At 42.4% G+C, this 72,089-nt stretch overlaps 1 protein-coding gene across 4 annotated transcripts; it reads left to right on the forward strand.

The window, feature by feature from the left end:
* The first annotated feature begins 21,401 nt into the window (after nt 1-21,401).
* On the forward strand, nt 21,402-55,849 carry LOC117500923 (oocyte zinc finger protein XlCOF6.1-like). Of its 4 annotated transcripts, XM_034159723.1 has the most exons (4): nt 21,512-21,613; nt 41,082-41,256; nt 46,390-46,486; nt 53,895-55,848. In XM_034159723.1, exon 4 carries the CDS (start codon nt 53,897-53,899, stop codon nt 55,217-55,219), a length of 1,323 nt encoding a protein of 440 aa, XP_034015614.1. In that variant the 5' UTR covers nt 21,512-21,613; nt 41,082-41,256; nt 46,390-46,486; nt 53,895-53,896; the 3' UTR covers nt 55,220-55,848. The 4 variants fall into 4 exon arrangements, with proteins under 4 accessions (XP_034015620.1, XP_034015605.1, XP_034015614.1 ...); XM_034159729.1 differs by lacking the exons at nt 21,512-21,613; nt 41,082-41,256 and adding an exon at nt 21,402-21,485; XM_034159714.1 differs by lacking the exon at nt 41,082-41,256 and having other exon boundaries at nt 21,486-21,613.
* Nucleotides 55,850-72,089: the final 16,240 nt, after the last annotated feature.

Genomic DNA, 72,089 nt, shown 5'->3' on the forward strand with positions numbered 1-72,089 from the left:
GGCATCCCTGAATCGACCGGGTGAATCATGGATGGATTCAGAAGTAAAAGAGACATTTTTAAGCAGAAACTGCAGTTACAGAGGGAGAGGGAGGTGGAGCGTGCACATCGCACAGGTAAAACTGGAGTCTCTGGAGACAGATCGTGATCTGTTGTCGTTAAATTCCTGCATTTCAAGGACAAAGCTGCAATTTTACAGAGTGCAAAGAATCTCAAAGGTACAAAGATATTTATTAATGAAGATTATACTGACGCTGTACGTTTAAAAAGAAAAGAATTAATGCCAAAACTGAAAGATGCACGTCAAAGAGGTGATATTGCTTATCTCAGACATGACAAGCTTATCATCCATCCTCGTTCCAGCACTTAAGTGTAATCTTGGAACTTCAAGGTTATGATGTTATAAAAAAAGGCATTTGCTATTCTTATATGACTAATACAATCACATTACAACATGGATTACTGAAGAGGGGGTTCAGAATTTCACATATTAACATTAATAGTCAGGAACAAAATTGGTGAGGTCACTAATTTGTGTAAATATAAATTACACGTACTTGCTATTTCAGAAACTCATCTGGATTCTTCTTGTGATGACACTGAGCTATATATTGATGGCTATAATATTTACAGAAACGATAGAAATAGATTTGGTGGTGGAGTTGCTTTTTATATTCAAGATTACTTAACAACACAAATTAGAAATATGATGAAATGTAATATTGAAGTGTTATGGCTGCAAGTTTATTTACCTCACCGTAAGCCGATTTTGCTGGGTTGTTGTTACCGACCACCAAATGCTAATTGTGAATATTTAGATACAATCTGAAATGTTGGACACTGTACTGCTGTGGATCAGAATACGTACTTTATGGGTGATTTCAACATTGACTGGTTTGCTAAAAACTGCCGTTTAAGAAATAAGTTGTTTACTGTGGCCAGAACTAATGCCATAAAAAACACTGTCATATTCTGGGTATAAAGGAATGGAATTCATTACCCGACTGCATTAAACTCATTTCAAATGAATGTTTTTGGGTTTTTTTAAGGAAAGTCTAAGGCTGCATCTGTTGGTATGATAAGCATTCTAGGTTTGACCCTCGATCTTATATAGACATGTTTTTGTGTATATAGACTGACCATGTGTGATGATTAATTTAATTTGATTGGAATTTGTTTTACTTTTTCTTCCTCTTTTTTTGTTGTCTTTTTATTATCTTTTTGACGTTAGCTGAGTTTTCCTAATATCAGACATACATCGGCGTGTCCAGGCAGTCTGTAAAAACAGCATGGTGGAGACAGTCCACATCCATGTACGTGGTGGCACCAGCATTCTGTGACACAAACAGCAGCGTCACAACACTTTAGAGTCCAAAACCTGACAGACTCTGAAAAACTTTTGTGGTGTCTGTAAATCCGAGCCATCACTTTCAAAAGCTCCAAAGCTTCATTATCAGACATAACCGCATTTGTTTCACTCTGTCGGCCAGAGATCATTTTCTGTTTTGCTAATACAGTAGTGTTCAGAATAATAGAAGTGCTATGTGACTAAAAAGATTAATCCAGGTTTTGAGCATATTTCTTATTGTTACATGGGAAACAAGGTACCAGTAGATTCATTAGATTCTCACAAATCCAACAAGACCAAGCATTCATGATATGCACACTCTTAAGGCTATGAAATTGGGCTATTAGTAAAAAAAGTAGCAAAGGGGGTGTTCATAATAATAGTAGTGTGGCATTCATTCAGTGAGTTTGTCAATTTTGTGTAACAAACAGGTGTGAATCAGGTGTCCCCTATTTAAGGATGAAGCCAGCACCTGTTGAACATGCTTTTCTCTTTGAAAGCCCGGGGAAAATGGGACGTTCAAGACATTGTTTAGAATAATAGACATGTGCAGAAGAGGTTACAATTTGCCAAAGAACACATCAACTGGCCTAAAGAGAAACTGAGGAATATTTTGTGGACTGATGAGAGTAAAATTGTTCTTTTTGGGTCCAAGGGCCACAGACAGTTTGTGAGACAACCCCCAAACTCTGAATTCAAGCCACAGTTCACAGTGAAGACAGTGAAGCATGGTGGTTCAAGCATCATGATATGGGCATGTTTCTCCTACTATGGTGTTGGGCCTATATATCGCATACCAGGTATCAGGGATCAGTTTTGATATGTCAGAATACTTGAAGATGTCATGTTGCCTTATGCTGAAGAGGACATGCCCTTGAAATGAGTGTTTCAACAAGACAATGACCCCAAGCACACTAGTAAATGAGCAAAATCTTGGTTCCAAACCAACAAAATTAATGCCTTGCAAATGTGAAGAAATCATGAAAAACTGTGGTTATACAACTAAATACTAGTGATTCACAGGATTGCTAAAAAAAAAAGCAGTTTGAACATAATAGTTTTGAGTTTGTGGCATCAACAGCAGATGCTACTATTATTGTGAACACCCCCTTTTCTGCTTTTTTTTTTTTTACTAATAGCCCAATTTCATAGCCTTAAGAGTGTGCATATCATGAATGCTTGGTCTTGTTGGATTTGTGAGAATCTACTGAATCTGCTGGTACCTTGTTTCCCATGTAACAATAAGAAATATACTCAAAACCTGGATTAATCTTTTTAGTCACATAGCACTATTATTATTCTGAACACTACTGTATGTACGTCACACACCGAGAATTGCCTGGTGAGATGTTTTCTGGAAATGCACCTGATAACTCGCTCAGGGAGAGCAATAAAAAACAGAGACCACTAATTATGAACACATGTGGGCAGAGAGACTTACAATCATGAATACTTTGATGATGTGTTGCTAACTGGGACGTTAAAAACGTGTGACATGGAGTGAAAAGTGACAAAAAAAAAATGGGAGCTGTAGCAGGTGCATGTCAGGCTGAGGGTCCCGGGTCTGAGCATGGTTTTGAAAAAAAAGAAACGGTCGGTCTTTTAATCATGGAAATACGGTACCCGCTTTCCTCGAATTAGCAAGTGTCAGTGCTGCACTTAATTTCGCACCTCTGTTACTGTGCACGTCGATCCAGGGGTACTGCTCTGTCCTTTACATGCAAGGGGCTTTTAATGAAAATGCATTGTGGTCAGACAGGACATTTGGTCCGATGTGAGCGAAAATTCTTTATGCAAAATCTGGTATATGCATTACATGAAAAACCATACAAAAGCCCTGAGGCTTTTGTTTTTGTCCGCTGAGATAGATGATGAATGGAGTGCAGTTTTAAACAGAAATGAGGCAATAATTGCTCCTCACCAGTGAGAGAGGTGATGGAAGCGAACATTTGCAAATATCAATCAAATGTTCTGTTTGTGCTTCTCTGCGGTATATGAATGCAGAATTGTTTTGCAGTAAGTTTGGAAAAGAAAAGTGAAATAATGTAATATTTCTACAAAAGGATAAACCTGTTATTCTCCATCATGATTCTGACAACTGTGTCCAATCATCTGTCCAGATCACTCCGCTGATATCAAGATGAGCGAACCAGCCCCGTGTCCCCCAGTCCCAACATATTCAAGAGTCAGGGTCAACCATGACATTTTAATGCTATGATGTGTTGACATGTCAAGAATGACGTAGAATTTGCATAAATATTCCTGTATTATTTTATGTTCCTATTCCATGCTTACAACAAAACTATTCTACATTCATACAACGAACAAAATAGAAACAAGAAATGACATCAGGGACTCCAACTCTGTCCAATCACAATTAAGAATTTGGTCGAACACTTTCCAGAATCTGTGAAATGTTTTGTGAAAAGTACTGTTGTGTGTTTTTTTTAATAAATGTTGTGTTTTCTGAAATATTGCTGTTTGTTGACCTTCAGGGCCACCGTACCAGCAGAGCTCCCTCTCATTAAATAATACTTCAATCAATCAATCAATTTTTTATATAGTGCCAAATCACAACAAACAGTTGCCCCAAGGCGCTTTATATTGTAAGGCAAGGCCATACAATAATTATGTAAAACCCCAACGGTCAAAACGACCCCCTGTGAGCAAGCACTTGGCTACAGTGGGAAGGAAAAACTCCCTTTTAACAGGAAGAAACCTCCAGCAGAACCAGGCTCAGGGAGGGGCAGTCTTCTGCTGGGACTGGTTGGGGCTGAGGGAGAGAACCAAGAAAAAGACATGCTGTGGAGGGGAGCAGAGATCAATCACTAATGATTAAATGCAGAGTGGTGCATACAGAGCAAAAAGAGAAAGAAACAGTGCATCATGGGAACCCCCCAGCAGTCTACGTCTATAGCAGCATAACTAAGGGATGGTTCAGGGTCACCTGATCCAGCCCTAACTATAAGCTTTAGCAAAAAGGAAAGTTTTAAGCCTAATCTTAAAAGTAGAGAGGGTGTCTGTCTCCCTGATCTGAATTGGGAGCTGGTTCCACAGGAGAGGAGCCTGAAAGCTGAAGGCTCTGCCTCCCATTCTACTCTTACAAACCCTAGGAACTACAAGTAAGCCTGCAGTCTGAGAGCGAAGCGCTCTATTGGGGTGATATGGTACTACGAGGTCCCTAAGATAAGATGGGACCTGATTATTCAAAACCTTATAAGTAAGAAGAAGAATTTTAAATTCTGTTCTAGAATTAACAGGAAGCCAATGAAGAGAGGCCAATATGGGTGAGATATGCTCTCTCCTTCTAGTCCCCGTCAGTACTCTAGCTGCAGCATTTTGAATTAACTGAAGGCTTTTTAGGGAACTTTTAGGACAACCTGATAATAATGAATTACAATAGTCCAGCCTAGAGGAAATAAATGCATGAATTAGTTTTTCAGCATCACTCTGAGACAAGACCTTTCTGATTTTAGAGATATTGCATAAATGCAAAAAAGCAGTCCTACATATTTGTTTAATATGCGCTTTGAATGACATATCCTGATCAAAAATGACTCCAAGATTTCTCACAGTATTACTAGAGGTCAGGGTAATGCCATCCAGAGTAAGGATCTGGTTAGACACCATGTTTCTAAGATTTGTGGGGCCAAGTACAATAACTTCAGTTTTATCTGAGTTTAAAAGCAGGAAATTAGAGGTCATCCATGTCTTTATGTCTGTAAGACAATCCTGCAGTTTAGCTAATTGGTGTGTGTCCTCTGGCTTCATGGATAGATAAAGCTGGGTATCATCTGCGTAACAATGAAAATTTAAGCAATACCGTCTAATAATACTGCCTAAGGGAAGCATGTATAAAGTGAATAAAATTGGTCCTAGCACAGAACCTTGTGGAACTCCATAATTAACTTTAGTCTGTGAAGAAGATTCCCCATTTACATGAACAAATTGTAATCTATTAGACAAATATGATTCAAACCACCGCAGCGCAGTGCCTTTAATACCTATGGCATGCTCTAATCTCTGTAATAAAATTTTATGGTCAACAGTATCAAAAGCAGCACTGAGGTCTAACAGAACAAGCACAGAGATGAGTCCACTGTCCGAGGCCATAAGAAGATCATTTGTAACCTTCACTAATGCTGTTTCTGTACTATGATGAATTCTAAAACCTGACTGAAACTCTTCAAATAGACCATTCCTCTGCAGATGATCAGTTAGCTGTTTTACAACTACCCTTTCAAGAATTTTTGAGAGAAAAGGAAGGTTGGAGATTGGCCTATAATTAGCTAAGATAGCTGGGTCAAGTGATGGCTTTTTAAGTAATGGTTTAATTAATTAAGCCTGTGGTACATAGCCAACTAACAAAGATAGATTGATCATATTTAAGATCGAAGCATTAAATAATGGTAGGGCTTCCTTGAGCAGCCTGGTAGGAATGGGGTCTAATAAACATGTTGATGGTTTGGATGAAGTAACTAATGAAAATAACTCAGACAGAACAATCGGAGAGAAAGAGTCTAACCAAATACCGGCATCACTGAAAGCAGCCAAAGATAACGATACGTCTTTGGGATGGTTATGAGTAATTTTTTCTCTAATAGTTAAAATTTTGTTAGCAAAGAAAGTCATGAAGTCATTACTAGTTAAAGTTAATGGAATACTCAGCTCAATAGAGCTCTGACTCTTTGTCAGCCTGGCTACAGTGCTGAAAAGAAACCTGGGGTTGTTCTTATTTTCTTCAATTAGTGATGAGTAGAAAGATGTCCTAGCTTTACGGAGGGCTTTTTTATAGAGCAACAAACTCTTTTTCCAGGGTAAGTGAAGATCTTCTAAATTAATGAGACGCCATTTCCTCTCCAACTTACGGGTTATCTGCTTTAAGCTACGAGTTTGTGAGTTATACCACGGAGTCAGGCACTTCTGATTTAAAGCTCTCTTTTTTAGAGGAGCTACAGCATCCAAAGTTGTCTTCAATGAGGATGTAAAACTATTGACGAGATACTCTATCTCACTTACAGAGTTTAGGTAGCTACTCTGCACTGTGTTGGTATATGGCATTAGAGAACATAAAGAAGGAATCATATCCTTAAACCTAGTTACAGTGCTTTCTGAAAGACTTCTAGTGTAATGAAACTTATTCCCCACTGCAGGGTAGTCCATCAGAGTAAATGTAAATGTTATTAAGAAATGATCAGACAGCAGGGAGTTTTCAGGGAATACTGTTAAGTCTTCTATTTCCATACCATAAGTCAGAACAAGATCTAAGATATGATTAAAGTGGGGGGTGGACTCATTTACTTTTTGAGCAAAGCCAATAGAGTCTAAGATATATACTTCACAGATATATATCAGGCTCTCTGAATGACATCAAACTGACGTTCACCTTCTCTTCCCCTCTGCCTTGTGCACGCGCGCGGGACAGAAAACATTTGTCTTATTAGAAAGTGGGAGGCCAATAAAACCAATATTCAGTGAATGCATCATTTTTCTCGTGTTTGACCCTCTCACAGAAATTGCAGAACTTATTTTCTTCGCATTTTCTGGTAAATCAGTCTTAATTTCCCTTCAGCTTCTGTGAAATTTAAGACAGTCTTTGATTTACCAGAAAATGTGAAGTCAAGATAAAACAATCCCGTGCAGCTGCAACGTTTGTCCATCTTCCACCACATACAGACAAACTTTGATCCCTTTGAGTGTGTACAGCGTCAGAATAAGTTAATTAAATCAGCATTTCCTGTATATTCGTTTTGTGAGTTGTTCTGGAATTTGTGTTTGTAGCATGGCCTAAGCAGAGGGTCACCCCTTTGAGTCTGGTCTGCTTGAGGTTTCTTCCTCAGAGGGAGTTTTTCCTTACCACTGTTGTGCTGGAGGTTAGTCAGGTTAGACCTTACTTGTGTGAAGCGCCTTGAGGCAACTCTGTTGTGATTTGATGCTATATAAATGAAAATAAAATTTCTTGCTCTATGGTCAAAAGATCTTCAAACATCCCTTTGGTCCGATCAAGTACCACCTTAATTCCTGGTAGTGGCGGCAACATGGGGGGCTTGGGGGGAGGGTTAAGCCCCCTCAATAATGAGCCAAGCCCCCCCTCAGCCACCCCAATAATTTTGCCAATTATTGAATAGCGACTGACATATTTGTGGATCTCAACTGCAGTTTTGCACTGAGAATGTCTCAATATTGCGTAACTGAGCAAAGTGATGAATGTGTGTGTTCAGTGATCCACAAATGCTGAATCACCCTTCACAAACAGAATTTTCAGTTTTGCAAATAAACATTTATTTGTAAAAACCCACACACAAGTTACAAATCAGAAATTTGTGTTTGTGGATCACAAAACACGTGTACAAATCAAAGGATATTTGTAAATCACCCTCTGTGCATTTGCAAGTATTAATGAGAAAAATTTAACTCCATACTCCAAAAATTTAAGTTTCCTAAATATTTATTACGGCCACTCTTAAAACTTCACTTATCTTTATAATTTTATTACTGGTACATTTTAGAATTGATTTAGATGAGATATACTTATTATCTCACAGGAATATATCACAATTATCTGGGAATTATCTGGTGCAGTAATTCATCGAGCACGTTGACCACAGCCGCACACTAACACAGAATACACAGAAGCTGTATATCGTTGTTCGGCAATCATTCTAAGTGATGTCTTTGTGCATTGATACCACATTTTAGAGGAGCACGGGTGACTAAAACATATGCCTTGGTATTTATAAAGCAATTTACTATATATTGTTCATTTCGACTGCAGTTTGTGGAGCTCCCCAGCCCCCCAACAAAAATTTCCTGGCGCCGCCACTGATTCCTGGACCAAAACAATGCCCACTTCTGTAAACTGTGATTGTTTTTCCTATTGGATACATTTTTTGCTTGAATTAATTATCTGTCTGTTTGTTTTAATGATAATTAATGTTTTCAGGAGCAAATCTGAAAAGCAGCCGTCGATCTCGAGAGTTCACTACTCCGAACCCGAAACAGAACAACCTCCAAATAGACAAGAAACATTAAAGTCAATGTGGTAAAGCGCACGTTACTTTGAATCATCAAAACAAGTGGAAATCATAATGAAGAAACACTTCTGACACCACTCTGGGAGTTTTGTCCAGGGAATTCGGCAACTAAAATAACTTCAACTCAAGACACACAGGTTTTTGCAAATGAGACAGAAGTGATTCCAAAAATACAAAGAATCTATTAATAGAACTATTTAAAAATACTACTAGATATAGCCACAGGAGGGTGCCCTTGCGCCACGCAGCTGTCAGTGTGAGACGGACAGAACTTTCCCAGAACGTCCACAATGAACGTCAGAGCAAAGCAGCAGGGCTTCCTACCGCAGCTCGGTCCACAATCCTACATTTTAAAACAGCTGTGAATCGAGCCCGGCCCAGAGCGTCAAACAGCGCCACCAGCAGCCTGCAGCGCACAGCCAATGACAGCTCCCACAGAGGTCTCTAAACAACAAAACACTCAGCAACACACACATCGAGTAGAGGTGGGCGATACCAGGAATTTTGGTATTGATCCGATACCAAGTAAATACAGGCCCAGTATCGCCGATATCGATACTGATACTTTTTCATATTTAAGCTTCATAGTTCCAAAGGATCCAAAAGACCTAGGATAGAATTTCGGCAAACATTGTACGTGACAACAGAATACTTTATTATCACAATTAACATTTTTGTTCAAAAAAATATCACTCAACACAACTTAAAACAAAATTTCCTGAAGTAGACGGCTGACAAACCACAATTACAAGGGTGCGCTGCTCTGTGTTGTGTGACACAGCGCAGCGCTGCTCTTACAGAGAGAGAGTAGACTGTGATGAAGCTGCGTGCTCAGGTCAGTGTGTGCGGGAGAGAAAAAAAGGTTGAGTATCGATCTTTTTACACAAGGATTGTTCAGTATCAATTCCAGCGTTGGTATTGATATTAGGATCGATCTGCCCACCTCTAACATCGAGTCTGCAACTGTGACAGGTGGCACTTATCTACTTGTCCTCATGAGAAGGCGGAAGTGAACACGTCCAACAAACATCTGCAGCTGTTCTCCAGCAAGCGAGAGAGAACAGAGCACACTCTATACAGACACTTTCCCCAGCAGCTGAAAATCATTAAGGTCACCCATCTTGCTGCAAACCATATATTGAACGGTTCTGGACTACATTCAGTTCTGCATCGGGAATGTGACTGTGACAAAAACCGTCCGGGCTTTCCCAAATCAGAAACCCTGGATGACAAGCCAGGTCCGCTCACTCCTCAGGGCCTGCGATGCTGCCTTCAGGTCAGGTGACAGAGCTCTGTATAGTGCTGCCAGAGCTGACCTGAAGAGAGGAGTAAAAAGAGCAAAGGTGGACCACAGGATGCAGATAGAGTCCCATCTGTCTAGCAACAACGCACGGAGGGTGTGGCAGGGAATACATGACATCACAAACTTCTGGGGTTGTGATGCTCCAACAGCAGACCTGAGTGCACCACTGGCAGAGGAGCTAAACGGCTTCTTTGCTCAGTTCAGATCTTCCCAGCTGCTAACCACTCCACTCACTGTAAAAGAGCATGATGTTAGGTGAGTGCTCCTCGCAGTGAACCCCAGGAAAGCTGCTGGCCCAGACGGAGTACCTGGCAAGGTGCTCAGAGCGTGTGCCAACCAGCTCGCCCCCACCTTCACCAGGATCTTCAACCTCTCCCTGGACCAAGCAGTCATCCCGTCCTGCCTGAAAACCTCCACCATAATCCCGGTGCCGAAGAAGTCTCCCATCACCAGCCTGAATGATTACCTCCCGGTGGCCCTCACTCCAGTAATCATGAAGTGCTTTGAGAGACTGGTTCTTCAGCACATCAAGGATCACCTCCCCCCAGACCTCGACCCGCACCAGTTTGCATACAGGGCAAACGGATCCACAGAGGACGCCATCGCCGTAGCGCTCCACTCTGCTCTAAACCACCTGGAGCAGCCACAGAGCTACGTATGAATGCTTTGTGGATTATAGTTCAGCCTTCAACACAATAATCCCAGACAGACTCACCACAAAACTGGACACTCTCGGCTTCCACCCTCTCACATGCGCCTGGATTAAAGACTTCCTTTCCAACCGTCCCCAGACTGTGAGACTCGGCCCCCACCTCTCCTCCACCCGCACGCTGAGCATCGGCTCTCCACAGGGCTGCGTGCTGAGCCCCCTCCTCTACTGCCTCTACACCTACGACTGCAGACCGGCCCACAAGAACAACCTTATCGTCAAGTTTGCAGACGATACCACAGCGGTCGGTCTCATCTCCAGAGGTGATGAGGCTGTCTACAGAGAGGAGATCCGGCAGCTGGCAGCCTGGTGCTCAGAGAACAACCTCGCTCTGAACACTAGGAAGACCAGAGAGATCATCATTGACTTCAGGAAACACTGCACCGACCCTGCCCCCCTTCTCATCAATGGCAAGCGTGTGGAAAGGGTCCACACCTTAAGGTGTCTCAGCATTCTCATCTCAGACTGCATCTCCTGGTCCAACAACATCTCCTCTATCCTCAAGAAGGCCCAGCAGCGGCTACACTTCCTGAGAGTCCTCAGGAAATACAACCTCAACACCGACCTGCTGCTGGCCTTCTACCGCTCATCCATTGAGAGCCTGCTGACATACTGCATCACAGTATGGTTTGGCAGGTCCACTGCTGCTGACAGGGAGAGAATGCAGAGGGTTGTAAAGGCAGCACAGAAGATCATCGGCCGCCCTCTCCCCTCCCTGTTGGACAGTTACACCTCCCGCTGCCTCAGCAGAGCCAAAGCGATCTCCAAATACTGCTTTCACCCTGGCTTTGCCCTGTTTGACCTGATGCCCTCAGGGAGGCGCTACAGGCTCACAAGGACAAAAACAGTTTCTTCCCTAAAGCCATATCCACATTGAACTCTAGCATGCAGTGATCCTCCTCGTGCAATCCTAACCATGTGCAATAACCCAATCACCCACAGACAATATACTTTTCTGTACAATATATTTATATCCTAGCCGCACCTTGCACTAGTGTCAATTGTATATATATTTTTCCTTACGTTGTTGAATTTTTCTTTATATCTTGTTTTTGATACATATTCTTGCACTATTTTTATCTCTTTTTTTGTGCTATTTTTATTCTATTTTATTGCAATGCAACTGGATGGCCCTAATCTCATTGTACCAATGTATAATAAAAGGCAGCAAAACAATAAAAGGCATTCTGATTCTGAATACAAATCATAAAAGACTGAAGGAACTATCAGTCCAGAAATCATATGTTGAATACAGATGATAAAAGATTGAAGAAACTGTCACATCAGTGCAGAAAATCAGAACTCTGATGACGTCATCAACCTTCGGATCAAGGTTTTTCTAAACTTTCTTTGCCAGGTTTCTGGTACACAGTATAAAATGCATTTTGTGATGACCACTGTTATAAGATTATTGTGAAAACCTGATCAAATCCTTTCCCCTAAAATTTATTTTCAGGAAAATAAAAATACAGTCAGTGATGAAATGTTCATTTTATCTTGTTCTGTATGTTGTTTTAATGAAGGAGATAAAAAGAAATTGTGTGAACAAATAAAATACATGAAAAACTATTTCTGTTTTTCACTTCAGCCTGCACAGCACGAGGACAGAGTTTCAGTGTGTGTGCGTGTGTGTGTGTGTGTGTGTGTGTGTGTGTGTGTGTGTGTGTGTGTGTGTGTGTGTGTGTGTGTGTGTGTGTGTGTGTGTGTATTGTATTTGTATTTCTTGTACTTGATGGTGTGTGGTTTGCAGTGAATCAGTGCAGAGGAACGCAATTCTGAAACCGGCTCCACCGGTTTGTTTGCCTACTGTTGCACTGCCATTCGCCCCTTTGAGATATCCCATAATCCCTTGCACGCCACAGAGTCGCTGTAGTCAGACGACAATTGCATGTATTTTTTTTATGCTTTTCATCACATTAATAAGAGACTGCACGCATGAGACCTTGAAAACTTGCTAAAACAAATATTCCAAATAATCAGTGTCATGCTACGTTTAACCTGCGTGGAATTTAAGAAACGTAAACTAAATTTCAGACATTTTATATAAGAATGTAAATGTTGTGGAACAGCCTACAATGATTAATCTGTTTACAGATAAGCTAAAACATGCATATTTCTTGATTAGTCTAGACTGTTCTGTGGCCGTCTGGAGCTTTCCTGCATGTTCTTGTTGTGTGGGCCGCTGAAGAGGAGGTACTGCTGGCCCACCACCAGAGGGCGCACTGCCTGAAGTGCGGGCTTCAGGCACGAGAGGGCGCAGCCGCCTCACGGGAGCAGCCGGGAGTGACAGCTGTCTCTCATCACCACCTGACAGCTGTCATTCATCACCACCTCAACATCATCCTCTCCATAAAGGCCATGCAGCGACTCCACCTCCCTGCCGAGATATCTTCTAGCCAAGAAGGTAATCAGCTCAGCCGTTTGAGTCATACGCATACAGTTTCTGCTTCTGTACTTTTTGCAGTCGTTCCTGTGAGTGCTTGCAGCTGGAGGCTGGGTTTGTGGTACGTGGAGGGCTGACGTCTTCGCTCCCCACGCCAAACTTGATAAGTACTCACAAATACTGCACGTGCCGAGTTTCTGGATTGGAGGTGGAGGTTTTCCCTCCGTGTGAAACTACTGACTGTTTTGCTGACTGTTTGCTGGGTGTGTGCTCACACCCACCCTTGATTGTTTCTGCTTCCTGCCAGCAGTACCAGATCCGACAGCCGGAGAGGGTGATCACCTGGGGACTCGGGACTTGGCGGCTCCAGTATTCTCCGGGTTCGGTGGCGGTGGAAATCGTGTGGGTGCCGGCTCCTCTCTGGACGGACGTCTTCTATCCTCGAGCCTGCCCACACGTCACCTTGTATATTTTGATTGTAACCCACATTCTATGTTTATCTGTATTCTTGTTGTGCACATTTCACAACAGTAAAGTGTTGTATTTTGGCTCATCTATTGTCTGTTCATTTACGCCCCCGTTGTGGGTCCGTGTCCTTACACTTTCCCAACAGTTCTGTAATGTTGCACCTGTGCTTTACCACAAAGTTATAGAAGATTCCATGGTATTCTAAGCAGGGTGCACAGGCGCCAGCAGGAGGATGAGTTGCAGCGCATCTTAACCGCCTTCACTGCTCGGATGGACGTAGTGACCGAGCAGAGCAATACACTTAATCGCAGGATGGAGGCTCTCACCGCGGAGGTGGAAGCACGCACACAGGGCGCGGCTGCAGCTCCTCCTCCTGCTGTCCTGGTGCCGAATATAGACATTTCACTGGTCGTTCAACGAACCCCCCCACCGTCCCCTGAAGCATACATAAGTCCCCCGGAACCGTACGGAGGTTGTGTAGAGACGTGCGCGGACTTCTTGATGCAGTGTTCGCTCGTCTTTGCACAGCGTCCCGTGATGTACGCGTCAGACTCCAGTCGGGTGGCTTATGTAATTAATTTGCTTTGAGGTGAGGCACGCGCCTGGGCTACGGCTCTTTGGGAGCAGAATGCATGGCTCCTAACGGTGTATACTGAGTTTGTGAGGTAGTTCAGACTGGTGTTCGATCACCCACATAGAGGCGAGACCGCTTCAACCATGCTGCTGTCTCTGAGACAGGGGCGTCGGGGTGCAGCCGAGTATGCAGTCGACTTCCGCATCGCGGCTGCGAGGTCCGGCTGGAATAACGTTGCACTCCGCGCCGCCTTTTTAAACGGACTGTCTCTGGTCCTCAAGGAGCATCTGGTGGCTAAGGACGAGCCGCGGGATTTGGACGGGCTTATTGATTTAGTCATACGATTGGACAATCAGAACAATGCCGTCGGGAGTGAGACGAAGGACGTGGCCGGGAACGCGCCGTCCCTCTCCCTTCTGGGTCCGAAAAGGTTCCGCCCTCCCCACGCTCCACAGCCTCAGCGCTCCGTGTGGCTACAGCTCCCCCTGCTGACGTTGTTAGGGAGACGAGCAGGGCCAAAAGGAGATCAGATGACAGAATGAGGAGGCTGGCCCGCAGGGAGTGTTTTCTCTGCAGCTCAAAAGAGCATATACAGAAAAACTGCCCCAAATGGCCAAAACGACAACACTCGCCTTTAGAGACTGGGCTAAGGGTGGGTCATAACATTCACGTGGGACACACACGCATATCTGCACGTCTCCCAGTTACGATCCTGAGTGGGGATCTAACCCTTCAGGCCCCAGCACTGGTGGACACGGGGTCAGAAGGGAATCTGCTGGACAGCAGATGGGCAAGGGAAGTAGGGCTCCCTCTAGTGGCACTCCCTTCACCATTGAAGGTGCGGGCCCGAGATGGCACCCTTCTCCCTTTAATCACACACAAGACACTGCCAGTAACTTTGGTAGTGTCTGGGAATCATCGGGAGGAGATTGAGTTTTATGTGACTCCTTCTACCTCCCGCGTGATTTTGGGCTTCCCATGGATGATTAAACACAATCCCTGGATTGATTGGCCGTCTGGGGTTGTGGCTCAGTGGAGCAAAACCTGCCACCGGGAGTGTTTAGGATCCTCGGTTCCCCCCGGTTTGGCTGTTAATGAGGAGGTTAAAGTCCCCCCCAATCTGACGGCAGTGCCGATCGAGTACCACGATCTTGCTGACGTTTTCAACAAAGATCTGGCGCTCACCCTTCCCCCGCACCGTCCGTACGATTGTGCCATTGATTTGATCCCGGGCGTTGAGTACCCGTCCAGCAGGCTGTACAACCTCTCACGTCCTGAGCATGAATCAATGGAGACCTACATCTGGGACTTGTTAGCTGCCGGGCTGATCCGGAACTCCACCTCCCCGATGGGTGCTGGTTCCTTTTTTGTGCGCAAGAAAGACGGCGGACTCCGTCCATGCATTGATTACAGGGGGCTGAACGAGATTACGGTTCGCAGTCGATACCCGTTGCCCCTTTTGGATTCAGTGTTCACACCCCTGCATGGAGCCCAAATTTTCACCAAAGTAGATCTTAGTAATGCATATCACCTGGTTCGGATCCGGAAAGGAGACGAGTGGAAGACGGCATTTAACACCCCGTTAGGTCACTTTGAGTACCTGGTCATGCCATTCGGCCTCACTAACGCCCCCGCGACGTTCCAAGCTTTGGTAAACAACGTCTTGCGGGACTTCCTGCACCAATTTGTCTTCGTATATTTGGATGATATACTCATCTTTTCCCCGGATCCTGAGACCCATGTCCAGCATGTACGTCAGGTCCTGCAGCGGTTGTTGGAGAACTGGCTGTTTGTGAAGGGTGAGAAGTGTGAGTTCCACTGCACTTCTTTGTCTTTCCTGGGGTTCATCATCTCCTCCAACTCCGTCGCCCCTGATCCGGCCAAGGTTGCGGCGGTGAGAGATTGGCCCCAACCCACAAGCCGTAGGAAGCTGCAACAGTTCCTCGGCTTTGCAAATTTCTACAGGAGGTTCATTAAGGCAGTGATTCTCAACCGGGGTGCCGCGGCACCCTAGGGTGCCGTGATCGATCGTCAGGGGTGCCGTGGGTATTTTTCATATTCGTGATTATTTTTCATATTCGCGATTACCGTGAATTATTTATTTTATCCACAAAGCATAAAACGACTCAGAATCTGATGTCAAACGTGCTGCAGCCTCGCTCTCGTCTTAAGGCGGGACAATAACAAGGAGGCTGACGGCCGATTAAAACAGTGCCGTCTCCTTCAAAAGCCGTCTAAAATGCGGAGTTGTCGGTGTATGTGTCTGTGCCTGTGTGTGTGCGCGCGCAGAGTTAACAGGCTGCAGACTGCGAGGGAGGGGGTGGGTGAGGGAGATTCCTGAATGCAGGCACGACACGTTCAGTGCGCAGCGAGCGCGGCGCGGAGAGAGGATTTTAACCCGAGTGAACGTTAACAAAACGGAAACGTGAAGCTGCCTTTACTTCTCTCTGAACTTTCTCTAAAGGTGTGATTCTGCCGTTACCGTCCTGTTCACACCATGTGCGTGCCGTATGCTGAATTTATGAGATCATGAGATAAAATAAATGGTCAAATATCTTTAAAAACATATTTAAAAAATGAGAATATATGAATGAACTGAGCCACAAAAAAAACAATGTTCAGACGCACAGATCACAAAAAGCAGGTGAGAACTCTGAACTTTAACAGCTGTTACTTTCCAAAGGTATTTATTTGTTCAATCTTGAGCTTAATGTAGTGTTTAAGCACAAAACGTGACTGATGAGGAGAAACAATTTCAGAAATGCAACAGAAACAACCACAATTCAGAAAAAGTTGGGACTGTATGTAAAATGAAGATAAAAATTAAAATGTTGCACCATTCCCAGTTTCTCCACTCACAGAAGCCAAACGTTCTTCCAGAGTTGTGTAATTATACTACAATAGTAGAATATAAAGAAGGGGAAAAAAGAAAAAAAAATAGACAATATATTCGTCAATCGCAATTATTTGTCTGACAATTAATCGTCTCCAAAAATTCCTAATCGTGACAGCCCTACTTGAGATCAGAGCGCAAAATGCTTGAGGATTTTCGAAATGCGGTGTTTTCTGTATCGATTTTCTATTAATAACAATAATAATAATAATGATATTTGGGTTTTGCGCAAAACCAGAGGTAATAGCATTATAATATTATTTTGGTTGGTGGTGTGCCGCAGGATTTTGTAAATATAAAAAGGGTGCCGCGGCTCAAAAAAGGTTGAAAATCACTGCATTAAGGGCTACAGTCAGGTTAGTAGTCCCCTGACAGCCCTGACCTCCCCAAAAGTCCCCTTCACCTGGTCGGATCGGTGCAAAGCCGCGTTTAGGGAGTTGAAACATCGGTTTTCGACTGCACCACTTCTGGTGCAGCCCGATCTTAGCCGCCAGTTCGTGGTTGAAGTGGATGCCTCTGACTCAGGGATAAGAGCCGTGCTGTCCCAGAGCGGGGAGTCCGATAAGGTTCTTCACCCTTGTGCCTACTTTTCTCGCAGGTTGACCCCAGCTGAACGGAACTATGACGCGGGTAATCGGGAACTCCTTGCGGTGAAAGAGGCTCTTGAGGAGTGGAGACACCTGTTGGAGGGAGCTTCGGAGCCATTCACGGTTTTCACAGACCATTGGAACCTGGAGTATATCAGGACCGCTAAGCGGCTGAACCCCAGGCAAGCGCGCTGGTCACTGTTCTTCGTGCGTTTTGACTTCCGGATCACCTATCGCTCCGGGACCAAGAACCAGAGATCGGATGCCTTGTCCCGGATACACCAAGACGAAGTCAAAACAGGGCTGTCGGATCCTCCGGCGGCCACCCTCACCTGGGACGTGGAGAAGACCGTCCGGGAGGCCCTGGCACGGAGCCCGGACCCAGGAACTGGTCCAAAGAACTGCTTGTACGTCCCACCAGAGGCCAGGGCTGCGGTCTTGGACTTCTGTCATGGTTCCAAGCTCTCCTGCCACCCAGGAGTGCGAAGAACCATGGCAGTGGTCCGGCAGCGCTTCTGGTGGGCGTCTATGGAAGCCGACGTCCGGGAATACATCCAGGCCTGTACCTGTGCCAGGGGCAAGGCGGACCACACAAGGACTCAAGGACTCCTTCAACCGCTTCAGGTGCCTCGTCACCCCTGGTCCCACATCGGCCTGGATTTTGTCACGGGTCTCCCGCCGTCCCAGGGCATGAACACCATCCTCACTATAGTGGACCGATTCTCCAAGGCGGCCCACTTCGTGGCCCTCCCGAAGCTCCCAACGGCCCAGGAGACCGCAGACCTCCTGGTCCACCATGTCGTCTGTCTGCATGGGATACCAACTGACATTGTCTCGGATCATGGTCCTCAGTTCTCCTCACAGGTCTGTAGGAGTTTCTGCAGAGAACTGGGGGCCACCGTGAGCCTCTCATCCGGGTATCACCCACAGACGAATGGACAGGCAGAGCGGGCCAACCAGGAACTCGAACAGACCCTCCGCTGTGTGACATCCGCGCACCCGACGGCCTGGAGCACCCATCTGGCCTGGATCGAGTACGCTCATAACAGCCAGGTGTCTTCTGCCACCGGCCTTTCCCCGTTTGAGGTGTGTCTGGGGTACCAGCCCCCATTGTTCCCCGTGGTGGAGGGAGAGGTCGGTGTGCCCTCGGTCCAGGCCCACCTGCGAAGATGCTGTCGGGTGTGGCACACCGCCCGTTCTGCCTTGTTGAAAGCCCAGACGAGGGCTAAGGCCCATGCAGACCGCCGGCGTTCCCCGGCCCCTGCATACCAGCCCGGGCAGGAGGTGTGGTTATCAACCAAGGACATCCCTCTCCAGGTGGACTCCCCGAAACTTAAGGACAGATTCATCGGCCCATTTAAAATCCTCGAGGTCCTCAGTCCGGCCGCAGTGAAGCTCCAACTCTCAGCTTCACTGCGGATCCACCCAGTATTCCACGTCTCCAGACTCAAACCACACCACACCTCACCCCTCTGTGCTCCCGGACTGGTGCCGCCTCCTGCCCGGATCATCGACGGGGAGCCGGCTTGGACGGTCCGGCGGCTCCTGGACGTCCGTCGGATGGGCCGGGGGTTCCAGTACTTGGTGGACTGGGTGGGGTATGGACCTGAGGAACGCTCCTGGGTGAAGATGAGCTTCATCCTGGACCCGGCCCTCCTGGCCGACTTCTACACCCGTCATCCCGACAAGCCTGGTCGGGCGCCAGGAGGCGCCCGTTGAGGGGGGGGTCCTGTTGTGTGGGCCGCTGAAGAGGAGGTACTGCTGGCCCACCACCAGAGGGCGCCCTGCCTGAAGTGCGGGCTTCAGGCACGAGAGGGCGCAGCCGCCTCACGGGAGCAGCTGGGAGTGACAGCTGTCTCTCATCACCACCTGACAGCTGTCACTCATCACCACCTCATCATCATCCTCTCCATAAAGGCCAGGCAGCGACTCCACCTCCCTGCTTCTGTACTTTTTGCAGTCGTTCCTGTGAGTGCTTGCAGCTGGAGGCTGGGTTTGTGGTACGTGGAGGGCTGACGTCTTCGCTCCCCACGCCAAACTTGATTAGTACTCACAAATACTGCACGTGCCGAGTTTCTGGATTGGAGGTGGAGGTTTTCCCTCCGTGTGAAACTACAGACTGTTTTGCTGACTGTTTGCTGGGTGTGTGCTCACACCCACCCTTGATTGTTTCTGCTTCCTGCCAGCAGCACCAGATCCGACAGCCGGAGACGGTGATCACCTGGGGACTCGGGACTTGGCGGGTCCAGTATTCTCCGGGTTCGGTGGCGGTGGAAATCGTGTGGGTGCCGGCTCCTCTCTGGACGGACATCTTCTGTCCTCGAGCCTGCCCACACGTCACCTTGTATATTTTGATTGTAACCCACATTCTATGTTTATCTGTATTCTCGTTGTGCACATTTCACAACAGTAAAGTGTTGTATTTTGGCTCATCTATTGTCCGTTCATTTACGCCCCCGTTGTGGGTCCGTGTCCTTGCACTTTCCCAACAGTTCTGTAATGTTGCACCTGTGCTTTACCACAAACTGGAAGAATAAAACTCACTATATTCAAAAGTCTCAGCTAGTTAAACATTATGAAAATGGAGAGTTAAAAAGCATTACAATTTGAATCAATTATAGCAGCATTTACACTGAAATGGCTAAAAGACTGTATCACCCACCCTCATTCTATATGGTATCATATTCCCAATGAACTTTTTAACAAAGTTGGGAGTATTGAGTTCATGCTTAAGTGCAATTTTGAAGTCCCAAAAATTCCCATGAAATGTCCGACTTCCATAAACCGTAAAGATGATGTTTACCCATAACGTCTCCCCTCACAATACTATATTATGGAACAACAGATTTATATCACCACAAACAGAAAATCAAACTTCAAAGCCAAATGGTATAAAAAAAGGTATAACTTTTGTGCTGAACTTACTGAATACTGAGGGCAGTTTATTGTCTTTTGATGAACTGACCATACAATTTGATTTAAATATCACACAAACGGAATATGAAAAATTAGCTAAAGAAGGTATGATTCAGAATATTCTGCTTTACTCTCTGTGTTCAGTGTTCACCTTCCTTGCCATCCTTAAGGGTTGGTGAATTCAGTTTATTAGACAGAAGATGCAACAACAGAAATATCAGTTTGTCTTTTAAGCAGAAGCACATAGGTGGGTTTAACTCTTGCTCTGTCAAAAATAATATGCAGGCTATCTTGTCAAAACAGTCTTTTGTTTTACCTTTCCTGCCCTGTAGCCCCTAAAGTAAAAGAAACCCACTTTAAGATTGCCTCTGCAGTTTATCTTTTTTTTTTTTTTTTTTTTTTTACCAGATTTTTAACTTTGAGGTGGAACTCAAACTGAGTATTCTGTTCTTTAGTGATAGCAACTATTGATCATTTATTCTTCCACTGTTCTCAAACTAAATTGTTCTGGTCTTATGTCTACAGTTGGCCGTCTTTGAAAATCGACATGCATTCCCTTGTTCACCTGTAACAACATAATTTATTTCATGGATAATTTAAACACGGATATTTCAAATTTGGTCAACCTTGTTATTCTACGTAAATATCATATCCATGCTTGTAAATGGAAGAGCTGCAGACCTTCATTCTCTGTCTTTGTCTGTGATTTTATCCACTACTTTAAATCTTTGAAATGTGTAGATATATTGAATCAAAAGGCTTAAAAAAATGTATTAGTCTGTATCAACAGTATTTGTTCTAACATATCTTGCACTGGCTTGAGTATCTAAGGATTTAAATACCGCTGCTTCTTTTTTTTTTAAATCTCATTTTGTATGCTTGTTGTGGTCTTTGTTTTCGGTGTTGCTGCTTGTCGTTTGCTTATCTTGTAAATTTCAAAAAGTTTGTTTAAAAAAATACTCTGGAACAAACTGGACACACAGTGCTGTCACTTTCATTCTTAATAGACAGTCGACTGTAAACATGTGCAGTGAAAACTCTGTATAACAAACAATTTGAATTTAAAAATAGTTATAAATTGTTCCGTCTTATCAGAGCGTCTTATTGTGCCGCTAAATCATGCACCAGTCCAGTGGGTGGCGGTAGTGCAAGGTAGTTTGACAAAAGCAACAAGACGAGGAAGAAGTGGGCGGAGGAGATGAACGAGAAGGAGGAATGAAAGAAAAGAAAACAGCGTTTTCTTATGTTCTCTCTGCGCCCCAGAGAATTCGGTTAGTTAAACGTTTCGGTCCATCTTGCTGATGTCGGTCAGGTGTTGACTGGCGGCCCGTTGTTTGCGTAAACACTCGGTTCGGTGTTTTTTTGTGATCTGGGCGCCGCCATGAGCAGCAGTGTGACGGTCAGTGATATATATATAAAAAAAAACTGTTTCTGAAGCTTTCTGCTGGAAACTTTGGCTTCTTTCTTTATATTATGGGCTTTTCCAAAATACAAGTCGCATTTAAACCCGAATATATAGAACTAGCGTGTTGTCGGTGGGGATCCATGGGCTCTAGATTGGGTAGTGTTTATAAAATAGGTAAGTGACATTTTTCAGCGGTGGTTTTTGGCCCATACTAGAATACGAAATGGGGCGAAATGTAACGAAATGGAGCAGATTAAACCAGACTGACTCCAAAAAATTACTTTTATTTAATTGTTTAGCTTTTTTGTGAGATGAGCTCAGTACATGTAGTAGCGGCAGGTGCGCCATCTGGCGTTCAAGAGATGAAACTTCAGTCAATGGGTCAGTCTGCTCCATTTCCTAACGTTTAACCCCCGTTTCGTTATTATCAGTCCCATTTCGCTTAAAAATAATTAAATAAAAGTAATTAATTGAATCATATTTAATCGTATTTGGAGTCAGTCTGCTCCATTTCATTACTTTGTACCCCCATTTTGTGATTATTAGGCTCCATTTTGCCCCATTTCACTCCATTTCATATTTTAGTATAGCCGGAAATAAATTATGAAAAGTTTCTATAATGAATTGGAATGGCATGTGAGTCCATAATGTTTTTAGAACCTTAGACCTCAACAGTGTTTAGAAGAACGCAACCCTCTCTTTTTCCTGTTAATTGTGTAATTTTTTAAAATGTTAATTTGCTGTCAATGTATTCACATTATTTAGGCTTTTGTTATTCAGCAACAAGCTAGATACATTTGTACCAGACAAGGTTAGGTTAGGGAAGAGGGGGTGGACCATCAGCCCAGCAGAGCTTAGGCCACAAAAGGGCCCATTGGTCCCCTCAGAATGAACCTACTTAGTTAAGGCTTGTTGCACTGGAACATGTACACTCGTTTATTGTTTTCTGTTACAGAGTACGTCACATTTTTGTACATCACAAAAACTTGCACCCCAGAGATGACATACCAATGATGCAAGTCAGCTGTTTATGGATTGTCACTAGTTATGGTATAGTTAACATGTAGTTACTATTTAGTGAGCTAAATTTACAGGTTTTGAATGCATTTGATATCAGGTCCATCAATGATGCACAGACATGGTACGTCACGCTCTGTGTACGTCACGCTCATTAGCATTCCAGTTGTTACAGAACCAGCTTGGAACTATGCCATGAGTTAGAGTGCACTGTTATTTGGTTCTCACAATACATCTTGGTTTGAACACTTCAAGCAGTAGCTTACAGTTCCAACAAATCTCTCTCAGTTGCTGTATGTCATGGTTTTGTGTACGTCACATTTTTGTGTATCTCGTATTGGACCAGAATTATGGACATGCTGTTGGAAAAGTATTAATTTTAAGGAAAGTAGACTAGTCAAAGTATGGTCCAAGCATCTTCAAAAATTCTTTTTTTTTTTTTGCCTGCAGTGAGGTGCTCTGAATGTTGATTCAGCTGTATCTCCATACTGAGCAGGTATTAAGCTCTGAAACTTCACAGGTTAATATTCCAGACAGTACCCTTTAAAATGGTATATTACATTAAATTTCAAGGTACTTCATTTTCTACCTTATGGTGGCCAGAATCTGTACACGTTCCCATGCTACGAGCCTTAAACCTTTTGTTACCCTTGATAAAGGTTACCAGGTTTCTTAACTTTAGTTTCCTAATTGGGTCAGGTTCCAAAATAAAGGAACCCAAAACCTCTGCCTCAGTCTACCTCAGGGGTCAACAGCTCCGTTCCTGGAGGGCACATGCCCTGTATGTTTTTTTAACGCTCCCTGTTCTGCTCCCAGGCAATTAACTCTATCAGGCATGCTTAGCCAATCAAGAGCTGGAAAACAGCACTTTTTAAAAATCAGGTGTGACTTGTAGTAGGGGCTCTAAGCCTCAAAATCGTTCACTTTCTGATAGAAGCGCCACATTTTGCACACAGCTCTGTTTTGATATAAGAAACAGATTTAGGAACAGTTCCATTATCACGTATGACTGGAACAGTATATTTCAGCCATTTTTTCAAAATGGCCGCCTATAAAGTTATAATAGCTCATTTCAGGAGGTATAGAGGAGCTAGGAAGACGATCTTGGTGTCTTTTTTCTAGGTTTTTGGGCTCTGTGGTCATATTTGTGCAATCAAAAATGGTCTACATATGACATCCATCTTGAAAATCCAAGATGGCTGCCATCAGGCAAAAACATTACAACGCTTTTGCTTCAATAATAAATATAATGACAATCTTGGTGTCCAAGCTTAGTAAGTTGGTCAATATAATATATAATGACCTAAAAAAGCAAGAATTAGTGATCAATGCCATCTTGAAAATCAAATATGGCTGCCAAAATAATTGCAGAATCAAAATGAGTGTTACTTTGTAAGTAATACAAACACAATTAATACCGACACTTTTGATGTTTAGCACAGTAATGTATCCTTACACTAACTGGTGACAATTAAAGGTACATGAAATGTATTGTCAGAAATAGCAGCCACATTCAATATGGCCGCCAATGAACCCTGAAAGCTAATTTCAAGAGTTCTGGTCATTCTAGGGAAATGATATTGGTATCGTTGCCCATGTTTTCAAGAATGCCGATTATGGTAAGCTCAAAAGGTGTCTGCATGTGCCTTCAATCCTGAAATTTAAGATGGCTGTAAAACAACAGAAAAAAGACCATAATGCCTTCAAAACAAACATGTATCAAACATAAACATGTATCAAAAACACTTGACAAGTAAATAAAGTTCTATTTCTTTTTATTTTATCAAATCCTTAATGATCTAGGTGAAAAAGAGTTCACTGTAAAAATTCTTGATGGTGCAGCTATCATCAACATGAGAAAACCATCTACAGCTCAGACCTTCAAAGACTATGTGGACAATGAGTTCATTCCTTACATTCAGACTGAACTGCAAGAAGTCAAGAGACTGGATATTGTGTGGGATAGATACATTAAAGACAGCCTCAAGAAAGAAACTAGGGAAGGAAGAGGACCAGGGGTTAGAAGGCGTGTGGAAGACAAGACACAAATACCAAAGAACTGGTCTGCCTTCCTCAGGAATGATGATAACAAAACTGATATCATTAGTTTGTCATCACTTTTCTGTGGTTCTGTAACTAATGATGATATAAAATTGGGGGATTAAAAAATAAATGCTTTTTGATCAAACATCTATTTTAAAACAACTGTTATAAAATTTTGTCTGAACTTACTTGATGCTAGTGAATAATCTATTTTGGCATATGTGTGTGTGAAAAATAAGCATATTACCTTCATTATATTTGACCCCAGTTCTCATTTTTTGTTGGTGAGATGCAATTACTTGTGATTTCCATACACGTCACAAAAAAAATGTCCAAATCTATTTGTAAGGATTCCTAAAATTAAGTTTAGTTGGATGCATTCCAACAAATTCAGGAAAAATGTGTCACTTTTTATATCTTTGGATATATCATTTGAGGGTTAGATTTCCCCCACTTCTCCTTGAGATATTTCATGGAACTGTTACTTTTTTGAAAGGGCATATAATAAACTACATTTAAGCCAACTTTGGTGCTTCTATCACAAAGTGAACGATTCGGCCATATTTTGTGGCTTAGAGCCTCTACTAGAGTAGGTAGACATAGAAAACATGCAGAACAGGTGCCCTCCAGGAACAGGGTTGGTGACCCCTAGTCTACCCCATGCTGGACGCTGGCCCAAAAAGTATAGCGACGTCTCAGGTCCCTCCCACAGGCTGTACGTGTACTGACCTGTTGGAGTCTCATTGCCGTTCTATGTCTGTTCAATAGGTTGTGACCTGTGAGAGTCCCATCCACTCTACTTATACTTGTAGGCAGGTCAACTAGCTCCCTGGACAACCTTAGGTTTGGACCTTCCACGAGCTGTCTTGCCTGCCTGCAGTCACTCAAGCGCTACCATCATTTGTGGTGCTGCTTCCTGATCCAGTTCTGGAAGGTGGTCTTCTACACAGCATTTGACACCTCCACAACAGGCTCTGGAGCCACAAATTTAGTTGAGCTCTCCGACTAGGTGTAGTTTTTCTGGCCAACTGATTCTGCATTTTTTCCTCTCTGTCCAATGTGTGGATGACATCATGCACTGGGTTTGATGACTGCATAATTTCTGAAATGGATGACGAATGTGGAATGGACTCTGCTGCAGGAACAGGCCCACTGAATGGCATGATGCATGACCCCTGCCTGTGACTGGATGCCTTCATGGACTTCTCATCAAATTCATCTTTTGATGTTTTGTTTTGTAAACTGCAACATCTTGTAACTGTTAGAATGGCCCAAGCAGTGGGTCACCCCTCTGAGTCTGGTCTGCTTGACGTTTCTTCCTCATTATCATCAGAGGGAGTTTTTCCTTACTACTGTCGCCTGTGTTAGACCTTACTTGTGTTAAGCGCCTTGAGACAGCTTTGTTGTGGTTTGGCGCTATATAAACTAAATAGATTGAATTGAAATTGAATTAAATAAGCCCTTTGAGCTGGGATTTCCTGCCGTCACATCAGTCAACATGAACACAGAAAAGAAATTATACTGAGTGTGAGCTACAGATGCCTGGGAAGTACATGGAGACACACAGGGATAGTTTATTTACCGGGAGTGTGTGTGTGAGGCCGCAATGCTATCAGCTCGAGGCAGCACACACACACACACACACACACACACACACACTGACGTTAAACCAGTGAGGGGCACCACATGTTTATTGACAAATGCAGGGGGACAATTGTGGGCCTCTAAAGAAGCTCTAGTTTCATGATCAAGAAAAAAAAAAAGAAAAATAATAAAAATAACAAAAAGAAAAAAAAATTGAATGCGCACATGCCCAAATGTGCCTGCGCTGGTTTCATATGGGACAATTTACTCATCGCGCACGTGCCAGACGGGGCACGAAATGCAGGGTGGTGGGGGAGGGGTTGTCATGCTTGTGGTTAGGGTTAGGAGAAGGGGTTAGTAAAATAAAAAAAAACACCAAGAAAATGTTATTTCGTGACGGGCGTGACAGAAAGGCATGAGACTGGGCTGCCCCCAAACACGCTGCTAGTCAGGATGAATGAGTCATATGTTGAACCAGGATACCCATCCACGATTCTTTAAATGGACTGCATTTATAGAACATTTTTCCATCTGCATCAGACGTTCAAAGTGCTTTACAATTATGCCTCACATTCACACAAACACACTTGCACACAGATGTCACGGTGCTGCCATGCAAGACACTCACTACACACCGGGAGCGGACCTTGCCCGAGGGTCCTTAGTGATTTTCTAATCAGGGTGGGGTTTGAACCAAGGATTCTCTGGTCTCAAGCCCAACGCTGAACACTGATAGAATGAACCTGTTCCCTATTGTCAAAAACAAATTTGATTACATTAGGGAAACCGGTGCTGTGATGTACCTGGATGACATTTAGATAATTGTGTTCCACACAGCTGGCATGGCATGGCTCAGCTCAAGGTTGACTAGCAACCTTGTTTTTTTTTTTGTTTTTTTTTAACTACTGTTCCTATCAGTCTAATACATTTGTTACTTTTTCAGTGTAACTTTTAGGTCATTAATCTACTCCTGTGTGAACCTTAGGAGTGGTTAGCTTATTCATTAGTGGCTAGCTTGCGCTTGCTTGGCTATACTCTTGAATTTTCTGGTGCACAGTGTACACTACTGTACGCTTCACGTAAATCCTGCGTGATGCTGGAAGATAGGGTGGCTCTTTTAGAGAGCCGTGTTCGTAAGCTAGAACAGCTTCTCAGCTCAGTGGAGATAGATGTTACAGGCACTCCAGACGAGGTTAGTGTTGGGCCGGCGAGTATGCTCATTAGCATCAGCCTAGAAACGCCGCCTGTGGAGGACAGTTTTCGGACTGTGGTTACTTGGAGGAAGCCACGTAGGGCTTGGTGCCCAGTTGTGGTATCCCGATCACACTCACCACTGCGAACTGTGAATCAGTTCTCCCCCTTGGATATGCCTGATGAGAGTTCTTTGAGGCCACGGGTAACCTCCACAAAACACCGTGCTTTAGTGATAGGGGATTCTATCACCTGCAAAGTCAGATTACAGACGCCAGCTGATGTTAAATGTATTCCTGGGGCCAGAGCTCCTGACATTGCTTCCCATCTTAGGTTGCTGACGCTGCAGAAGGGTAGACAGACTAAGGAACATGACACGAGATACAGTCACATAGTTATTCACGTTGGCATCAATGATGTCAGGATAAAGCACTCAGAGGTCACAAAAATGGACATATAGAGGACTTGTGACCTTGCCAGAAAGATGTGTTGGCATTGATTAATAGTAGGGATGGGTATTGATAAGATTTTATCTATCGATGCCAGTATCGATTCCGCTTATCGATCCGATTCCTTCTCAGTTCCCTTATCGATACCTCTTGTGAATTTTCTGTGTACTGAAAGTAGGCTTTACAGGTTTTCTATGTCAACAACATTTTAAATTGGTGACTGGATCCTTGATCTCTGGACATAAATAAAATCTGTAGTTTTTGTCAAAAGCATTTCCTTTCAGACATTTTTGCATGAATGTCTCTCCGTACCTCTGAACTGAACGTCAGCACAGGACGCCTCATTTTGGGAGGAAAAAAACATTTTGTTCGATTGCAGTTTGTTTGTATTACAACATTTGGAAAGAGGTGTCATTTGATTTAAACGGCGTTTCGCTTTGAAGTTATTAATTCCGACTGGACTCTATCGTTCTAACTTGACTCTGCAGAGAGCCGCAGAGCATTTGGATCTGTGTGAACAGAACAGAGGACGATTCTCATTTCTTTCTCGCAACAAGACAGGAGTTCCAGTTAGTATCACACAAAAGTGACTCATGATTAACGTATTCAGGGATGAAAGTGGTGAAAAAAAAAAGAAAAAAAAAAGCTGTAACCCAATATTGCCCCCCAACACCACCCGCACGAAAATGTTTGAATTCTAGAAGCTCTGAAATGCAATCTGGGACTATTCCAGACAATAAACTGCAGTGAGTGCAGCATCCATATAGTGAGGAAAAAAAAACAACTTTCCTTCTTCAAATTCATTCCAGTAGTATTCTGCTCTTACTAGGATGCAGCAGTTTTCTAGCTTGACAGATAGTTCTGGAGGAAATCACTGAAGAAATTAACAAATTGAAAAAATGGTTTGACTGAAACAAATTGTCATTAAACTTAAATAAAATAGGGATGAAGTGGAGGTGTAACAGTCACTAAGTGTTCAGAGGAAACAGTTATTTATTTCTATATTTATTTATTTATGTTCATTGTTAGTTGGTTTCATCTTTTCTGTTGTTTTGTTTGATCAGGTTATTTTTGTATCTTTCTCAAATTGTATTGTAGCATTATTAGTTATTATTGCTGTTGTTGTTGCTATTATTATTATTATTATTAATATATAAATAAAAATAAAAAATATTGTAATTTTTAATACAGTTAACTCTTTTATGACAACAAACGCTGAGCCATTAATTATTATACAGAAAAACGTACTGAGATGCGAACACCTTAATGCTAACTTTAACATTGAAAATGCCATAGACATGTTAATAGGCTAGCATCAGTCCTGTTTTTAAGTTATAACATACATCTATCAACTGTTTCAGAAGACCATAACAGGTCGGTTTAACATAAAAAGGTAAATATTACTCAGACATATGCTCTTTAGGGTTTCAGCACGGTCTTCTAAATTAGACTATTGCAATATTCTATTTTCTGGTTTACCGCAGTCCAGCATTAGGGCTCTCCAATTGGTACAAAATGCTTCTGACAGAGTTTTAACACAAAGCAGAAAGTTTGACCACATTACACCGATTTTGGCGTCTCTTCACTGGCTTCCTGTCCCAGCGAGATCAGATTTTAAGGTTCTGCTACTAGTCTATAAAATTGTTCACGGACTGGCACCTCCCTACCTAGCTGACCTAATTAAACCCTACGTACCGGCCCGGGCTTTGCGTTCTCAGGGTGCAGGACTACTTAGTGTCCCTTGGGTGAATAAAAAGTCTGCGGGTCACAGAGCTTTCTCTTATCGTGCACCTGCTTTGTGGAATGATCTTCCTGCGTCAATAAAACAGTCAGATTCTGTAGAGACTTTCAAGTCCAGACTTAAGACGCACTTATTTTCCCTTTCGTATGGCTAGCATACTGGCATAGTATGTTACTATGCTTTTTACTGTTTTAATTCATTTTAATAGAAAATGGAGCAGGCCGCTTCCTCAACTTCATCTAAATTCTGGATCTTTTAGTGAAGCTTACGGCTCGTGGCCGGCGATCACCTTAGTATTTTGTCTGTTTTTCTTGTTGTTTAATGCTGACAAGTTACACTGTATTTGTCTTTCTGATGCTTTATTCTGCTTTTTTCTTTTCTCTCTGTTTGAGGTGCAGCTCCATCCAGAGATGGGTGTGATATCTGTTCCAGAAACTGTCCTGTGCACCAGCAACATTTCCTGTATGTTCGTTTTGTGAATTGTTTTGTAATTTGTATCTATATCATGGCCCAAGCAGAGGGTCACCCTTTTGAGTCTGGTCTGCTTGAGGTTTCTTCCTCAGAGGGAGTTTTTCCTTACCACTGTTGCTCTGGGGGTTGGTAAGGTTAGACCTTACTTGTGTGAAGCGCCTTGAGGCAACTCTGTTGTGATTGAATTAAATTGAAATTGAACCTCGTGACTGGTCGGCCAAGCCCCTGTTGCCAGGAAGCCCAGTGTGGTCAGCACCTGTGTGGGCACAGACAACCCCTGGCTCCTCGCTGTATTGCGCTCTGGGCTGGCCACAGTCCAGTAACAGTAGCCTTGGTAATCTCTTGGATTTCACTTACATTCAGCGGATGTGACGCCTTTACCATGGGCACCCTGCTAGGTACCTGGAGGTGGCACATGGTCGGCTCCTGCCGCCGAAGAGGCAGTTTCAATTTCAAGTTATTCATTTTATATAGCACCACATCATTCAGAGTCACCAGAGTCATATGCCCGATTACTTTTTATTGACTTCAGCTCCGCCTTTAATACACTTCAGCCATACTTATTAATTCAGAAACTTAAAGTGTTGGATGTCAACCCATCACTTATATGTACGGTGGTTTCAGTCCGTTTTGACAAACAGAACACAGCAGGTTAAGGTCAATTCTAGCCTGTCCCAAATCAAAGACCAGTACTGGAGCACCGCAGGGATGTGTGAGCTCACCTGTCCTTTTTACTTTATATACTAATGAGTGTTCAGCCAAGCACCCTGGGAACTATATTTTCAAATATTCAGACGACTCAGCACTTCTGTGCTTGCTTCAACAGAATGATGATTTGAATATCTATCATTCAGAAGTAAGGCAGTTTGTTGAGTGGTGTGACTCCAGTTACCTTACTTTAAATGTTAAAAAGACAGAGGAAGTCATTTTTGATCCAAAGTTAGTTGGCAGTCGCAACTCTGTAATTATACACCAGCAACCAATCACACAGGTGCAATTGTACAAATATCTTGGTGTCTGTATAGACAGCTCCCTTACATGGAATACTCATGTTGACTGGTTATGTTCCCACTTGAATCAACGACTCTATTTTCTGCGGCGTTTGCATTTTCATGGAGTCAGCCAAAAAATTATGTTACTGTTTTATCAGGCAGTTCTGGAAAGCATTCTAAGATATGGCATAACCACTTGGTTTGGGAACCTTCCTGTGTCCCTAAGATCAAAATTAAACTACCTTGTCCTCACAGCAATGAAAATCATCAGTCTGAAACAGTATAACAATCCTCACTAATTTTTGATCAGTGCGTGATGAAGCAAGCGGACAGAATTCTTTCTGATCCCTCCCATGTTCTGCACACGCAATACGAGTCGCTACCATCGGGCCGGCGTCCCCCACTGTAGACTGAATAGATATAGAAACTCTTTTGTTCCTATATCAATCATAGCCCTTAACAAATATCATAACAAACACCACTAACAATCAGGTTCAGTAGGAGGTTTTAGTATTTGTATGTTATTTATTTATTTTTTTATTCTTTTTTTTTTTTTTTATTCACTGTTATGAACTGTTTATGTCCTGTTCTGTATCTCTGTATGGGTCATGATTTTTGAGAAGTCCAACACAAATTTTCCCATGGGGACATTAAAAGTATATACAAGGTCTGTTAGAAAAGTATCCGACCTTTTTATTTTTTTCAAAAACCATATGGATTTAAATCACGTGTGATTGCATCAGACAAGCTTGAACCTTCGTGCACATGCATGAGTTTTTTCACGCCTGTCAGTTGCGTCATTCGCCTGTGAGCAGGCTTTGAGTGAGCACTGGTCCACCCCTCTCATCGTTTTTTTATTGCGAATAAATGTCTGAACAATTCAGAGCTTTGCTGCATCAATTTTTTTCCAGAAACTGTGAGAGGCCTCCAGGTGGGCACCGTTCGGAAAATTAATATGGCTTTCAGGGACGATTTTATGGGGATTATACAGATTAAGGAGTGTTACTGCCACTTTAAGGACGGCCCACAACTGCTGAGAACGCGGCGCGCTCCCAGCGCCGATCGACATGCTCAGACCCCACTGAAACAACCAGATCATTTCCAACGTGAAGGCTTTGTTGATCCGGGACCTCGTCTGACTTTCACAAAAAGGCAGAAGTCGTGGACATCAGCACATTTTCGGCACATTCCACTGTTACAGGAGTTTTTTAAATGGAAAGAAAAGCGGAGGGACGCGCCACGCAGCCGTTAATTACGCGGCACAAAACCACCTCCATGTTGGTCTCACAGAACGGCTTTCAGGTGGATTTCAGATGGATTCCGGTTGCTTTTCAGTCGTGTGATTATCCGATTGTGATTGTGCATGAGCTGGACATGCCCCAACATGTCGTGGAAGGCTTCATCACGGCGTTGCTTTGCGCCATGCAGCTCCACTGTGACGCACGGAACTCCTCCGCACATCTGTCTTAATGTGCTGATGTCCACGTCTTTTCACAATTCCTGTGCTAGTCAGACGACATACCGGATCAAGACAGCATCCAGTTTAGAAATGAACGGCACATTCCACTGTTACAGGAGTTTTTGTCATGGAAAGAAAAGCGGAGGGACGCGCCACGGAGCCGTTCATTACACGGCACAAAACCACCTCCGTGTTGGTCTCACAGAAGGCTTTCAGGTGGTTTTCAGATGGATTCCGGTTGCTTTTCAGTCATGTGATTATCCGATTGTGATTGTGCATGAGCTGGACATGCCCAAACATATCCTGGAAGGCTTCATCACGGCGTTGCTTTGCGCCATGCAGCTCCACCGCGACGCGCGGAATTCCGCTCCTCTTTCCATGAAAAAAACTCGTGATGTCCACGACTTCTGCCTTTTTTTGAAAGTCAGATGAGGTCCCGGATCAACAAAGCCTTCACGTTGGAAATGATCTGATTGTTTCAGCGGGGTCTGAGCCTGTCGATCGGCGCTGGGAGCGCACCGCGCTCTCAGCAATTATGGGCCATCCTTAAAGCGGCAGTAACACTCCTTAATCTGTCTAATCCCCATAAAATCGTCCCTGAAAGCCATATTAATTTTCCGAACAGTGTCCACCTGGAGGTCTCTCAGTTTCTGGAAAAACATTGATGCAGCAAAGCTCCAATCGTTCAGACATTTATTCGCAATAAAAAAACGATGAGAGGGGTAGACCAGTGCTCACACAAAGCCTGTTCACAGGCGAATGACGCAACCGACAGGCGTGAAAAAACTCACGCATGCGCACGAAGGTTCAAGCTTGTCTGATGCAATCACACGTGATTCAAATCCATATGGTTTTTGAAAAAAATAAAAAGGTCGGATACTTTTCTAACAGACCTCATATCTATCTATCTATCTATCTATCTATATCTATATCTATCTATCTATCTATCTATCTCAAGGCACTTCACACAAAATAATTCAGAAAACAAAATAAAATGAATGAAAAGATTTTTTAAAAAGCACAGTAAAAGAGTAAAAGCGTAAAAAGCATAGTAACATGCTATGCCAGTATACTAGCTATACGAAAGGGAAAATAAGTGCGTCTTAAGTCTGGACTTTAAAGTCTCCACAGAATCTGACTTTTATTGATTCAGGGAGATCATTCTACAGAACAGAGAAGCTCTGTGACCCGCAGACTTCTTATTCACCCTAGGGACACAAAGTAGTCCTGCATCCTGTGAACACAAAGCCCGGGCCGGTACGTAGGGTTAATTAGATCAACTAGGTAGGGAGGTGCCAGTCCATGAACAATTTTATAGGCTCGTAGCAGAACCTTAAAATCCGATCTTACAGAGACAGGAAGCCAGTGAAGAGATGCCAAAATGGGTGTAATGTGGTCAAACTTGTGTCAAAAGTCTGTCAGCAGCATTTTGAACCAAATGGAGACCCCTAATGCTAGACTGTGGTAAACCAGAAAATAGAATATTCCAGTAGTCCAGTCTAGAAGAGACAAATGCATGAATCAGGGTCTCAGCATCAGCCATAGACTGGATGGGATGAATCTTCGCTATATTTCACAGATGGAAGAAAGCAGACATGGAAGTTACTAGACATCCAGCTTCTCACTGATGCAAGGCAATCTTCTAAGGGTTTATATGGATGAGATTACCAGCAGTTATCAGCATGTACAATTATCATCAGCATAGCAGTGAAAGGCAGGTGTTGACACACCATCCCCAGTCCATTGTAGTGGGGCTGTTGAGCTCTGATTATCATAAGAATTGTGCAGTAAATGAAAGAAGCATGAAACTTTCAGGATTTGCTCTTGATGACATAAGCTTTGATTTAAGATGTGGAGGCATTCGCAGTTTGACCCCTGGGGTCAGCTCAGGGTCATTGACCTGTAGGATATGAAATTTCTATGTATTAGAAATTGATGTGTCTTACGATCTAAATGTATATTTCCATGTTTCTGAGCATGAAAAACTCATTTCTGATATGTCCAATATCCCCAGATGCCAATAATAGTCACTCTCAGGGGTCAAAGGCCAAGGTTGCTTGAAAAGATCCCACATTTTGGTCAATCTAAATATAAAATGTACAGCTTCATTGTGTTTTATCAAACAATTACATGTAAATATGAACCAGGCAAAAGAACAGACTTATGAACATAGATACAACAAAAATGTACAAAAAATATAGACCTAACCTCAGCACGGCAGAAACAACAGACTTGAACTCATAAGAAGGGTTTACAACTTGGTGTGTCCACAACATGTGTCATCATAAATGTTGTTTTCTAAACATAGTTCGGGAGGAGCCCATAGGATGATTGACAGCCATCAAGGTCTCCCACCTTCCAAGAGATATAAACCCACCAGCTCATCCTCACGTCATGCGCCCTGGTGCCGCCAATTATCCCTCCCCCTCCTCCTCCATTTCACTAGTTGTTCTACTCTTATATCCAAGGGGGGTGGAAGCGGACACTGTTCTCTATGATCTCTGCTTCAATCATTCCATGACCAAGGCCAGCTACCAAATCAAACACGTGCGCTTACATCACATCAGTCATAAGGGCGAACTAGTAGAACTAGTGAACAGTGTTTTAGTCACTGCAGTCACCAGAACATGTGCACAGTGTTGTGCATTTTAATGCTGCCTTTTTACATTTACAGCGCCCAACACAGCCCTTTTGCAACCACAGTGCAGAAGTTCATAGCAAGCCTGTGATGCCTCAGGGAGGGTTGTCCAAAGTGGCTGCCAACCAACATCGGTGTCAGTGCATCCCCAGTCTGAGGGACTGGGCAAATGTGGTTGATGAACTAAGGCAAGGTTCCATATGTTAGCTTGGGACATTGCTCTTTTGATGTGTTGTCTCAATGCATCTTGTGTAGGGGGGATGTTTTCCAGTGATCTTGACCTCTGGGTGAAAAGATGCTTTCTTGCCTCATTGACTTCTGAGCGTGCACTCGTTCTGTCATAAATCAGTCCAACAAAACGTTCAAGCTGAGACAAGGAAAGATCTCTCAACTTTTGAGGCATCTGCAACATTTCATGGAAAGCCTCTGTAACCTCTGGCTATACACGCCATGTATCCCAGGCAGTCTTTTGACCACAACCACAGAATGAAGAAGGTGTATCACAGCCAGTAAAAGAATGAAATGCTGGCACTAGCACTGCAGAACTAGTGGAAGGACCCGGTGCAGCAACCACCTTGTGAATGGCTATAACAGAAACTGCTGCCAACTCCAAAGACAATCCACATTTCCTCCAGACTGACTTTTTTGAAGACATCCACTGCCAAGATGACCATGTCAGAATCAACAGTTCACACCATCACTTTCTTGGTTCCCTTGTTGGCTGCATCAGCCACATGAAGAAAGAGACGAGTATCAGCTTCCTCATGAGCACATGGACACAGGAGACTCACGCCCCAACCCCTAGGAGAACAGAGGATAGTATTATTGTTTGTGGCATACACTTCTTTGTCAAGATGTAATGGTGTATTAACCACTTGAATAGAGAGAAACTGAAATAGTTCAGCTTTGTTTTCCTCCACAGACAAGAAATCTTTCCAGTTCTTTGGCATCAGAGTGCTTGGTTCCACTCTTCTCTGAGTTCCCTTTCCTCTCCTCTGTCTTGTTATGGCTTTTAGGCTATTGTTTGGTACACATCCCAAACAATGTCAATGCGTCTTGTGCCTGTCAACTGTGATGCTATGTATGGTATAAAAACACTGTCAGCATAGTCCTGAAAGGTTTTAGCAGTGCCTGGCTTGAGCATGTACGCAGCTGCAGCACCATCAATTAATACAGCTTCAGCATAACCGACAGTGGTTTCTGACAAGCTAGAATCCATAGAAGTAAGACAGTGAAGAAGATCTGATTTTACCTCCTTGTGATAAAGATGTTGGTGCTGGCTGCTTCTCATGGCTAAAACCCTCCCTTGTTTGACATGCTATGTACAGACAAGAAAACAGGTTAAAATCGCTCTTCAGTGGAGAAAGTTGTGCCTTGAGCTTAGACTGTGTCTTCACAGGAGGACACCTAAATAATGGCAGCTTTTTCTTTGGAACTGTGTCTGTAATGGGCATAGTACATTTAATCAGGAGCTCCTCCATGAACTTCTCATACTGCTCCTTACCCAAGGCTTCAGCTATTCTGACAGTGTTGGCTACAGAGGGATCTGCTATAACTCTAGTATCCAAGACAAGTAGGTCTTGCCTTGTCTCCAGAAATGGGTTTCCCATTGCATCAGTGACTTGTGTCAGACTACAAACATCCTTAAGAAAGGCATTCTGTACACTTGGCAGCCGGTCATGATGATTTGTTATCTCAGTTTCACTCTGTTTTCTTGGTTCTGAATTTTTAAACTCTGATATGACCCTTGCCAATTCAGGACCAGCAACCATCCACTGACGCAGTGCTGCAGGGCTTTGTCAGTCCAATGGCTCCTCCAGAACCTTTAATTGCACAATTATTTTGCTCATGGCAGTGGTCAATAGCCATAGCAGAAAAACAGTTGCTGCTCTTTTGAACAACAAACCGCCCAGCCATGAACTCTGAATGTATTTCTGGATGAGTCTCAGACAGTTAGATCATGGCTTTTATGTGGATTGTGAGCCACCTGGTATAATGGGTGTGGTCAAGAGCAAACATCCAAGGGAGCAGTGGTGTCAACACTTGCACATACAGTGCAAAGTCAGCCTGCCTCAATGACCTCACAAACAGCAGCATGTGACTCTCCAGGGTCAGTGTTTTGAGCCAGTAGGCACCCCTTGCCCTATCCTGACCCGTGGGAAAATAATAGGCTACACACATAATATGAACATGTGTGGGGAAAAATTTGTGGAGCATGATCTTCTCTGCATGGTATGATACTTCAGACTGCAGGCCTCTACTGGTGGTTGGCTCTCACTGCGGTATTGTATCACTTCCTGTTCCGGAGCACAGCGGTGTTTTGCTGTATCTGTTAGCTGTTTAATCTGCGCAGTTAGATTGATCTAGTTACCTAGATAACGATTTGTTTCACAGTGTAATCTTCACGTGCCTTAACTAAAGCACTCCCTCTGCTGAATCACCTCTAAATTATCTACACATTATTCACTTTGTGTGTTTTTAGGAATCCGCTAGCTTAGCGCAGCTACTAGCTCTTAGCCGGTTTAGCATGGCAGCTTCTCCTGTCTCTCCCGCACTTTTCTGCTCTGGGTATGAAATGTTTAGTTATTCCTCGGCCTCCTTTAGCAGTAATGGTACTTGTAATAATTGTAGCTTATTCGTAGCTTTGGAGGCCAGGCTGGGCGAATTGGAGACTCGGCTCCGCACCGTGGAAAATTCTACAGCTAGCCAGGCCCCTGTAGTCGGTGCGGACCAAGGTAGCTTAGCCGCCGTTAGTTTCCCTCTGGCAGATCCCGAGCAGCCGGGAAAGCAGGCCGACTGGGTGACTGTGAGGAGGAAGCGTAGCCCTAAACGGAAGCCCTGTGTACACCGCCAACCCGTTCACATTTCTAACCGTTTTTCCTCACTCGGCGACACACCCGCCGAAGATCAAACTCTGGTTATTGGCGACTGTTTTGAGAAATGTGAAGTTAGCGACACCAGCAACCATAGTCAATTGTCTTCCGGGGGCCAGAGCAGGCGACATTGAAGGAAATTTGAAACTGCTGGCTAAGGCTAAGTGTAAATTTGGTAAGATTGTAATTCACGTCGGCAGTAATGACACCCGGTTACGCCAATCGGAGGTCACTAAAATTAACATTGAATCGGTGTGTAACTTTGCAAAAACAATGTCGGACTCTGTAGTTTTCATATGTTTTTACGTCAGACATGCTTGAACCCTCGTGCGCATGCGTGAGTTTGGTGTGGCGGCACAGGAAAAACACCTCCGTGTTGATAACCATTTGTAAAATCCAGGCGGCTTTTGATGGCTTTCAGTGGAGTGAGTATATGAGAAATTGTTTAACAGCTGGACATGTTCCAACTTGTCCTTAAGGCTTCCAACAGAGGTGTTTTTCCTGTGGCGGAGCGTCGTGGCGGCTGCGAGCTGATGCGCGGACCCGTCCGCACGTCTTTCATTAAAAAAATCTCCTTTAACAGTGGAATATCCGGATAAAATGCTGAAACCGACTTCTTCTGAAACTTCTCTGTTCTCTCACGACGTCCTGGATCAATAGAGCCTGAAATGTGGAGGTTTTCAGCTTGAAACAGGCTGATGACGCCGCCTGAGAGTGCTGTGCGACGTCTCGCACTGTGGGAAGTCCTTAAAGCGACAGTGTCACCTCAAAATCTCTCATCAGCCGTTAAAATTTTCACTGAAAACCAGCTTAATTTTTCGAACCATGTCCACTTCGATGTGTCTCACAGGTTTAGAAAAAAGTTTGATCAAACAAAGCGCCAGTCTCTCAGCAACTTCTCAGACAAAGGAATTCCGACGAGGGGTTGGACGACTCCTCCCACAAGGAGTGCTCACAGGCGAATGACATCACCGACAGGCGTGGAAAAACTCACGCATGAGCACGAGGGTTCAAGCATGTCTGACGTAAAAACATATGAATGAAATCCATATAGTTTTTGAAAAAAATAAAAAGGACCTATACTTTATGGACAGACCTCGTACATGCTTCCCTTAGGCAGTATTATTAGACGGCATTGCTTAAATTTTCATTGTTACACAGATGATACCCAGCTTTATCTATCCATGAAGCCAGAGGACACACACCAATTAGCTAAACTGCAGGATTGTCTTACAGACATAAAGACATGGATGACCTCTAATTTCCTGCTTTTAAACTCAGATAAAACTGAAGTTATTGTACTTGGCCCCACAAATCTTAGAAACATGGTGTCTAACCAGATCCTTACTCTGGATGGCATTACCCTGACCTCTAGTAATACTGTGAGAAATCTTGGAGTCATTTTTGATCAGGATATGTCATTCAATGCGCATATTAAACAAATATGTAGGACTGCTTTTTTGCATTTACGCAATATCTCTAAAATTAGAAAGGTCTTGTCTCAGAGTGATGCTGAAAAACTAATTCATGCATTTATTTCCTCTAGGCTGGACTATTGTAATTCATTATTATCAGGTTGTCCTAAAAGTTCCCTGAAAAGCCTTCAGTTAATTCAAAATGCTGCAGCTAGAGTACTGACGGGGACTAGAAGGAGAGAGCATATCTCACCCATATTGGCCTCTCTTCATTGGCTTCCTGTTAATTCTAGAATAGAATTTAAAATTCTTCTTCTTACTTATAAGGTTTTGAATAATCAGGTCCCATCTTATCTTAGGGACCTCGTAGTACCATATCACCCCAATAGAGCACTTCGCTCTCAGACTGCAGGCTTACTTGTAGTTCCTAGGGTTTGTAAGAGTAGAATGGGAGGCAGAGCCTTCAGCTTTCAGGCTCCTCTCCTGTGGAACCAGCTCCCAATTCAGATCAGGGAGACAGACACCCTCTCTACTTTTAAGATTAGGCTTAAAACTTTCCTTTTTGCTAAAGCTTATAGTTAGGGCTGGATCAGGTGACCCTGAACCATCCCTTAGTTATGCTGCTGTAGACTTAGACTGCTGGGGGGTTCCCATGATGCACTGAGTGTTTCTTTCTCTTTTTGCTCTGTATGCACCACTCTGCATTTAATCATTAGTGATTGATCTCTGCTCCCCTCCACAGCATGTCTTTTTCCTGGTTCTCTCCCTCAGCCCCAACCAGTCCCAACAGAAGACTGCCCCTCCCTGAGCCTGGTTCTGCTGGAGGTTTCTTCCTGTTAAAAGGGAGTTTTTCCTTCCCACTGTCGCCAAATGCTTGCTCACAGGGGGTCGTTTTGACCGTTGGGGTTTTTACGTAATTATTGTATGGCCTTGCCTTACAATATAAAGCGCCTTGGGGCAACTGTTTGTTGTGATTTGGCACTATATAAATAAAATTGATTGATTGATTTGATTGACATGGTATGGAAAATAAGTCTGACTGTGCCTCCAAACTATGCCTGTTATTTAGATCAGAGAGCATAGATATTGTAAGGACAGTACACTAAATGAAAGAAAATGAACAAAAAAACTATAAGTTTGGGTGATGCATAACATGGCATTGTTTGCTAAAATACAAAGAAGCTGTACATTATATGTTTAGATTGACCAAAATATGAGATCTTTTCAACCCCTAAGAGTGACAACTTTTGACCTCTGTGGCAATTGGACTCATCAGAAATTAGTTTCCCATGCTCAGAAACATGGAAATACACATTTTGCTCACATTTCCATCACATTCAGATCATAAGACACATCCATTTCTAATTTAATACATAGCAATTTCATATCCTACAGGTCAATGACCTCTAGCTGGCCCCAGGGGTCAAACTGTGAATGCCTCCACATCTTAAATCAAAGCTTATGTCATCAAGAGCAAATCCTGAAAGTTTCATGCTTATTTCATTTTGTGCATAATTCACAGTTCAAGCAGCTGCACTATTGCCTTTTTCCTTCACTTTTTGCATTTTTTCTTTTTCTGCCGCCCTAAGGAGACGGCAAAACAATTCTGCAGGGAGAGTTCTTCCACCCATTCCGTCAATGGACACACATCACTCCCTACGGAAATGCTGTCAGGGTTAGCAACATCTGAAGCCTCAGTCGCAGCACTCCCTTCCAGCTCTGAGTTCCCCACATTTGGGACAAAATGATGTTCCCATAGTATTGGTGAGTGATAAGCCAATTAAACATTTAATGAAAGCGTTTACATTGGCACTCTGTCTCGGGGTGTTAAAGTGCCTGATGCAGCTCTCTGCTGCACACAGATTAGTGATACTGCATGAATATTTTTAAATACAACAGTAAATGCTATATCCATCCAATGTTAGTGTTTTTAACATTATTTAACTCAACTTTGTTTATAGAACACTTTCAAACTGCCAGCTGGGGGTCATAAAAAGCAGCAAAGCAACCTAGCGACAATAAAAACAGCAACAAACAAATAAAAACAACTAAGTCAGAGCGACATCTCATACGGTGTTAAAAACCAGTGGACAAAAGTGGATTTTAAGATTGGTTTAAATGTTATGATTATATAACAGCTAAGTGGATTCTTGTCATTTGATTGGTGCTTTGTATGTCACATGACATGGATTAATTCATCCCATTTGTGTTGCATTGCATTTAGAGTGTAGTTTGGTTCCATTTAGAGTGTAAATTTGGTTCCATACATTTGGTACCATTGCACTCTGCACACGTGTGCGCGCACACACAAAACAAATCCACTGCGCTGTCTGGAGGCTGTTGGCAGGAAGTTAGATTGAAAAGCTGGACTAATTTCTGATGGGATTTATTATTATTATTATTATTTTTTTTTTTTGCTGCACTGAGGATGTACACAGTCTTTTTTTTTTTTTTTTTTTTCTGGGAGTACACGTGCACAAGCGCTGACCCCGTTGCAGGGGACAACGAACTAACTGACACTGCTAATTCTTGTAACACACACACACACAAAATCCATTCTGTCTGGAGTAAGCCGTCTGGATGCATGAAGAACTGCTCACATGGAAAGCTGATGTGATTTTTGGCTGGACTGAGGAACTACACAGTCTTTTTTTTTCTTTCTTTTGTTTTCTTTTTATGGAAGTCCGAAGTCAGTGCACAGCATCACCGGACTACACGTTACAATTTGGATTTCAGCAGCAGTGGAACACCAAAATGTAAGTCCCTTTTCTGTTGTTTATAAATTAATAAAATATCAAATGACAAGGATCTATTTTAGCCATTATATAAAACAACTTCACTTTAACAGATTTCCACGTGCAGAAATAATAACTAGATCCAACACCTGTTTAATATCAAAAGACCTGCGCCCCCCTACAGTGTCATGGATTTACTTTTGTTTACATTGCCTTTTTCAAATATAAAACAACATAATCTTAAACTTTGCTTTCATGGCATCATTTGTTACACCACCTTTCTTAGCACACTGTAGCACACTTGAGAAAGTACTGAAATTAGCAACACTCTGTGTACTGAATTTGGCACTCGTGCAAGGCAGAAACACTGCTTCAAGGTGCTGGGACTGTGCTGAGGCTTGGGACCCACATTTAAGAAAAAAAATTGTAATGTAGACTCTGGAAATTATGTCCATTTTAGCGTACAGGAAGCTTCTGTCTCCTTAATAGTCAGTCAAAACACTACACTTTCTGCAGCCATTGTTGACGACCTCTTGCTCCTTCCTAAATGATATTTGCCAAAATATGATGGTGCACCGGCTCTTGGCTCCAGATAATTCAATGGTCTGCTCACTGAAAGCCATGGCTGCCTAGTACAGATTGTGTGTTGTCAGATTAAGCATTTTTTACTTTATTTACCTTTGGCTGTTTTGCTTTCTACCCCACCTCTCACCCTATGACTGCTGGGTTAGGTGCCATCGGCTAAGAGGGCATAGAAGATAATTAATTAATTCATTAAAGTATTGCTTTCTATGATGCACTAGTCTAAGCATCCAGGACAGTTAAAATACTGGGGGTTAAAAAAAAAACATTTTAACATTTTGGGTAGTTTTGTGGGCATTGTGGTGGTTGTTGAACAACTTATTGGCTGGTGTCCTGTCCAGGGTGTACCTCATCTCTCACTCTATGACTGCTGGGATAGGCTCCAGCCCTCCTGTGACCCTTGATTGGAGTAAGCGGGTATAGAAAATGAACTACTGTATGCTATGAACTTTCACATATAGTTTGAGTCTAGTCAGTGAGCTCAATGGCCAACGTCAAAGTTTTATTCTAAATTCCTGGGTCTGTATGATTGAAATGTTCCACTGCATTCCCACATTCAGATTAAATCCTGCTCTATTGGCTCTGTGGTTTTTCCTGCAGCAGGTAACAGCGCTTGCATTCAGATTGAAGTATTTTCAACTTTTCGTGCTGACCACAGCAACACACAAAATGGATGTTGTTTTAATTTTACTGAGGAGAGAAGACGGACAGCAACGCAGTGTATCACCCTGTTTTTGCTCTTCTCTCTTCTGTGTTTTTGGGTAAAAGAAATAAATTCAGTTTGTCTTCTTCTGCTGTTGAGCGGGTGATTATAGCTTGCCTCCTTGTAATTTGTCAGAAAGTCCAACCTATCCAGCAAGTGTTCACATTGCACCGATCCATGGTCTGATTTGACCTGGACTGAGACAGCTTCTTTTGGGCAAAGCAAATTTTGGTTGTTTAGTCTGGACTATGGTACGAGGCTGCTTTCACACCTGCTGTTTTGGTTTAGACCAGGGTATTTAACTCCAGTCCTCGAGGGCCGGTGTCCTGTAACTTTTAGATGTGCCTCTGCTTTAACATAACCTGAGTCAATGAATGAGGTCATTAGCAGCACTCTGGAGAACTTGACTGCATACTGAGGAAGTAATTCAGCCACTTGATTCAGGTGTGTTGGACCAAGGACACATCTAAAAGGTGCAGGACATCAGCCCTGGAGGACTGGAGTTGAATACTGCTGGTTTAGACCAAAATGAGAAGTCCAGAGGTGTAGACCAGAAGTCTCAAACCGATCCAGAAAGGGCCAAGAAGGGTGCAGGTTTTCTTTGCAACCATCCACTCCACCAGATGATTTCACTCATTAACTGATTCCATCTGCTCAAAGTGATCTTAATTAGTGAAATCATCTGGTGTCATCAGTGGTTGCAAAGAAAACCTGCACCCTCTTGGCCCTTTCTGGAATCAGTTTGAGACCTCTGGTCTAGACCAAACAAGGTATGTGTGAATAACACCCTTAGTCTGTGTGAGAGATGGACATTTACTGTCTATTAGTTCATGTTAACTTGCGCTCGGGACAGATTAAGAGCTGCTGGGCTACATTTCTGTGTGGATCCTTAAAGCCCCAAATAGTCACAGAATGTATAGTGCTTGATTAAATTATTGCAAATAAGCACTTCCTAAAATTTGGAGTAAGTTACTCATACATTTCCTCAGTCCATCTTAGGGTGACAAACACGTGAAGCACAGAACAGCTGTGACAGTCACACACACACACACCGAGATGCATCATGCGCGCTGTGGATGAAGCATCACTGAGTGACTTGACTACAAAAGTAATTAATTAAATATTGATGTTGGGTTTCTTGTCTGTTGCCCCACACCATGCCTCAATTAACAAAACAAGGCAAAACTGTTTAATTCATTAAATATGCCAGATGTTAACAATGAATGACCTCCAGGAGTTGGCAGTCTGTATTTTGGAGAAGGCTGGGTCACAGTCCAGCACAAACCACAAAAGTGCTTTTACTGTTCATCAAAAAAAAAAGGACAGAAATCTTAATTTTTGCAAGTAGTACTGCCAGAATTTTTAAGGGTTTTTAATTTTTAAATATTTGCCACTGTAGGAATTCACAAGTAAAATTCACAAGATTTTGCCCCAAGTGGAGGAGTTCATCTAGCTTAGGTTCATGTTCACAAGTGGGAGTGAGATTGTTAGATCAACAGATGGATCAGTGCTGCATCTGAGGTCATGTAGACACTGTATTGGATCCATCATGGTGAAGAAAAAGCACAGCCAGAAGAAATGCTCCTATCCTCACCTGTAGTCATGAGGCTTAATGAGAGGAAAAAAAGGTTGTAGATACAAGTGACGGAAATGAAGCTCCTCCATCAGGTGTCTGGACTTGCAGTCAGAGACTGGATCAGAAGGTGGAATATCTGAAAGAGACTGAATAGAGTCACTGCTCCTTCACATGAAAAGGAGCCAGCTGAGGTGGTTATGGCGTCTGGTGAGGAGGCACCCTGGTCATCTCCCTGGAGAGGTCCTCCAGGCACATCTAACTAGAAGGGGGTACTGAGGAAGACCCAGGCCACACTTGAGGGATTATATTTCCCAGATGTCTTGGGAAAGCCTGAGAAATTGCAAATTGCTGCATTGCAAAGGAATGTACTGCTGAGGACCAGAGAATATTCTTCATAATTTGGACTCTAGATGGTCAGAGGTGCAGTAAATGGAATTCTGTATCTCTCCGCCTAACATCAACACAGCAGCCTTATTGGCTCCTGAAGGCCAAATTCCCTGCTCTTCCCCCAGAAGGATCTACGGCTTTGGTGAAGGAATTTGCCTCCCCCTTCTCATCTCCCCCCCCCCCCCCCCCCAGCCTGCTGTTGCCTAGCAACATCAGATTTTACACACACACACACACAGACAGAAATTGTCAGACTTTACACACACACGGACAGAAATTGACAGAAATTTAACTCATCTGCACACAACGCATGTCTCCCTCCCTCATCTGTATTACTCCCCCCGTGTGTCTCCACTCCCTTCACCCTGGCTTCCTCCTTGCCACATCGAAGGCAGCGCGTTTTTACTGCTGCAGCCTTCAACCCCCAAGCTGGGTGCTGCAGCCTTCACCCACTTTGTCTCAATTCAGATGATGGACTGCTTCAAGTTTAGAGCACATAAACAATGTCAAATGTATATGTGTTGTCTTTAATTTTCATGTGTGCCATTATTACAGGAAATAAGTAATAATTGTGGATTAATTGCTGTATCTTGTCTGAGGTAATCGGAGTGTAAATGTAATTGCCCTTTTTGGGATCAATAAAGTTGTCTGAAATCTGAAATCCCTCAGAAAGAGTTCCAGGACTTGGCTGAGGATGAGGACGTGTGTCGGTTAAGCTGTTTCATCTGCTGTCACTGTGACCTGGATAGGTGGCATAAAATATATGAATGAATGAATCAGAAACACAGTAGAAATAATGTGATTGCATGTGTAACTTTTTAATAACTGTATCAAGCATAAGATGTTAAAAGTGTTTCTTTTTCTCTATTCTGACTGCAGTCCAGAATTACAAATTTTTTTTTTTTTTTTTTTAGGTGTCTGTCCATTGACATTTCACCTTGTTTGAAACAAATGACACCAGAACAAAAGGACAGCTGTGATTAGAGGATCTACTCTCGTTGATTGAACCAGGTACTGTACAGGTGGCAGTTTGACTGCAGACTCACAAAACAATGGACACATAAACCTTTGCAGTTCATTATTTTAGAAACATTTATTTATTTGTTTTTGTTTATTTTAAGATTTTGGAGGGTGGGAGCTGGTAGGTAGGGTTGGTAAAACAACTATTTTGTGTGTGTGTGGGGGGGCAACATGAGCAGCATGTTCGCCATTCTTGGTGAAAGGCGCCTTTGTTGGCTTGGCCACGCCAGTTGAATGGATCCGGGCCACATTCCTAAAGATCTACTGTACGGTGAGCTGGCAGAGGGAACTCGTTTGGCTGGCAGACCACGTCTGCACTACAAGGATGTCTGCAAGAAGGATATGAAAATGTGCAGTGTCAGTGTCAACATGTGGGAGCAGTGTGCAGAAGACGGTGCAGCCTGGCACCTTACTGTCAGAATAGATGCACAGAGGACTGAGCAGGAGAGGAACCAAGGCCTTGCCTAACATTGAGGTAGGAGGAAGGAGTGACAGCGGCAGCCTCGGCAAGCATCACAATACACGTGCAACAAATGCAGCAGATTGTCACTCGTGCATTGGACCGATAAGTCATTTGTGCTGGTGCAGATAGAAACAAAAGACAAAAATTTCCTGTATATTTGTGTTGTCAACTGTGATGGTATCGGTCCAAGCAGAGGGTCACCCCCTTTGAGTCTTGTTTGCTTGAGGTTTCTTCCTCAAATCATCGGAGGGAGTTTTTCCTTACCACTGTCGCCTGTGTGCTTGCTCTAGGGCTTGGTAGGGTTAGACCTTACGTGTGTGAAGCGCCTTGAGGCAACTTTGTTGTGATTTGGTGCTATATAAATGAAGTGAATTGAAAAATTGTATGAAAAAAATGAACAAACAAAAAAGCAAAAAAAAAAAAAAACCCAAACTGGACGCTACACCATCGTCTCCCGCAGATGGACGGATGCTGGGGGGGGGGTTCTCCAAATGAGCACCGGGTCACAGAACAATCTATGTTTATGTAGGCTGTGCATATACATGCTCCTGGTTGGATTTTCCTGTGTGGTGGGCACGGCTACCCATTAGTTTCAATAACCACGAATCTGCTAACTGAAAAGTTAACTTTTATAATGCTAAACTGATATTAAACTGAAATTTAGCAGAGGTTACAGCTAACCACTAACTTTTAGTATTGACTCGGTAAACTGTCGGCTACTGATAAGCCAGTTTCGAGTTTAAGCACAGCAGGGGCTTCTGAGTAAAATCAAAGCCTTTCACAAACCCAAAATGAACGAGTCAGAGCTTCTGTCTTTATGCACCCTGCCCGCTGCTGTAAGGAAGCGTCATTTACTTTCCACATACAACAACACAAACGTGTGACAGGAGACATGAAAAGCAAGGCACTTTTCACTCATGGTTTCATTTATAAACAAAACTAATTCTGGACAGTTTATCGACATTTACGGCAACTCTGTCAATTGTACAAAGTGAAAATATCACACATATCTTTTAAAATAATGTGCTAATTCTGAAAGTTTGAGCGTTAACCGACACACGCACCAAAAGGCATTATGGGATGGTTTTCAAAATTAGCAGAAAAGCTAATCCACTAACAAAACAGTTAGCATTGCTAATTAGCGGTTAGATTAGCAGTGAGCAGATTAGCAGTTAGCGGATTAGTGGAACTTTGTCCACCACTGATAGCGGCAGCCAACAAAGTTTGTACAACTAGCTCAGTGGATTCGGCTAATCCCAAAAAATGTCAGGCAGAACACACACACACACACACACACACTCAAAAAAACACGAACATTCAACATAATCATTTGTTCCTTTCTGTAGCCTACAACCAGCACTGTGACAAAATATTGGATTTAGTCCTTAAACTTTATCCATCATCTTCAACTATCTGATTTTCAGTGATTTTTGCATCTCACCACCATCTACTGTACTCGTATATATACACACACACATACATGAAAATTCAGTAAGGTATGTCTTCTATAATACGTTCCAATGCTAAGGTAGAACTACTAGTGTATACTAAGGAATATCTAAATATCTAAAAAAAAAAAAAAAAGTAGAGTAGAGCCACTTACTGTAGGTGCCTGGTCTTGATGTTGAAGTTAATGTTGGGTTAATTAACATGTTAACATTGGCACATCAGTGTCATGTTATGTGAAGCACTCGAGTTGCAAAATTTGACATTTTCAAGACATGATCACAGCAAATGTAAAGCAAGTCCTTTCGGGTGCTCCCTTGTTTTGCACTCGGGGTCATCACAGCAAATTTAAGGTGGATCTGCATGTTGAATTGGCACAAGTTTACACCGGATGCTCTTCCTGATGCAACTCCACATTACCTGGAGAAATGTGGCAGGACTGGGATTTGAACTGGGAACCTTCTGCATTGAAACCAAGTGCATTAACCACTTGGCCACCACCCATGATCACAGCAAATCACGATCTAAAAAGAAAACAAAAACAGAGGTCCCTCTATTTACAAAAATCTGTGCCGGTGTTGATCCATTTTCACCATTTGCACGCTGCATGAAAACAGGATAAGCCACTTCAGCTTTTGCAGATAAAACGTTTCTTAGTTTGTTAGGGATACATCTACAGATCATCAGCATAGCAGTGAAATTTAAATGATTCAAATTGTAGAACTTTTCTGAGTACACCTGACGGATGGTCAGTTTGTATTTTGTTTTTTTAAATGGATTTTTTGTAGACTTCTTCTTAGTGCTGTTACGTTGCTCAATCTCATGGAACAATGATGCTGTAGCTTTCACAGAAAAGCCTTTGTCATGAGGTTTGCTATTTTGCATTCAAGCACTTTTATCGTGAAGTGACTTCAGTGACAAGAACTGTCTGAGATGTTATTTAATCTTGTTACCAGTAGTAGAACTTGACCATGCTGCTGCAGACACTAAATGTGGAACAGGAGAACAACCTTACCTGACTGCTCTGTTCAGAACTCGCTCTCTTGGAGTCTCCCCCCCCCCAACCTCTGCTTTTTATTTAATTAATTCATTTATTTTTATCTTTCTTTTTTTCCTTTGTGCCGTGAAGAATTGTTTGGTTTCATCCTGACATCACAGTCGTCACCATAAATTGCTGACATTTGCTATGATACGAAGGGGAGGTGGGGTCCAACGCAGTCCGGCTCTGAAACCATTGCGGGCCTTGGTTCAGTCCCGGGTTCTAATTCAGTCACATTACCTGTTTAGCACTAGATCCGTCACAGCATGCCAGCCTATTGGATATTCACTGTGATCAGTCAAATAAAGGAAGCCTTCTGATTTGATGGGCCTGACTGACAAGTGAGTGGGCACAGGCTCGCCAAGGCCCACCCACAGTTATGATGCAGAGTGGGACAAAATGCTTAATGTCTGTAACTGAAAAACCTATTAAACTTTGATTGTTAACATGGTCTGTGCTGTGTTTTGTCCTACAGCTCCTTGTTAATCTGCCGGTGTGCCGGAATTACAGTTACATTTGGTCCAGCCTCCTTTTGTGTTGACATACTTTACTACATTGTCTGGCCTTAAACTCAGAAGTAAAAGGGGTACACTGAGGCTGGGTGGTATGGCCTACAATTCTTACTGCGGTGTAATTTGAAGCATAAACAGTAACTCTATATATTGTTATATATTCTTTATATACTACATTTCAATATAACTAACATTAAAGTCCATTTTATATGGTTGTCAATTTAACAGCTTTGTCATGCTTTAAGAAAAGCCTCTATCTTCAATCAAAGCTGCTTCTTCATTTATTTAATTTTTTTAAATTAAGTAAACAGTGTTTTTTACATCTCATCAATTCCTCAAAACTACCAAAGTAATACTGACTGAAAGTCACTGTAGATGTTAATCAAATCAAATCAATTTCATTCATATAGCGCCAGATCACAACAGTTGCCCCGAGGCGCTTCATATTGCAAGGCAAAGCCATACAATAATTACAAAAAAACCCCAACTGTCAAAACGACTCCCTGTGAGCAAGCACTTGGCGACAGTGGGAAGGAAAAACTCCCATCCATGTCTTTATGTCTGTAAGACAATCCTGCAGTTTAGCTAATTGGTGTGTGTCCTCTGGCTTCATGGATAGATAAAGCTGGGTATCATCTGCGTAACAATGAAAATTTAAGCAATGCTGTCTAATAATACTGCCTAAGGGAAGCATGTATAAAGTGAATAAAATTGGTCCTAGCACAGAACCTTGTGGAACTCCATAATTAACCTTAGTCTGTGAAGAAGATTCCCCGTTTACATGAACAAATTGTAATCTATTAGATAAATATTAATAATTTTTGAGAGAAAGGAAGGTTGGAGATTGGCCTATAATTAGCTAAGATAGCTGGGTCAAGTGATGGCTTTTTAAGTAATGGTTTAATTACTGCCACCTTAAAAGTCTGTGGTACATAGCCAACTAATAAAGACAGATTGATCATATTTAAGTTCGAAGCATTAATTAATGGTAGTGCTTCCTTGAGCAGCCTGGTAGGAATGGGGTCTAATAGACATGTTGATGGTTTGGAGGAAGTAACTAATGAAAATAACTCGGAACAATCGGAGAGAAAGAGTCTAACCAAATACCGGCATCACTGAAAGCAGCCAAAGAGAACGATATGTCTTTGGGATGGTTATGAGTAATTTTTTCTCTAATAGTTAAAATTTTATTAGCAAAGAAAGTCATGAAGTCATTACTAGTTAAAGGAATACTCGGCTCAATAGAGCTCTGACTCTTTGTCAGCCTGGCTACAGTGCTGAAAAGAAACCTGGGGTTGTTATTTTCTTCAATTAGTGATGAGTAGTAAGATGTCCTAGCTTTATGGAGGGCTTTTTTATAGAGCAACGGACTCTTTTTCCAGGCTAAGTGAAGGTCTTCTAAATTAGTGAGACGCCATTTCCTCTCCAACTTACGGGTTATCTGCTTTAAGCTGCGAGTTTGTGAGTTATACCACGGAGTCAGGCACTTCTGATTTAAAGCTCTCTTTCAGAGGAGCTACAGCATCCAAAGTTGTCTTCAATGAGGATGTAAAACTATTGACGAGATACTCTATCTCACTTACAGAGTTTAGGTAGCTACTCTGCACTGTGTTGGTATATGGCATTAGAGAACATAAAGAAGGAATCATATCCTTAAACCTAGTTACAGCGCTTTCTGAAAGACTTCTACTGTAATGAAACTTATTCCCCACTACTGGGTAGTCCATCAGAGTAAATGTAAATGTTATTAAGAAATGATCAGACAGAAGGGGGTTTTCAGGGAATACTGTTAAGTCTTCAATTTCCATACCATACGTCAGAACAAGATCTAAGGTATGAAAAAGGGGAAAAACGGTTAGAGATGTGAACGGGTTGGCGGTGTACACGGGGCTTCTGTTTAGGGCTACGCTTCCTCCTCACGGTCACCCAGTCGGCCTGCTTTCCCGGCTGCTCGGGATCTGCCGGGAGGGAACTAACGGCGGCTAAGCTACCTTGGTCCGCACCGACTACAGGGGCCTGGCTAGCTGTAGGATTTTCGAAGGTGTGGAGCCAAGTCTCCAATTCGCCCAGCCTGGCCTCCAAAGCTACGAATAAGCTACACTTATTACAAGTACCATTACTGCTAAAGGAGGCCGAGGAATAACTAAACATTTCACACCCAGAGCAGAAAAGTGCGGGAGAGACAGGAGAAGCCGCCATGCTAAACTGGCTAAGAGCTAGTAGCCGCGTTAAGCTAGCGGATTCTTAAAAACACGCAAAGTGAATAATGTGTAAATAATTTAGAGGTGATTCAGCAGAGGGAGTGCTTTAGTTAAGGCACGTGAAGATTACACTGTGAAACAAATCGTTATCTAGTTAACTAGATCAATCTAACTGCGCAGATTAAACAGCTAACAGATACAGCAAAACGCCACTGTGCTCCGGAACAGGAAGTGATACAATACCGCAGTGAGAGCCAACCACCAGTAGAGGTAATGTTAAAAATACATTCTTATTATTCTTATTTTAATGCCTTGATCTGGCCATTTTTCCAAACAGTCTCATTGTTCTCACTTTTGATATCAGTCAGTGATCTCGTCAACAAAATCTATTGAGGTTGGCTGGTTACAGTATAGTCAAAGTCCCTGCCGTTCGGCCAATTTATGTTTATATTATCCACCATTTATACTGCCTACCCAAAGGATACACTCTATTTTCTCCTTTTATTTAGAACCATTGGGCAAATGTTTAACTAGTAAGTCCCTTCGGCTGCTCCCTTGTTTGCACTCGGGGTCGACACAGCAAATCCAAGGTGGATCTGCATGTTGAATTGGCACAGGTTTTACACCGTATGCCCTTCCTGACGCAACTCCACATTACATGGAGAAATGTGGCAGGGGTGGGATTTGAACCCGGAGCCTTTTGAACTGAAACCAAGTGCATTAACCACTTGGCCACCACCCCTGCTTATTGGGCAAATGTTTAACTATGCTTTAAAAAAAACCAATACTCAGAGTTTTGAAACATCCTGTCTTTACTGAAGTTATTTTAAACTTAATTTTAACTTCTTTAAATAGAACTAACTAAAGGTATCCCAGACAGCAAATGGATCCAGGCCAGATGTGGTCCAACATCCAGTACCAATCCTGAAAACAGATCCAGTCCAGACAATTTTTGCACCCTGGCCCAGATCTGGCACGGCTCCACTTTACAGTTCTGTAACATATCTGGACCAGATCTGAACTGGATCCACAAAAGACCAGCCATTTACAGCCCATATCTGGCACAGATCTGGGACAGATGTGGTCTGCATCACAGCACCATGGCAGGAACACTGGGTTAGCATAATGATGAGCAATTTTATCTGCACTCGAATAGAAACTATCCTTTAGCGGTTATAAACTCAGGGCTGTGAAAACTCTGCGAATCTGCGGGATGCGCTGATTTTATCATGGAATCAAGTTTTCTAAGTCCGCGGACACTGATCTGTGTGTTACAGATACAAATCAGTTTCCTCGGATCCGCAGAACTTACCCCAGTAAAACGTGCTTGTCATAAAGAAAAAACTACTTTGCGATAAGCATTTAAAAAAATCCACAGTGACAATCACGATTCCAGAGTACACAGACACCCCCCCTCCTCCCCCCATGATGAAATCCGTGTATCCCACGGAGAGTTGCGGCTGTTAATGTTGTTTGATCATTTATGAATGCATTGTGTGGATCAAGGAAACTACTTGTGGCTAAAGAGAAAATGCATAATTAAGCCACATTGGTTAAGCATTAAAATACCATAGCACGAGCCCAGAGTATCAATTCTGTACACATCAGCAGACTAACATTCTTTCTTCAGGTCATAGTAGAGAAGCTTGAATCTTTGACTGGAATGGGTTGCTTGACGCGAGGATGCGGTATGATTAATGCTGTTCTTAAAATAACAAAATTACTTACTTTCTTGCAGACATGCAGCATCTGCCAGTAAATAAAAGTGACATTCTTCCACAGCAAGAGTGGAACCAGGACGACTTGATGCAACCATGCATTAAAGAGGAACAAGAGAAAGTCTGGACAAGTCAGGAAGAACAGTCGCTTTACCATGTGGAGGAGGCTGACATCACCAAATTCACTTTCTGTGCTGTCTCTGTGAAGAATGAAAATGAAGATGAAAAACCACAGTCATCACAATTTCATCAAAGCCAAACCAATACGAGCACAGCAGTAGAGCATGTAGCCAGCAGCTCAGCTGAACACAGCACACTAAAAACAGAAGCTGAAGAGGACTGTAGGGAATCACAAGCAGCCAGCAACTCTGGTTCTTTACAACCAGATACTGATGGCAGGACTTCATACTGTTCTGAAACTGAGACTGATGACAGTTATGAATGGAAGCAGAACAAAGAAACTCCGTCAGGTTTAATCTGTCTAAAAAAATTTGCAGCAGCTGGAAGTGATAAATGTAGCATCACCAAGAAGCACTTTAACTACTCTAATTGTGGGGAAACATTTGGTCACGTGAACTGTTTGAAGCAGCACACGAAAACCAGAGGAAGTGAGAAACTGTTTAACTGCTCTGAGTGTGGTAAATTATTTGGACAGAAGGGTCATTTGAACACCCATGTGAGAATTCATACAGGAGAAAAACCATTTGACTGCTCTGAGTGTGGTAAAAGATTTAGAGAAATGGGCAATCTGAATAAACACATGAGAATTCATACAGGAGAAAAACCATTTGGCTGCTCCGAGTGTGATAAAAAATTTAGACAAAAGGGTAGTCTGAGCAACCACATGAGAATTCATGCAGGAGAGAAACAGTTTTGCTGTTCTGAGTGTGGTCAAAGATTTAGACAAAAAGCCAGTCTAAACAGACACATGCGGATTCATACGGGGGAAAAACCATTTTGTTGCTCTGAGTGTGATAAAACATTTAGACAAATTGGTAATCTGAAGAAACACATGAGAATTCATACAGGAGAGAAGCCATTTGTCTGCTCTGAGTGTGGTAAAAGATTTAGAAAAATAAGCAAACTGAATAAACATATGAGAAGTCACGCAGGAGAGAAACCATTTTGCTGTTGTGACTGTGGTAAAAGATTTAGACAAAAGGGCAGTTTGAGCAGACATATGAGAATTCACACAGGAGAGAAACCGTTTGACTGTTGTGAGTGTGGTAAAAGATTTAGGCAAAGGGGCACTCTGAACAGACATATGAGATTTCATAAAGGAAGGAAAACATTTGATTGTTCTGAGTCTGGTAAAAGATTGAGAGCCAGACTGAACAAGCACTGAAGAATTGATACAGAAGCAAGAAAACAAGTAGCTAATAGACCTACATATCAACACGTTTTGTTGCCTTTTAAAGATGTGACTTCAAGTCAGGTCAGTAAGTGGTCCAGTCCATTGTACACAACTGTAAATCATTGTTCAGCCCCCCCCCCCCCCCCCCCCCCCATTCATCAATCTTAAAATGGATCACATTTTCTTAATGTTGCTAGAGTTCATATTTTCAACACCAATTCCACAAGAGACCTTAAACTCTCATTAAAAATGCACAAAATTTCTGAGTGCAACATCATGCTGCTTCTGTGGCCTTTAAACTGTATTCTTGGGTGTATCCAGAGGTGAGTATTGGTAATTACACTGAGACAGATTATATTGGTGCTAAATTAATGATTACTTTTGAATGAAAACATTTAAATTCAAATAAAGTATTATGTATAATCATCTTAGCCTTGTACAAATAATTTTTTTTTAATATATAATCACATTAATTAACTGAATGAAATGAGTGTCATTATTAAGAACATTATGAATGTATGCATTATGTATGTATGTAAGGATTCAAAATTCCTGAAAGAGTTGTTATACACCTTTTCAGAAAGGTGTTTGTCACCAAGGGTTATAAAAATGGACATTAAAGTTTGTGACCAAAAATATCCAGTCACCGTGTCAATAACATTCTTAAAATAACAACAAAAAAACAAGTATTCTAAAGAACTGTCTGTTGTTTTTCCTGTTTGTATGAATAGATTTTATTGTGTACATAGTCGGGAAAATAAGTATTTGACCCCCTGTCAGTTTTGCAGGTTTTCCCACCTACAAAGAATGGAGAGGTCTGTAATTTTTATTGTAGGTACACTTCAATTGTGAGAGACAGAATCTTTAAAAAATCCAGAAAATCACAATGTATGATTTTTTTAATAATTTATTTGCATTTTATTGCATAAAATAAGTATTAGTATTAGTATTATAAAATAAGTACCCCCTACCAACCAGCAAGAATTCTGGATCACACAGACCTGTTCATTTTTCTTTAATCAATCAATCAATCAATTTTTTTATATAGCGCCAAATCACAACAAACAGTTGCCCCAAGGCGCTTTATATTGTAAGGCAAGGCCATACAATAATTATGTAAAACCCCAACGGTCAAAACGACCCCCTGTGAGCAAGCACTTGGCTACAGTGGGAAGGAAAAACTCCCTTTTAACAGGAAGAAACCTCCAGCAGAACCAGGCTCAGGGAGGGGCAGTCTTCTGCTGGGACTGGTTGGGGCTGAGGGAGAGAACCAGGAAAAAGACATGCTGTGGAGGGGAGCAGAGATCGATCACTAATGATTAAATGCAGAGTGGTGCATACAGAGCAAAAAGAGAAAGAAACAGTGCATCATGGGAACCCCCCAGCAGTCTACATCTATAGCAGCATAACTAAGGGATGGTTCAGGGTCACCTGATCCAGCCCTAACTATAAGCTTTAGCAAAAAGGAAAGTTTTAAGCCTAATCTTAAAAGTAGAGAGGGTGTCTGTCTCCCTGAACTGAATTGGGAGCTGGTTCCACAGGAGAGGAGCCTGAAAGCTGAAGGCTCTGCCTCCCATTCTACTCTTACAAACCCTAGGAACTACAAGTAAGCCTGCAGTCTGAGAGCGAAGCGCTCTATTGGGGTGATATGGTACTACGAGGTCCCTAAGATAAGATGGGACCTGATTATTCAAAACCTTATAAGTAAGAAGAAGAATTTTAAATTCTATTCTAGAATTAACAGGAAGCCAATGAAGAGAGGCCAATATGGGTGAGATATGCTCTCTCCTTCTAGTCCCCGTCAGTACTCTAGCTGCAGCATTTTGAATTAACTGAAGGCTTTTTAGGGAACTTTTAGGACAACCTGATAATAATGAATTACAATAGTCCAGCCTAGAGGAAATAAATGCATGAATTAGTTTTTCAGCATCACTCTGAGACAAGACCTTTCTGATTTTAGAGATATTGCGTAAATGCAAAAAAGCAGTCCTACATATTTGTTTAATATGCGCTTTGAATGACATATCCTGATCAAAAATGACTCCCAAGATTTCTCACAGTATTACTAGAGGTCAGGGTAATGCCATCCAGAGTAAGGATCTGGTTAGACACCATGTTTCTAAGATTTGTGGGGCCAAGTACAATAACTTCAGTTTTATCTGAGTTTAAAAGCAGGAAATTAGAGGTCATCCATGTCTTTATGTCTGTAAGACAATCCTGCAGTTTAGCTAATTGGTGTGTGTCCTCTGGCTTCATGGATAGATAAAGCTGGGTATCATCTGCGTAACAATGAAAATTTAAGCAATACCGTCTAATAATACTGCCTAAGGGAAGCATGTATAAAGTGAATAAAATTGGTCCTAGCACAGAACCTTGTGGAACTCCATAATTAACTTTAGTCTGTGAAGAAGATTACCCATTTACATGAACAAATTGTAATCTATTAGAGAAATATGATTCAAACCACCGCAGCGCAGTGCCTTTAATACCTATGGCATGCTCTAATCTCTGTAATAAAATTTTATGGTCAACAGTATCAAAAGCAGCACTGAGGTCTAACAGAACAAGCACAGAGATGAGTCCACTGTCCGAGGCCATAAGAAGATCATTTGTAACCTTCACTAATGCTGTTTCTGTACTATGATGAATTCTAAAACCTGACTGAAACTCTTCAAATAGACCATTCCTCTGCAGATGATCAGTTAGCTGTTTTACAACTACCCTTTCAAGAATTTCTGAGAGAAAAGGAAGGTTGGAGATTGGCCTATAATTAGCTAAGATAGCTGGGTCAAGTGATGGCTTTTTAAGTAATGGTTTAATTACTGCCACCTTAAAAGCCTGTGGTACATAGCCAACTAATAAAGATAGATTGATCATATTTAAGATCGAAGCATTAAATAATGGTAGGGCTTCCTTGAGCAGCCTGGTAGGAATGGGGTCTAATAAACATGTTGATGGTTTGGATGAAGTAACTAATGAAAATAACTCAGACAGAACAATCGGAGAGAATGAGTCTAACCAAATACCGGCATCACTGAAAGCAGCCAAAGATAACGATACGTCTTTGGGATGGTTATGAGTAATTTTTTCTCTAATAGTTAAAATTTTGTTAGCAAAGAAAGTCATGAAGTCATTACTAGTTAAAGTTAATGGAATACTCAGCTCAATAGAGCTCTGACTCTTTGTCAGCCTGGCTACAGTGCTGAAAAGAAACCTGGGGTTGTTCTTATTTTCTTCAATTAGTGATGAGTAGAAAGATGTCCTAGCTTTATGGAGGGCTTTTTTATAGAGCAACAGACTCTTTTTCCAGGCTAAGTGAAGATCTTCTAAATTAGTGAGACGCCATTTCCTCTCCAACTTACGGGTTATCTGCTTTAAGCTACGAGTTTGTGAGTTATACCACGGAGTCAGGCACTTCTGATTTAAAGCTCTCTTTTTCAGAGGAGCTACAGCATCCAAAGTTGTCTTCAATGAGGATGTAAAACTATTGACGAGATACTCTGTCTCACTTACAGAGTTTAGGTAGCTACTCTGCACTGTGTTGGTATATGGCATTAGAGAACATAAAGAAGGAATCATATCCTTAAACCTAGTTACAGCGCTTTCTGAAAGACTTCTAGTGTAATGAAACTTATTCCCCACTGCTGGGTAGTCCATCAGAGTAAATGTAAATGTTATTAAGAAATGATCAGACAGATGGGAGTTTTCAGGGAATACTGTTAAGTCTTCTATTTCCATACCATAAGTCAGAACAAGATCTAAGATATGATTAAAGTGGTGGGTGGACTCATTTACTTTTTGAGCAAAGCCAATAGAGTCTAATAATAGATTAAATGCAGTGTTGAGGCTGTCATTCTCAGCATCTGTGTGGATGTTAAAATCGCCCACTATAATTATCTTATCTGAGCTAAGCACTAAGTCAGACAAAAGGTCTGAAAATTCACAGAGAAACTCAGTAACGACCAGGTGGACGATAGATAATAACAAATAAAACTGGTTTTTGGGACTTCCAATTTGGATGGACAAGACTAAGAGTCAAGCTTTCAAATGAATTAAAGCTCTGTCTGGGTTTTTGATTAATTAATAAGCTGGAATGGAAGATTGCTGCTAATCCTCTGCCCCGGCCCGTGCTACGAGCATTCTGACAGTTAGTGTGACTCGGGGGTGTTGACTCATTTAAACTAACATATTCATCCTGCTGTAACCAGGTTTCTGTAAGGCAGAATAAATCAATATGTTGATCAATTATTATATCATTTACCAACAGGGACTTAGAAGAGAGAGACCTAATGTTTAATAGACCACATTTAACTGTTTTAGTCTGTGGTGCAGTTGAAGGTGCTATATTATTTTTTCTTTTTGAATTTTTATGCTTAAATAGATTTTTGCTGGTTATTGGTAGTCTGGGAGCAGGCACCGTCTCTACGGGGATGGGGTAATGAGGGGATGGCAGGGGGAGAGAAGCTGCAGAGAGGTGTGTAAGACTACAACTCTGCTTCCTGGTCCCAACCCTGGATAGTCACGGTTTGGAGGATTTAAGAAAATTGGCCAGATTTCTAGAAATGAGAGCTGCTCCATCCAAAGTGGGATGGATGCCGTCTCTCCTAACAAGACCAGGTTTTCCCCAGAAGCTTTGCCAATTATCTATGAAGCCCACCTCATTTTTTGGACACCACTCAGACAGCCAGCAATTCAAGGAGAACATGCGGCTAAACATGTCACTCCCGGTCCAATTGGGGAGGGGCCCAGAGAAAACTACAGAGTCCGACATTGTTTTTGCAAAGTTACACACCGATTTAATGTTAATTTTAGTGACCTCCGATTGGCGTAACCGGGTGTCATTACTGCTGACGTGAATTACAATCTTACCAAATTTACGCTTAGCCTTAGCCAGCAGTTTCAAATTTCCTTCAATGTCGCCTGCTCTGGCCCCCGGAAGACAATTGACTATGGTTGCTGGTGTCGCTAACTTCACATTTCTCAAAACAGAGTCGCCAATAACCAGAGCTTGATCCTCGGCGGGTGTGTCGTCGAGTGGGGAAAAACGGTTAGAGATGTGAACGGGTTGGCGGTGTACACGGGGCTTCTGTTTAGGGCTACGCTTCCTCCTCACAGTCACCCAGTCGGCCTGCTTTCCCGGCTGCTCGGGATCTGCCAGGGGGTAACTAACGGCGGCTAAGCTACCTTGGTCCGCACCGACTACAGGGGCCTGGCTAGCTGTAGAATTTTCCACGGTGCGGAGCCGAGTCTCCAATTCGCCCAGCCTGGCCTCCAAAGCTACGAATAAGCTACACTTATTACAAGTACCATTACTGCTAAAGGAGGCCGAGGAATAACTAAACATTTCACACCCAAAGCAGAAAAGTGCGGGAGAGACAGGAGAAGCCGCCATGCTAAATCAGCTAAGAGCTAGTAGCTACGCTAAGCTAGCGGATTCCTAAAAACACGCAAAGTGAATAATGTGTAAATAATTTAGAGGTGATTCAGCAGAAGGAGTGCTTTAGTTAAGGCACGTAAAGATTACACTGGGAAACAAATCGTAATCTAGATAACTAGATCAATCTAACTGCGCAGATTAAACAGCTAACAGATACAGAAAAACACCGCTGTGCTCCGGAACAGGAAGTGATACAATACACCTGTTTGAACTTGTTACCTGTATAAAAGACCTGTTCACACAATCAATCAATCACACGCCAACCTGTCCACCATAGCCAAGACCAAAGAGCTGTCTAAGGACACCAGGGACAAAACTGTAGACCTGCACAAGGCTGGGATGGACTACAGGACAACAGGCAAGCAGCTTGGTAGAAGACAACAACTGTTATGATTATTTATTAGAAAGTGGAAAAAACACAAGATGACTGTCAATCTCCCTCGGTCTGGGATTCCATGCAAGATCTCACTTTGTGGGGTAAGGATGATTCTGAGAAAGCACAGAACTACACAGCAGGACCTGGTCAATGACCTGAAGAGAGCTGGGACCACAGTCACAAAGATTACATTAGTAACACATTAGGTGGCAGTAATTAAACCATTACTTAAAAAGCCATCACTTGACCCAGCTATCTTAGCTAATTATAGGCCAATCTCCAACCTTCCTTTTCTCTCAAAGAGTCTTGAGAGGGTAGTTGTAAAACAGCTAACTGATCACCTGCAGAGGAATGGTCTATTTGAAGAGTTTCAGTCAGGTTTTAGAATTCATCATAGTACAGAAACAGCATTAGTGAAGGTTACAAATGATCTTATGGCTTCGGACAGTGGACTTATCTCTGTGCTTGTTCTGTTGGACCTCAGTGCTGCTTTTGATACTGTTGACCATAAAATTTTATTACAGAGATTAGAGCATGTCATAGGTATTAAAGGCACTGCGCTGCAGTGGTTTGAATCATATTTGTCTAATAGATTACAGTTTGTTCATGTAAATGGGGAATCTTCTTCACAGACTAAAGTTAATTATGGAGTTCCACAAGGGTCTGTGCTAGGACCAATTTTATTCACTTTATACATGCTTCCCTTAGGCAGTATTATTAGACGGTATTGCTTAAATTTTCATTGTTACGCAGATGATACCCAGCTTTATCTATCCATGAAGCCAGAGGATACACACCAATTAGCTAAACTGCAGGATTGTCTTACAGACATAAAGACATGGATGACCTCTAATTTCCTGCTTTTAAACTCAGATAAAACTGAAGTTATTGTACTTGGCCCCACAAATCTTAGAAGCATGGTGTCTAACCAGATCTTTACTCTGGATGGCATTTCCCTGACCTCTAGTAATACTGTGAGAAATCTTGGAGTCATTTTTGATCAGGATATGTCATTCAAAGCGCATATTAAATATGTAGGACTGCCTTTTTGCATTTACGCAATATCTCTAAAATCAGAAAGGTCTTGTCTCAGAGTGATGCTGAAAAACTAATTCATGCATTTATTTCCTCTAGGCTGGACTATTGTTATTCATTATTATCAGGTTGTCCTAAAAGTTCCCTAAAAAGCCTTCAGTTAATTCAAAATGCTGCAGCTAGAGTACTGACGGGGACTAGCAGGAGAGAGCATATCTCACCCGTGTTGGCCTCTCTTCATTGGCTTCCTGTTAATTCTAGAATAGAATTTAAAATTCTTCTTCTTACTTATAAGGTTTTGAATAATCAGGTCCCATCTTATCTTAGGGACCTCGTAGTACCATATTACCCCATTAGAGCGCTTCGCTCTCAGACTGCAGGCTTACTTGTAGTTCCTAGGGTTTGTAAGAGTAGAATGGGAGGCAGAGCCTTCAGCTTTCAGGCTCCTCTCCTGTGGAACCAGCTCCCAATTCAGATCAGGGAGACAGATACCCTCTCTACTTTTAAGATTAGGCTTAAAACTTTCCTTTTCGCTAAGGCTTATAGTTAGGGCTGGATCAGGTGACCCTGGACCATCCCTTGGTTATGCTGCTTTAGACGTAGACTGTGGGGGGGTTCCCATGATGCACTGTTTCTTTCTCTTTTTGCTCCGTATGCATCACTCTGCATTTAATCATTAGTGATCGATCTCTGCCCCCCTCCACAGCATGTCTTTTTCCTGGTTCTTTCCCTCAGCCCCAACCAGTCTCAGCAGAAGACTGCCCCTCCCTGAGCCTGGTTCTGCTGGAGGTTTCTTCCTGTTAAAAGGGAGTTTTTCCTTCCCACTGTAGCGCCAAATCACAACAAACAGTTGCCCCAAGGCGCTCCACATTGCAAGGCAAGGCCATACAATAATTATGAAACACAGTCTACGTCTAGACCATTCCTCTGCAGGTGATCAGTTAGCTGTTTTACAACTACCCTCTCAAGAATCTTTGAGAGAAAAGGAAGGTTGGAGATTGGCCTATAATTAGCTAAGATAGCTGGGTCAAGTGATGGCTTTTTAAGTAATGGTTTAATTACTGCCACCTTAAAGGCCTGTGGTACATAACCAACTAACAAAGATAGATTGATCATATTTAAGATTGAAGCATTAAATAATGGTAGGACTTCCTTGAGCAGCCTGGCAGGAATGGGGTCTAATAAGCATGTTGATGGTTTGGATGAAGTAACTAATGAAAATAACTCAGACAGAACAATCGGAGAGAAAGAGTCTAACCAAATACCGGCATCACTGAAAGCAGCCAAAGATAACGATACATCTTTGGGATGGTTATGAGTAATTTTTTCTCTAATAGTCAAAATTTTGTTAGCAAAGAAAGTCATGAAGTCATTACTAGTTAAAGTTAATGGAATACTCAGCTCAATAGAGCTCTGACTCTTTGTCAGCCTGGCTACAGTGCTGAAAAGAAACCTGGGGTTGTTCTTATTTTCTTCAATTAGTGATGAGTAGAAAGATGTCCTAGCTTCACGAAGGGCTTTGTTATAGAGCAACAAACTCTTTTTCCAGGCTAAGTGAAGATCTTCTAAATTAGTGAGACGCCATTTCCTCTCCAACTTACGGGTTATCTGCTTTAAGCTACGAGTTTGTGAGTTATACCACGGAGTCAGACACTTCTGATTTAAAGCTCTCTTTTTCAGAGGAGCTACAGCATCCAAAGTTGTCTTCAATGAGGATGTAAAACTATTGACAAGATACTCTAACTCCCTTACAGAGTTTAGGTAGCTACTCTGCTCTGTGTTGGTATATGACATTAGAGAACATAAAGAAGGAATCATATCCTTAAACCTAGTTACAGCGCTTTCTGAAAGACTTCTAGTGTAATGAAACTTATTCCCCACTGCAGGGTAGTCCATCAGGGTAAATGTAAATGTTATTAAAAATGATCAGACAAAAGGGAGTTTTCAGGGAATACTGTTAAGTCTTCTATTTCCATACCATAAGTCAGAACAAGATCTAAAATATGATTAAAGTGGTGGGTGGACTCATTTACTTTTTGAGCAAAGCCGATAGAGTCTAATAATAGATTAAATGCAGTGTTGAGGCTGTCATTCTCAGCATCTGTGTGGATGTTAAAATCGCCCACTATAATTATCTTATCTGAGCTAAGCACTAAGTCAGACAAAAGGTCTGAAAATTCACAGAGAAACTCACAGTAACGACCAGGTGGACGATAGATAATAACAAATAAAACTGGTTTTTGGGACTTCCAATTTGGATGGACAAGACTAAGAGACAAGCTTTCAAATGAATTAAAGCTCTGTCTAGGTTTTTGATTAATTAATAAGCTGGAATGGAAGATTGCTGCTAATCCTCCGCCCCGGCCCGTGCTACGAGCATTCTGACAGTTAGTGTGACTCGGGGGTGTTGACTCATTTAAACTAACATATTCATCCTGCTGTAACCAAGTTTCTGTTAGGCAGAATAAATCAATACGTTGATCAATTATTATATCATTTACCAACAGGGACTTAGAAGAAAGAGACCTAATGTTTAATAGACCACATTTAACTGTTTTAGTCTGTGGTGCAATTGAAGGTGCTATATTATTTTTTCTTTTTGAATTTTTATGCTTAAATAGATTTTTGCTAGTTATTGGTGGTCTGGGAGCAGGCACCGTCTCTACGGGGATGGGGTAATAGGGGGATGGCAGGGGGAGAGAAGCTGCAGAGAGGTGTATAAGACCACAGCTCTGCCTCCTGGTCCCAACGCTAGACAGTCACAGTTTGGAGGATCCCAAAAAATTGGCCAGATTTCTAGAAATGAGAGCTGCTCCCTCTAAAGTGGGATGGATGCCGTCTCTCCTAACAAGACCAGGTTTTCCCCAGAAGCTTTGCCAATTATCAATGAAGCCCACCTCATTTTTTGGACACCACTCAGACAGCCAGCAATTCATGTATGGCCTTGCCTTACAATATAGAGCGCCTTGGGGCAACTGTTGTGATTTGGCACTATATAAAAAAAAAGTTGATTGATTGAGTTGATTGATGCTGTCATGGTTTAAAATCCTGCAGGGCAGCAAGGTCCCCCTGCTCAAGCCAGCTCATGTCCAGGCCCATTTGAAGTTCACCAGTGACCATCTGGATGATCCAGAGGAGGCATGGGAGAAGGTCATGTGGTCAGATGAGACCAAAATAGAGCTTTTTGGAGTCAACTCCACTTACCATGTTTACAGGATGAGAACAACCCCAAGAAAATCATCCCAACCGTGAAGCATGGAGGTGGAAACATCATACTCTGGGGGTGCTCTTCTGCAAAGGGGACAGGACAACTGTACCATATTGAAGGGAGGATGGATGGGGTCATGTATTGCGAGATTTTGGCAAACAACCTCCTTCCCTCAGTAAGAGCATTGAAGATGGGTCATGGCTGGGTCTTCCAGCATGACAATGAGCCCAAACACACAGCCAGGGCAACTAAGGAGGGGCTCCGTAAGAAGCATTTCAAGGTCCTGGAGTGGCCTGGCCAGTCTCCAGACCTAAACCCAATAGAAAATCTTTGGAGGGAGCTGAAACTCCAAAGATCTAGAGAAGATCTATATGGAGGAGTGGACCAAAATCCCTGCTGCAGTGTGTGAAAACCTGGTGAGAAACTACAGGAAACATTTGACCTTTGAAACAAAGGCTACCGTACCAAATATTAACATTGATTTTCACAGGTGTTCAAATATTTATTTGCAGCAATAACATACAAATAAATTCTTTAAAAAAATCATACATTGTGATTTCCAACCTCCTTCCCTGAGTAAGAGCATTGAAGATGGGTCATGGCTGGGTCTTCCAGCATGACAATGACCCCAAACACACAGCCAGGGCAACAAAGGGGGGGGGGGGGGGGGGTTCCGTAAGAAGCATTTCAAGGTCCTGGAGTAGCCTGGCCAGTCTCCAGACCTGAACTCAATCTTTGGAGGGAGCTGAAACTCCAAACCTGAAAGATTTGGAGAAGATCTGTATGGAGGAGTGGACCAAAATCCCTGTTGCAGTGTGTGAAAACTTGGTCAAGAACTACAGGAAACATCTGACCTCTGTAATGGCAGACAAATGTTTCTGTACCAATTGATAAGCTCTGTTTTTCTAGGGGGTCAAATACTTATTTTATGCACTAAAATGCAAATTAATTATTTAAAAATTATACAATGTGATTTACTGGATTTTTTTTAATTCTGTCTCTCACAGTTGAAGTGTACCTATGACAAAAATTACAGACCTCTCCATTCTTTGTAGGTGGGAAAACCTGCAAAACTGACAGGGGATCAAATACTTATTTCCCCACTGTATACACTCATATGTGTGTGTGTGTGTGTGTGGACAGACAGACAGACAAATAAACATAGATGATTTTATTATGTCCTTAGCAGACATAAATAAAACTAAGAAATCACATGTACTTAAGTATTCACAGCCTTTGCCATGAAGCTCAAAATTGAGCTGAGGTGCATCCTGTTTCCACTGATGATCCTTGAGATGTTTTTACAGCTTCTCTGGTGTCCACCTGGGGTAAATTCAGTTGATTGGAAAGGCACACACCTGTCTACATAAAAGGTCTCACAGTTGACAAAGAGCACAAACCAAGCATGAAGTCAAAGGAATTGTAAAATCATCTGCGTTAAAGTTAAACACATTTGTCATTTCCTGTTGCACTGTTTCTGTGTAGGCTCTCAGTTGTCCAGGTGGTTTCCATAGTAGAGAAGCTTGAATCTTCGACTGGACTGGGTTGCTTGACGCGAGGACGTTTCACTTCAAATCGCAGAAGCTTCCTCAGCTAAAATTCTTGCTCTGGAAGTCTGACTTCTGTCTGACTCTTGTAGAGAAGAATAAAACAGAAGCCAACAAAAGCTGGAGTTTTAAACCTAACCAGACCCCTCCTACTGAGAGGCAGACTGCTATAGGCTAGTGAAAAAACAATAGCTCTAATTAGCAACTATTGTGCTGTAGTTAGCACACCTAATGGCAGGACAGCTGTCCCTCTAATGATGGGATGGATGCCTTTCTGATGGCTCCCTTGATGACGTGAATGACTCATTACCATGAACAAAAAACTGAAACTCCTTTGACCTGAGTACCCCATTGTAAACAGGGGATAAAGTGTGTCTCAGAACCCCTCCCTGGTTAAGGCTGGGTTTCAAATGTTTCACAAAGAATGCCTCCTTGACCCCTCTCTCAAACCATTTCTTCTCTCTGGCTAATATTTTAACTTTCTGTTGCACTGTCAGCTTAAACTTTGGCACTTCCTGTTTCAGTCTCAACGTGCCATTGAATTCCTGTGAGATCCCACAAGATCTCCTGCCTTGGTAGTCCAGGAAGTGTTCAACATTTGACATTTCCTGTTTCACTGTGGGCTCAAAATTTGGCACTTCCTGTTTCAGTGTGAACTTGCCACTGTATTCCTACGAGATTCCACGAGATCTCGTCTGTCAATCCAGAAAGTGTCGATCCAGGAAGTGTTCAACATTTGACATTTCCTTTTTCATTGTGGACTGAAAATTTGGCACTTCCTTTTTGGGACTCAGTGTAACATGATCGAGCTGCGCGCCCCTGCGCGTTGCTTCACTCGTATAAATGAATATCTTGATCCAGAATCCAGATCACCTTAAAAATTTAATGGAGTCTTCCATGGCCTAATATCTGTCTGTGGTGAAAATTCTGACAAAATCCGTGCAGTAGTTTCGATGTAAAACTTAAAAACTTATAAAGTGATATCCTGAGCCAGAATCTGGATCTTGATCCAGCTCACCTCCACAATTCAGTGGAGGCTTCCATGCCCTAATATCTATGTGTGATGCATATTTGGTGAGAATCCATGAGGTAGTTTTGATGTAATCCTTCAAAGCCTATAATATGTATACAACCCCAATTCCAATGAAGTTTGGACGTTGTGTGAAATGTCAATAAAAACAGAATACATTGATTTGCCTCTACTGGTGGTTGGCTCTCACTGTGGTATTGTATCACTTCCTGTTCCGGAGCACAGCGGTGTTTTGCTGTATCTGTTAGCTGTTTAATCTGCGCAGTTAGACTGATCTAGTTACCTAGATAACAATTTGTTTCACAGTGTAATCTTCACGTGCCTTAACTAAAGCACTCCCTCTGCTGAATCACCTCTAAATTATTTACACATTATTCACTTTGTGTGTTTTTAGGAATCTGCTAGCTTAGCGCAGCTACTAGCTCTTAGCCGGTTTAGCATGTCGGCTTCTCCTGTCTCTCCCGCACGTTTCTGCTCTGGGTGTGAAATGTTTAGTTATTCCTCGGCCTCCTTTAGCAGTAATGGTACTTGTAATAAGTGTATCTTATTCGTAGCTTTGGAGGCCAGGCTGGGCGAATTGGAGACTCGGCTCCGCACCGTGGAAAATTCTACAGCTAGCCAGGCCCCTGTAGTCGGTGCGGACCAAGGTAGCTTAGCCGCCGTTAGTTTCCCTCTGGCAGATCCCGAGCAGCCAGGAAAGCAGGCCGACTGGGTGACTGTGAGGAGGAAGCGTAGCCCTAAACAGAAGCCCACTCGACGACACACCCGCCGAGGATCAAACTCTGGTTATTGGCGACTCTGTTTTGAGAAATGTGAAGTTAGCAACACCAGCAACCATAGTCAATTGTCTTCCGGGGGCCAGAGCAGGCGACATTGAAGGAAATTTGAAACTGCTGGCTAAGGCTAAGCGTAAATTTGGTAAGATTGTAATTCACGTCGGCAGTAATGACACCCGGTTACGCCAATCGGAGGTCACTAAAATTAACATTGAATTGGTGTGTAACTTTGCAAGAACAATGTCGGACTCTGTAGTTTTCTCTGGGCCCCTCCCCAATCGGACCGGGAGTGACATGTTTAGCCGCATGTTCTCCTTGAATTGCTGGCTGTCTGAATGGTGTCCAAAAAATGAGGTGGGCTTCATAGATAATTGGCAAAGCTTCTGGGGAAAACCTGGTCTTGTTAGGAGAGACGGCATCCATCCCACTTTGAATGGAGCAGCTCTCATTTCTAGAAATCTGTCCAGTTTTCTTAAATCCTCCAAACCGTGACTATCCAGGGTTGGGACCAGGAAGCAGAGTTGTAGTCTTACACACCTCTCTGCAGCTTCTCTCCCCCTGCCATCCCCTCATTACCCCATCCCCGTAGAGACGGTGCCTGCTCCCAGACCACCAATAACCAGCAAAAATCTATTTAAGCATAAAAATTCAAAAAGAAAAAATAATATAGCACCTTCAACTGCACCACAGACTAAAACAGTTAAATGTGGTCTATTAAACATTAGGTCTCTCTCTTCTAAGTCCCTGTTAGTAAATGATGTAATAATTGATCAACATATTGATTTATTCTGCCTTACAGAAACCTGGTTACAGCAGGATGAATATGTTAGTTTAAATGAGTCAACACCCCCGAGTCACACTAACTGCCAGAATGCTCGTAGCACGGGCCGAGGCGGAGGATTAGCAGCAATCTTCCATTCCAGCTTATTAATTAATCAAAAACCCAGACAGAGCTTTAATTCATTTGAAAGCTTGACTCTTAGTCTTGTCCATCCAAATTGGAAGTCCCAAAAACCAGTTTTATTTGTTATTATCTATCGTCCACCTGGTCGTTACTGTGAGTTTCTCTGTGAATTTTCAGACCTTTTGTCTGACTTAGTGCTTAGCTCAGATAAGATAATTATAGTGGGCGATTTTAACATCCACACAGATGCTGAGAATGACAGCCTCAACACTGCATTTAATCTATTATTAGACTCAACTGGCTTTGCTCAAAATGTAAATGAGTCCACCCACCACTTTAATCATATCTTAGATCTTGTTCTGACTTATGGTATGGAAATTGAAGACTTAACAGTATTCCCTGAAAACTCCCTTCTGTCTGATCATTTCTTAATAACATTTACATTTACTCTGATGGACTACCCAGCAGTGGGGATTAAGTTTCATTACAGTAGAAGTCTTTTAGAAAGCGCTGTAACTAGGTTTAAGGATATGATTCCTTCTTTATGTTCTCTAATGCCATATACCAACACAGTGCAGAGTAGCTACCTAAACTCTGTAAGTGAGATAGAGTATCTCGTCAATAGTTTTACATCCTCATTGAAGACAACTTTGGATGCTGTAGCTCCTCTGAAAAAGAGAGCTTTAAATCAGAAGTGCCTGACTCCGTGGTATAACTCACAAACTCGCAGCTTAAAGCAGATAACCCGTAAGTTGGAGAGGAAATGGCGTCTCACTAATTTAGAAGATCTTCACTTAGCCTGGAAAAAGAGTCTGTTGCTCTATAAAAAAAGCCCTCCGTAAAGCTAGGACATCTTACTACTCATCACTAATTGAAGAAAATAAGAACAATCCCAGGTTTCTTTTCAGCACTGTAGCCAGGCTGACAAAGAGCCGAGTATTCCATTAACTTTAACTAGTAATGACTTCATGAATTTCTTTGCTAATAAAATTTTAACTATTAGAGAAAAATTACTCAGAACCATTCCAAAGACGTATCGTTATCTTTGGCTGCTTTCAGTGATGCCGGTATTTGGTTAGACTCTTTCTCTCAGATTGTTCTGTCTGAGTTATTTTCATTAGTTACTTCATCCAAACCATCAACATGTCTATTAGACCCCATTCCTACCAGGCTGCTCAAGGAAACCCTACCATTATTTAATGCTTCGATCTTAAATATGATCAATCTATCTTTGTTAGTTGGCTATGTACCACAGGCTTTTAAGGTGGCAGTAATTAAACCATTACTTAAAAAGCCATCACTTGACCCAGCTATCTTAGCTAATTATAGGCTAATCTCCAACCTTCCTTTTCTCAAAAATTCTTGAAAGGGTAGTTGTAAAACAGCTAACTGATCATCTGCAGAGGAATGGTCTATTTGAAGCGTTTCAGTCAGGTTTTAGAATTCATCATAGTACAGAAACAGCATTAGTGAAGGTTACAAATGATCTTCTTATGGCCTCAGACAGTGGACTCATCTCTGTGCTTGTTCTGTTAGACCTCAGTGCTGCTTTTGATACTGTTGACCATAAAATTTTATTACAGAGATTAGAGCATGCCATAGGTATTAAAGGCACTGCGCTGCGGTGGTTTGAATCATATTTATCTAATAGATTACAATTTGTTCATGGAAATGGGGAATCTTCTTCACAGAAGTAGTTCCACAAGGTTCTGTGCTAGAACCAATTTTATTCACTTTATACATGCTTCCCTTAGGCAGTATTATTAGACGGCATTGCTTAAATTTTCATTGTTACGCAGATGATACCCAGCTTTATCTATCCATGAAGCCAGAGGACACACACCAATTAGCTAAACTGCAGGATTGTCTTACAGACATAAAGACATGGATGACCTCTAATTTCCTGCTTTTAAACTCAGATAAAACTGAAGTTATTGTACTTGGCTCCACAAATCTTAGAAACATGGTGTCTAACCAGATCCTTACTCTGGATGGCATTACCCTGACCTCTAGTAATACTGTGAGAAATCTTGGAGTCATTTTTGATCAGGATACGTCATTCAAAGCGCATATTAAACAAATATGTAGGACTGCTTTTTTGCATTTACGCAATATCTCTAAAATTAGAAAGGTCTTGTCTCAGAGTGATGCTGAAAAACTAATTCATGCATTTATTTCCTCTAGGCTGGACTATTGTAATTCATTATTTTCAGGTTGTCCTAAAAGTTCCCTGAAAAGCCTTCAGTTAATTCAAAATGCTGCAGCTAGAGTACTAACGGGGACTAGAAGGAGAGAGCATATTTAAAATTCTTCTTCTTACTTATAAGGTTTTGAATAATCAGGTCCCATCTTATCTTAAGGACCTCATAGTACCATATCACCCCAATAGAGCGCTTCGCTCTGACTGCAGGCTTACTTGTAGTTCCTAGGGTTTGTAAGAGTAGAATGGGAGGCAGAGCCTTCAGCTTTCAGGCTCCTCTCCTGTGGAACCAGCTCCCAATTCAGATCAGGGAGACAGACACCCTCTCTACTTTTAAGATTAGGCTTA

This window comes from Thalassophryne amazonica, chromosome 2 (genome assembly GCF_902500255.1).
Source record: "Thalassophryne amazonica chromosome 2, fThaAma1.1, whole genome shotgun sequence".
Taxonomy (NCBI): domain Eukaryota; kingdom Metazoa; phylum Chordata; class Actinopteri; order Batrachoidiformes; family Batrachoididae; genus Thalassophryne; species Thalassophryne amazonica.

Bases quoted from the DNA above. Each gene is read 5' to 3' on its own strand.
- LOC117500923 (XM_034159729.1), top strand. From the start codon at position 53,897: ATGCAGCATCTGCCAGTAAATAAAAGTGACATTCTTCCACAGCAAGAG.